The sequence below is a fragment of the Conger conger genome, chromosome 2, assembly GCF_963514075.1.
Source record: "Conger conger chromosome 2, fConCon1.1, whole genome shotgun sequence".
Taxonomy (NCBI): Eukaryota; Metazoa; Chordata; class Actinopteri; order Anguilliformes; family Congridae; genus Conger; species Conger conger.
In genome coordinates this window covers 83,071,100-83,139,922 of record NC_083761.1, presented here as the reverse complement: position 1 = coordinate 83,139,922, position 68,823 = coordinate 83,071,100, and the positions used below count along the sequence as shown (strand labels likewise).

The 68,823-nt window shown below is 40.4% G+C and overlaps 2 long non-coding RNA genes and 1 gene segment (V, D, J or C); 1 reads left to right on the top strand and 2 right to left on the bottom strand.

Annotated features, from left to right (window-relative positions):
* The first annotated feature begins 14,615 nt into the window (after positions 1-14,615).
* On the top strand, positions 14,616-46,141 carry LOC133122959 (Ig mu chain C region membrane-bound form-like). The segment is given in 8 exon segments: positions 14,616-14,661; positions 14,737-15,043; positions 35,140-35,210; positions 37,654-37,959; positions 39,589-39,906; positions 40,432-40,731; positions 44,766-44,881; positions 45,907-46,141. Coding segments are annotated over 8 exon segments (1,473 nt in total).
* Positions 28,125-30,525, bottom strand: LOC133122960 (uncharacterized). The gene is made up of 2 exons (XR_009708159.1): positions 30,129-30,525; positions 28,125-29,439 (listed from the first exon to the last, which is right to left on the bottom strand). It is a non-coding gene; the product is annotated as an uncharacterized LOC133122960 (long non-coding RNA).
* Positions 46,142-49,648: 3,507 nt separating the features above from the next.
* On the bottom strand, positions 49,649-50,175 carry LOC133122961 (uncharacterized). The gene is made up of 2 exons (XR_009708160.1): positions 50,045-50,175; positions 49,649-49,740 (listed from the first exon to the last, which is right to left on the bottom strand). It is a non-coding gene; the product is annotated as an uncharacterized LOC133122961 (long non-coding RNA).
* Between the last annotated feature and the right edge of the window lie 18,648 nt (positions 50,176-68,823).

The following is a 68,823-nucleotide window of genomic DNA, read 5'->3' as shown; positions in this document are numbered from 1 at the left end:
ATTTGTTTAAATCTCTGGGGTTCGGAGGAAGGAGAAACACAAGATAAATTCAGAGGGTCAGAATATCCGTTATAAGGAGCACTGTTGCCCCCTCCTGGAGGAAAATTAAAACAGCAGACTGCTTCCACTCGGGAATCGATGTCAGTCACAAAACTAAAGGTTTAAATTCAGAATGAATGCTCCCATTGTTATGATTTATCTGTGCATTGTGATACATTACATCAAGATAAGTAAAAATACACTAAAGTGCATTTGAGTGCTCTTTTATTTCTTGGATTTGGCAGTCTGATTACCCTCATTACGTCCAGGTAAAAGCAAAGGGAGGTGATATACAGGGCAGTCTGTAGGTCTTTGGAAAGTGGTCGAATGTATGTTCTTTTACTCTGTACTCCAGCACATTGAATTTGAAATGAAGCAATGACTACGTTAAAGTGCAGACTGTCCCCTTTAATCTGAAGGCATTTGCAGCCACATCAGGCGATCAGTCTCAGAATTACATCCCCTTTCTTTTATACAATCCTTTCATTTAAGGGGACCAAAAATAATTGGACAGTTGGCCTCTCAGCTGTTTCTAATTACTCAGGTGCATGAACTGTGTCTATAGTGCAGGTATAAGAAAGCGTTCAGTGTATGGTATTTATTTGAGGCGTTTAATTGCCTTTGGAGTCTGCTTTGACATTTGTCAACACGAGGACCAGAGTTGTGCCAATGGCATTACAGGCATTTAGCAGACACTGTTATCCAGACTGATGTGCAATAAAGTGCAAATCAAACCCAGGGACAAGTGCGTTGAGGACCCTAGAGAGGAAAGTACAGTTCTGAGTCCTTGAGTGATCACGTAGATACAACTTGAACCCTTGAAGAGTACATCAACTTACCCACTAGTATACCATGGTCGGCAGCTAGAATACCACAAACAATACAATAACTATTGTTACCGGTGGTGGGGTTTTTGTTCATAGTTAGATCTGTGTACATGTAGTTCTGTTCTGTTTCGTTGTGTGTGTTTTCCCTCTGGTTTCATTTCAGTAATTCACTTTTGTCATCCCTTAGTAGATTCCTCTGTCAGCTAATCATCTGGATTGCCTGCAGCTGGAGTCACCCAATCAACCTATCATCACACACACCCTATTTAAGTTCTTTGTTTGCTCCCAGTCAGGGGATGTGGCAGGTCTCAGATTTCTCTGTTTGTTTGTTTGATACTTTTGATTCTGTTTTGATTATGTAGTTTTTGATTCACTTTTTTTTTTACCTTTTTCAGTTTACCAGCTGTTTGGTAATTTTGTTCTCTTTTTGTCTTTTTTCTAGATTCAGCCGGACGCAGGGTTCGAGAGGTAGGGAACTTAGGTATCCGCCTGCAGGTCTACATCTTGTCCTGCACCACATGTAGACTTCTCTCTGTATTAGTACAACAGTTAGAGCGGCGACACTAACCCATGTCTTTGGGGTGCTAGCGCGCCTGTCAAGGGGGTTAGGCTAGGGGGATTAGTCCTGGGGTTGTTTTTGTGTGTTTAGGTAGGGTTAGTTTTGGGCTTTGGGCTTTTTCTTTTAGTAGTCGCTGCATAGCTCAGGGGGTTGGGTACATGTTGTCTCTCGGCCCTGTGTTCCGGTTGTTTTTTTTTGTTTTGTTAATAAATTATTGTTACAACAATTTGGTGTCACTGCCTCCTCCATTTCCACCCCCTCACTGTCTATGTTACGCCGGCGGCCTCCGACCATCAGAGGGGGGCGTTTGTGTGTAAATCAGTAAGCAGTACAATTATTCAAATAAACAGAAAAAAACATTTTAAATTATTAGAATACAACTTTGGAAAATGTTTAAAAATAATTTCTATGTGAAATAAAAATCTTAATTCAGCATGGTCACTTACAAGATAAAGTTCCCAGCAACACTGCTAATGCTACAATAGCTCCCATTGTCACGCACCGATCTCCCTCTCTGTCTTACAGGTGATGCTCCTGTGTTGGGAGGAGAATTGTCAGGGGCTTTTATAGGAAATACTGTGGGCAGAATTTGTTTAAATCTCTGGGGTTCGGAGGAAGGAGAAACACAAGATAAATTCAGAGGGTCAGAATATCCATTATAAGGAGCACTGCTGCCCCCTCCTGGAGGAGAATTAAAAGAGCAGACTGCTTCCTCCAGTTTAACACTTTAAATTAGATACATTATAATGTGTTTTTACCATGATGAAAATCGAATTAGATGTTTGTGTTGTGTACTGCCACAGCTTAAATAAAACAAATATTGCTTTACTGAGATTCAAAGTAGATTCCTCCGATTCATTTCAAAATTCAAAATTATTCTTGGATTAGGGATATTCTATGGGATATATTGGTTGCAAGACATGCTCAATTTCTATTTAAAATATTTAGCTTGATCAAATAACCAGGACTACATTTTGGAGCATGTTTTGTATTTAGGACATCCCAAAGAATATTACTCAGAAATATTATTCAGACATGCTCTATGCTCTATGCTCTACACCTAAATCTAGATTCACAGTGTGTGATCAAGCAAAAGATGTGTGTTCATTGTGTCTTCCTTTTCAAACGTTCATTCATTAAGAAACTGATGGGACCTCATGAGGACATAATTGAAGATTTGTTTGTATTAAATTTTTAATTGAATTGGTTGTATTAAATGTATTTGTTATCTTCGATAAAAATATATATATACAGTGGGAGCAATAATTATTTGATCCCTTGCTGATTTTATAGGTTTGCCCACTTACAAAGAAAGGAAATGTGTAGAATGTTAATCATAGGTACATTTTAACATTGAGAGACAGAATATCACAAAATAATCCACAATAACAACATCATATACATTTTATAAATGTATTCTCGTATTTTTGCATGAAATAAGTATTTGATCCCCTCCCAATCCACAATAATTCTGGCTCCCACAGACCAGTTAGTTTTCCATTAAGAAGCACTCCTAATCTCAACTCATTACCCAAAACACATGTGTCAACTCGTTACATCGTTACATGTAGCTGTATAAAAGACACCTGTCCACACAATCAATCAGATTCCAACTTTTCCACCATGGCCAAGACAAAGGAGCTGTCTAAGGACATCAGGGACAAAATTGTAGACCTGCACAAGGCTGGCATGGGCTACAAGAAAATAAGCAAGCAGCTTGGTGAGAAGTTAAAAACTGTTGGAGCAATTATTAGAAAATGGAAGAAACACAAAGTCACCGCCAATCTCCCTCGGTCTGGGGCTCCACGCAAGATCTCGCCTCGTGGGATATCAATGATCATGAGAAAGGTCAGGGATCAGCCCAGTACTACACAGGAGGAGCTTGTTAATGACCTGAAGGCAGTTGGGACCACAGTCATGAAGAGAGCCATCAGTAATACACTACACCGTGAAGGATTAAAATCCTGCTGCGCACGCAAGGTTCCTCTGCTGAAGAAGGCACATGTACAGGCCCATCTGAAGTTTGTCAAAGAACACCTGGATGATCCAGAGGAGGCTTGGGAGAAGGTGATGTGGTCAGATGAGACCAAAATAGAGCTATTTGGCATCAACTCAACTCGCCATGTTTGGAGGAAGAGAAATGCTGAGTACAACCCCAAGAACACCTTCCCCACTGTGAAGCATGGAGGTGGAAACCTTATGCTTTGAGGGTGTTTCTCAGGTAAGGGGACAGGACGACTTCACCGTATTGAGGGGAGGATGAATGGGGCCATGTACCAGAAAATTCTGGGCGACAACCTCAGTGAGAGCACTGAAAATGGGTCGTGACAGTGACCCAAAACATGCGGCCAAGGCAACAAAGGAGTGGCTCAAAAAGAAGCATATTAAGGTCCTGGAGTGGCCTAGCCAGTCTCCAGACCTTAATCCCATCGAAAATCTGTGGAGGGAGTGAAGCTTCGAGTTGCCAAGCGACAGCCTCGGAACCTTAAGGATTTGATGAGGATCTGCAAAGAGGAGTGGACCAAAATCCCTCCCAAGATCTGTGCAAACCTGGTGAAAAACTACAACAAACTTCTGACCTCTCTGCTTGCCAACAAAGGTTTCTCCACCAAGTATTAAGTCCTATGGTTCTATGGATCAAATACTTATGTGAAAATATGATATTAAATTAATAAAATTTATATGATGTTGTTATTGTGGATTATTTTGTGATATTCTGTCTCTCAATGTTAAAATGTACCTATGATTAAAATTCTACACAGTCCCATTCTTTGTAAGTGGGCAAACCTACAAAATCAGCAAGGTATCAAACAATTATTGCTCCCACTGTATATGTATATATATGTATACAGCATACTCACAATATGAAGAAGATAAAGTTCCCAGCAACACTGCTAATACTATAATAGCTCCCATTGTCACACACAGATCTCCCTCTCTGTCTTACAGGTGATGCTCCTGTGTTGGGAGGAGAATTCTCAGGGGCTTTTTCAGGAAAGGGCTGAATTTCCATTATAAGGAGCACTTCTGCCCCCTCCTGGAGGAGAATTAAAACAGCAGACTGCTTCCACCAGAATTACTCCGGAATTTACACCAGTAACCATAATGATCGATTAATTATATTGTTTCTGTATGAAAGCTCATGTAATTATGACACATATTTCTACACACTGGAATACATTCCATTTAGGTCACAAAAAATGTGTCTTGCCTTTCATCTGGACAAAGTTTGAATTGAATTGAATTGAATAAACATTGGGTGCATATCATAACCACATGATTCATTGTACGTCGCTCTAGATAAGAACGTCTGCAAAATGCTTGTAATATAATGTTTATTATTGAGAGAATAATTTAGACTGTTGATCTTTCTCAATCTGATTAATATGAAGAGCTTATGGGGAAAGCTTTGTATCTTTCATTGCTAATATAGATATGTGTAAACAAGAAACCATCGATACCCAAATTATTTGATATGAATCTTTAATTTAAGAACAGCATTGTTCTTTAATTCATTCTTTAGGTCAAGTTCTCTGCTGTAGCTCTGTGTGATAAAGGGGAAGAGGTTTTTGTGCGGCTCTCCCCTCACTCTCTCTCACTGTGGGTGTCTGTGTCTCCAGTCTGCAGGCTGCTCCCTTGTAAAGACACTGTGTTACTGGAGGTGTCTCTGGAGATGGTGAACTTGTTTTTTAGAGAATCTTTATAAACAGTGCTTCCACCCGACCTTATATACCCACTCCACTCCAGAGCTTTCCCTGCAGGCTGTCGGATCCAGGCTGTAGTATAGCTGCTCACTGAATATGAGACTTTACAGGAGATGGTTAAAGACTGTCCTGGTTTTACTATCATAGAGCCAGGCTGTGTGAGTTCAACACTGTGACCATCTGTGGAGACAGAAATAAGAAAGAAATCCATCTCATTAAGCAATATAATTATAGAAATAAACAGAAACCATGAAGAAAGAAAAATGGAAATATTTAATATTTACATAATATTTAAAGTAAGTAAAACTGGAAAACATCACCAAATAATTGTATTTCAAAACAGAAAATCTAAATACAGCATGGTCATTTACAAGAGAAAGTTCCCAGTAACACTGCTAATGCTACAATAGCTCCCATTGTCACAAACAGATCTCCCTCTCTGTCTTACAGGTGATGGTCCTGTGTTTTGTGAGGAGAATTCTCAGGGGCTTTTATAGGAAATACTGTGGACTGAATTTGTTTAAATCTCTGGGGCTTTTAAAGGAAATACGGTGGGCTGAATTTGTTTAAATCTCTGGGGGTTGGAGGAAGGAGAAAAACAAGATAAATTCAGAACCTGTTGTGAAGAGGAAAGGGAACATGCATTTGTGTCGGTCAAAGTTACTAATGTAGAAAAGCGGAAACAATTAACAATAGACATGTGCTACCCAAATTATTTTATATGAATCTGAAGCAGCGTAGTTCTTTCCTTCATTCAGAGAGTGAGTGAGTGAGTGAGTGATTGAATGAGTGAGTGATTTATTTTCCAAGATCTGCGTATCTGGACTTTTTGTGTCCAATGATGATGTACTCACATACAGTCCTCCCTTACCCCAAAAAGTATAAATTACTCCACATATCTCTGAAATCTACATCCCAAAAAAGTTTTCCGAAAACATTTTCCCTTTATTTTCAGTTAATTGTTCCAGAAATAAATGTAATGCTGAAAACAAATGTAAATGACAGAAGTATTTTCTGTACGTTCATGTTTCCGTAAATACGACACGTGATTTTGGTATCAATTTTGTTGCAGGAATGGTTTGCAGATATAACAAAGAACAGGAAGGTTTTTTTTCTGGACCTTTTGTCAGTGTAAAAGTGGTAATGTCTTCATAGACATTTACAGAAGTAGTCCTCTTCCACCTCAATGAAATGATTATAAATATTATTGTGCCATTTAGCCAATCCATTTCAAACGAATGTGAAAGCAGCCTGCTTGATTATATTTTATATTAAATGAACATATTGTGTGTTGAACATAAGAGACAGTGGACCATTTGGGAAATATTTATGCAAAATGAAATGAATGACAGATTAACACATACTTGTAAAGAACACTGTAATCAGAAGCAGGCTGGTTATAACAGTCATGGTGAAAGTCTTTGACTGCAGTCTGTGATAATAGTCCTACAGTCAGTCTCCAACAACAGTCCCTCCTCCCTCAGTGCAGAGAGGTAAATGTAGAAGGAAGAGCTCAGAGTTTGCATCAACTCCTCCTCACTGGGTGGGCAGATCTCACACTGTTTAAATAGAGCAGTCAGAGCTGTAGACGGGGCTCAGATCATATAGCAGTTATGAGTATTATCCATCATTACAGCCGTGTGTCTCTCTTCCATGGCTGATGACTGCATTATTATTCATAGTGAATCCAGGGAGTTCCCTGGCAGGTGAGGGTGGGAGAGTGGAGCCAGGAGCTCTCCAGTGCTCAGTACATCACAAGTCACTCTAATGACAGTGTCCAACACAGACAGCATAGGACCACTCAGAACAGAAATCACCCTGATATCGAGTGTTTAATACTTACAAACATAAAGCTTCTTCCACCAACATTATTGTGGAATGTGAGTAATAGGTTTTTGATTAAATTAATATTGAATTAATATTTACATGTTGCTATGACTTATTCACAGAATAATATGATGGTCAGTTCTGAAATGCAGTAATCAAGTTATTTATCACTGGATATCACTCTGTATGAGCATCAACATTATAATTTAATTTAATTTGTGTCATAATTACTGCTCATATGCTACCATTACATTACATTATTGGCATTTGGCAGACGCTCTTATCCAGAGTGATGTACAATTGATTAGACGAAGCAGGATACAATCCTCCCCTGGAGCAATGCAGGGTTAAGGGCCTTGCTCAAGGGCCCAACAGCTGTGCGGATCTTATTGTGGCTACACCAGGATTAGAACCACTGAACTTGTGTGTCCCAGTCATTTACCTTAACCACTACGCTCAAATTTATGGTGAATTTTATAAAGCCGTGGTAGTTGGAATGGGGCGGGTTTTTTTTTTTTATGTACTTATTAAGTATTCCACAATATAGTATTATGGTATGTGTTTTACTGCAGAACTCATCAGGGTGGGTTTTTGTACAGCCCTGCTGTAGCTTTGCTGCATTGTGACTGTCGGGCACAGTAATACACAGCTGTGTCTCCAGTCTGCAGGCTGCTCCCTTGTAATGACACTGTGCTGCTGGAGGTGTCTCTGGAGATGGTGAACTTGTTTTTTAGTGAATCTTTGTAATAGAAGTTTCCATCACCACATACACTTCCAACCCACTCCAGAGCTTTCCCTGCAGGCTGTCGGATCCAGCCTGTACAGTAGCTGCTATCAGTCAGGGAATACCCAGAGACTTTACAATTGATGGTCAGAGAGTGTCCTGGTGTTAAAATCATAGAGCCTGGTTGTGTGAGTTCAACACAGTGACCATCTGTGGAGACAGAAATAAAAAGGATGTTTGTGAGTGTATCAATAAGTAATATAATTACTGAATGAAAGAGCACACAGTATTCACCTGTGTTAAATCCACAGTTGAATACTGTGTGCTGTTTCATTCAGCAATTTTTAAAAGAAAAATACTGGAACTTTTTCACAGAATAATCTTAAAGTTAAATAAAAATATGAAAACAGCAGAATCACTTACAAGACAAAGTTCCCAGCAACACTGCTAATGCCACAATAGCTCCCATTGTCACACACATATCTCCCTCTCTGTCTTACAGGTGATGCTCCTGTGTTGGGAGGAGAATTCTCAGGGGCTTTTATAGGAAATACTGTGGACTGAATTTGTTTAAATCTCTGGGGATTGGAGGAAGGAGAAGAACAAGATAAATTCAGAGGGTCAGAATATCCAGTAAGAGCACTGCTGCCCCCTCCTGGAGGAGAATTAAAACAGCAGATCAGCAAGCCGCTCAAGTTTAATTCATGAACTTCAGATTTACTAACTTTATCTTTGTTTCTGGACTTTTTGTAAGTACACAATGATAATGTACTCATATACAGTCCTCTCTTACCCCAAAGAGTGTAGATAACACCACATATTTCTGAAATCTACATTCCAAGAAAGTATTCCAAAAACAATTTCAGTTAATTGTCCTCAAAATAAATGTAATGCTGAAAAAGAAATGTGACAGAAGTATTTTCTGTACGTTCATGTTTCCGTAAATACGACACATGATTTTAGTGATCAATTTTGTTGCATTAATGGTTTGCAGATATGACAAAGAACAGGAAGGTTTTTATCTGGACCTTTTGTCAGTGTAAGAGTGGTAATGTCTTCACAGACATTTACAGAAGTAGTCCTCTTCCACCTCAATTATAGTAGTAAATAATATTGTGCCATTTAGCTAATCCAATTCAAACAAATATGAAAGCAGCCTGCTTGTTAATATTTTACATTAAATGAACATATAGTGTGTTGAACATAAGAGACAGTGGACCATTTGGGAAATATTTATGCAAGGTTTACTGGATTTTGAAAATATCCTTGTGAGATTGGTGTATGTTTGAAGCATGAGAGAAAATGGGACAGAGAGAGAGAGAGAGACCTGAGAGATTCTGTCAGGACAATCTCACCCTGAACACCTGCAATTAAAATAAAAGTGGAACATGGAAGAAGCAGAGACAAAAAGAGAGAGAGGGGGGGAGAGAGAGAGAGAGAGAGAGAGAGAGAGAGAGAGAGAGAGAGAGAGAGAGAGACCTGAGAGAGTGAGAGCTGCGAGGAGCAGCAGGGCTGGTAGGAGCTTCATGGCTGCAGGAGAGAAGGAGGAGCGTTGAGTTAAAGTACAGACTGAGTCCCACTCACTGCTGCTCTGCAAAAAAAAAATATATAATAATAATAATTATTCATATAGGCCCTGGTCCTTATCTTTGTTGTACAGGTAGCAGTTGAAATTGTACTTCCCTCGAGGTCTTTCAGCGCACTTATCCCTGGTTATGGGTATGCACTTTGTTGTACGTCGCTCTGGATAAGAGCGTCTGCCAAATGCCATTAATGTAATGTAATGTTAGTGCTGATGCATGAATTCTCAGGGGCTCCTATAGGAAATACTGTGGGCCGAATTTGTTTAAATCTCTGGGGGTTGGAGGAAGGAGAAAAACAAGATAAATTCAGAGGGTCAGTCGATCAGTAGCAAAGCTAATAGGGTGAATTCAGAATTAATGTTCACGTAGTTATGATTTGAATATAAGATATATCGATGCACAAAGTGCAGGAAGGATTATATCTGGAACTTTTATTTGCATAAAATTAAAATGTATCATTTACAAAACAATCGTAAAGAAATCAGGCAGACCTCTTTCATTCAGTGTCAATAATGAACTATATGCCTCAAGAATTTAGTAATAAAGTCTGACAGAAATTCTATGCATAAATGAATGAATAAATAAGGCTTTCATGAAGCATATACAGTGGGAGCAATAATTATTTGATCCCTTGCTGATTTTGTAGGTTTGCACACTTACAAAGAATGGAACTGTGTAGAATTTTAATCATAGGTAATATCATATTTGGCGGCACGGTGGGTAGCACTGCCGCCTCACAGCAAGGAGGTCCTGGGTTCGAATCCCCGTTGGCCGGGGCCTCTCTGTGTGGAGTTTGCATGTTCTCCCCGTGTTCGTGTGGGTTTCCTCCGGGTACTCAGGTTTCCTCCCACAGTCCAAAGACATGCAGTATAGGCTGATTGGAGAGTCTAAATTGCCCATAGGTATGAGTGTGTGAGTGAATGGTGTGTGTGCCCTGCGATGGACTGGCGACCTGTCTAAGGTGTATTCCTACCTTTCGCCCAATGTATGCTGCGATAGGCTCCAGCCCCCCTGCGACCCTGTACAGGATAAGCGGGTTAGGATAATGAATGAATGAATGAATAATATCATATTTTCACATGAAATAAGTATTTGATCCATACAACAATAGGACTTAATACTTGATGGAGTAACCTTTGTTGGCAAGCACAGAGGTCAGACGTTTGTTGTAGTTTTTCACCAGGTTTGCACAGATCTTGGGAGCGATTTTGGTACACTCCTCTTTGCAGATCCTCTCCAAATCCTTAAGGTTCCGAGGCTTGGCAACTCGAAGCTTCAGCTCCCTCCACAGATTTTCAATGAGATTTAGGTCTGGAGACTGGCTAGGCCACTCCAGGACCTTAATATGCTCCACTCCTTTGTTGCCTTGGCCGTATGTTTTGGGTCATTGTCATGTTGGAAGACCCATGCACTACCCATTTTCAGTGCTCTCACTGAGGGAAGGAGGTTGTCGCCCAAAATTTCCTGGTACATGGCCCCATTCATCCTCCCCTCGATACGGTGAGGTCATCCTGTCCCCTTAGCTGAGAAACACCCCCAAAGCATAAGGTTTCCACTTCCATGCTTCACAGTGGGGATGGTGTTCTTGGGGTTGTACTCAGCATTTCTCTTCCTCCAAACACGGCGAGTCGAGTTGATGCCAAATAGCTCTATTTTGGTCTCATCTGACCGCATCACCTTCTCCCAAGCCTCCTCTGAATCATCCAGGTGTTCTTTGGCAAACTTCAGACGGGCCTGTACATGTGCCTTCTTCAGCAGAGGAACCTTGCGTGCGCAGCAGGATTTTAATCCTTCACGGTGTAGTGTGTTACTCATGGTTCTCTTCGTGACTGTGGTCCCATCTGCCTTCAGGTCATTAACAAGCTCCTCCTGTGTAGTACTGGGCTGGTCCCTGACCTTTCTCATGATCATTGATATCCCACGAGGCGTGGAGCCCCAGACCGAGGGAGATTGGCCGTGACGTTGTGTTTCTTCCATTTTCTAATAATTGCTCCAACAGTTTTTAACTTCTCACCAAGCTACTTGCTTATTTTCTTGTAGCCCATCCCAGCCTTGTGCAGGTCTACAATTTTGTCCCTGATGTCCTTAGACAGCTCCTTTGTCTTGGCCATGGTGGAAACGTTGGAATCTGATTGATTGTGTGGAAAGGTGTCTTTTATACAGCTACATAACGATGTAACGAGTTGACACAGGTGTTTTGGGTAATGAGTTGAGATTAGGAGTGCTTCTTAATGGAAAACAAACTGGTCTGTGGGAGCCAGAATTATTGCTGATTGGGAGGGGATCAAATACTTATTTCAGGCAAAAATACGATAATACATTTATAAATGTTATTGTGGATTATTTTGTGATATTCGGTCTCTCAATGTTAAAATGTACCTATGATTAAAATTCTACACAGTTCTATTCTTTGTAAGTGGGCAAACCTACAAAATCAGCAAGGGATCAAATAATTATTGCTCCCACTGTAAATGCAATATGATCTGAGCCCCGTCCATAGCTCTATTTAAACAGTGTGAGATCTGCCCACCCAGTGAGGAGGAGTTGATGCAAACTCTGAGCTCTTCCTTCTACATTTACCTCTCTGCACTGAGGGAGGAGGGACTGTTTTTGGAGACTGACTGTAGGACAATCATCACAGACTGCAGTCAAAGACTTTCACCATGGCTGTTATAACCAGCCTGCTTCTCATTTCAGTGTTCTTTACAAGTATGTTTTAATTTCCCATTCATTTCATTTTTACTGAAATGTTATTTTGTGAGGTTGTGGATTGTGAAGACTAAGTCTGTCTTCATTTCACAGGTGTTGAATGTCAGACACTGACTGAGTCTGAACCAGCAGTTAAAAAGCCTGGAGAATCCCACACACTGACCTGTACAGCCTCTGGGTTCTCATTCAGCAGCTACTGGATGGGCTGGGTCAGACAGGCTCCTGGGAAGGGGCTGGAGTGGTTGGGATATCAGTATGACAGCTCTAATGTGCACTATACTCCAGAGACAACAGCAAGAACCAGCTGTATTTACAGATAAACAGCCTGACAGGTAAAGATACTGCTTTGTATTACTGTGCCAGAGACCCACAGTAAGAGAGAGTGAGGGGAGAGCCGCACAAAACCCTCTTCCCCTTTATCACACAGAGCCACAGCAGAGAACTAGATCTAATGAAGGAATAAAAGAACAATGCTGTTTTAGATTCATATCAAATAATCTGGGTAGCAAATGTCTATAGTTAATTGTTTCCACATTTCTACATTAGTCACTTTGACCAACACAAAAGTATTTTCCCTTTACCTCTTCACAACAGTTTCAGTTATTCTCTCAATAGTAAACATGTGGTGAGGATATGTACCAAATGGCATTGTGTGTGTGTAATGGGTTCATCTATATTTGTTAGGGGTTCGAGAACACCTTTTGGAGAAGAGCAGTCTTTGTATTTTATTCAATGGAAGACCTAGCAATCCAAATTATTTCAAGATTAATTATATGAGGAAAGTAAAATATAACCAGACTTATTCGGGTTATCTGATTCTTTTTTAATGGAAACCCAAACCTTTAGAAAAGATTCAAGCTTATTTGCATTTGGTTTGACTTACTTTTTAAGATAGATAAGCTAAGATTCCCCAAACAGGACAAATAAGGAAGGACTCTTCTTTTTTTGTGACCCAAATGGAATGCATTCCAGTGTGTATAAATATGAATCATAACTACATGAGCTTAAATTCTGAAATAAAACAATGAATTGAACATTACTGTTACTGGTGTGAATTCCAGAGCAATGCTGGTGGAAGCTGTCTGCTATTTTAGTTTTCCTCCAGGAGGGGGCAGCAGTGCTCCTCATAATGTTCTGACCCTCTGAATTTATCTTGTTTTTCGCCTTCCTCCAACCCCTAGAGATTTAAACAAATTCAGCCCACAGTATTTCCTATAAAAGCCCCTGCGAATTATCCTCCCAACACAGGAGCATCACCTGTAAGACAGAGAGGGAGATCTGTGTGTGACAATGGGAGCTATTGTAGCATTAGCAGTGTTGCTGGGAACTTTCTCTTGTAAGTGATCATGCGGTTTTAATATTTTTATTTCACTTTAAGATTATTCTGTGATAAAGTTCCAATATTTTACTTTTAAAAATGCTTAAATCTACAGTTGAATACTGTATGCTGTTTCACTAATTTATTATATTGCTCACAGGGATCTTTTTTATTTCTGTCTCCACAGATGGTCACTGTGTAGAACTCACACAGCCAGGCTCCATGATAGTAAAACCAGGAGAGTCTCTGAGCATCTCCTGTAAAGTCTCTGGGTATTCTCTGACTGACAGCTACTATACAGGCTGGATCCGACAGCCTGCAGGTAAAGCTCTGGAGTGGATTGGATATATGTACGGAGGTGGGGGTTTGTATTACAAGGATTCACTGAAGAGCAAGTTCACCATCTCCAGAGACACCTCCAGTAACACAATGTCTTTACACGGGAGCAGCCTGCAGACTGGAGACACAGCTGTGTATTACTGTGCCAGATTCACACAGTGCAGCAAAGCTACAGCAGGGCTGTACAAAAACCCTCCCTGATGAGTTCTGCAGTAAAACACACACCATAATACTACAATGTGGAATACTTCATAAGTACACTAAAAAAATGCTCCAACCCAACAACCACATCTTAACAACAATCCTCATACATTTGAGGAAAATAAATCAATGACATGCATTTTGATGAATAAGACGATTACGCTTTGAATCCCGTGAACTTCATTACTGTATTGAAAAAACTGATTATATTATTCTTTGAATTAGTCATAGCAACATAGAATAAGCATTAATTCAGTTGAAATTTTAATCACAAACCTATTACTGACAAGTTTCTCAGCAATGGGGGTGGAATTATTTTTCCCTTTGTAAGTGTTACACATGCAGGGCCTAGTGTTTACCACTGGATATCAGGGTGCTTTCTGTGCTGAGTGGCCCTATGCTGTCTGTGTTGGACACTCTCATTAGAGTGACTTGTGATGTACTGAGTACTGGGGAGTCCCTGGCTCCACTCTCCCATCCTCACCTGCCAGGAAACTCCCTGGACTGGATTCACTATGAATAATAATGCAGTCATCAGCCATGGAAGAGAGACACACGGCTGTAATGATGGATAATACTCATAACTGCTACATGATCTGAGCCCCGTCTACAGCTCTGACTGCTCTATTTAAACAGTGTGAGATCTGCCCACCCAGTGAGGAGGAGTTGATGCAAACTCTGAGCTCTTCCTTCTACATTTACCTCTCTGCACTGAGGGAGGAGGGACTGTTGTTGGAGACTGACTGTTGGACTATCATCACAGACTGCAGTCAAAGACTTTCACCATGACTGTTATAACCAGCCTGCTTCTCATTACAGTGATCATTACAAGTATGTTTTAATCTGCCATTAATTCGTTTTTACTGAATTCTTTACAAGGGTACAAAATCTTTCGTACTTTCACAGGTGTTGAATGTCAGACACTGACTGAGTCTGAACCAGCAGTTAAAAAGCCTGGAGAATCCCACAAACTGACCTGTACAGCCTCTGGGTTCTCATTCAGCAGCTTATATCTGAACTGGATCAGACAGACTCCTGGGAAGGCACTGGAGTGGGTTGCCTATATTAACCCTAGCAGTGGCACCAGCTATTCCCAGTCTGTTCAGGGAAGATTCACCATCTCCAGAGACGACTCCAACAACAAGCTGTATTTACAGATGAACAGCCTGACAGCTGAAGACACTGCTGTGTATTACTGTGCCAGACACCCACAGTGAACCCACACTAAAACCTCTTCCCCTTTATCACACAGAGCTACAGCAGAGAGCCCTGGAATGAACTCTGCTGTATGAAGTGAAACTCAGGGTTTCTGTCATAAATATCAGTCCATTTTTTGGTTATTTTCTTTATCTCATCATTTATGCTATTAGATGGCTGGAAATTCTTGGTCACCTTTCAAATTCTCTTGAGTCACTCCTCACTACTACATTTTAGAGGCCTATAGTCAGTTATTGCCACTGATTTAAAAGAGATCTGCTCAGCACAATTTCTGTATGTGTAAATAAACAGATCATCACTCTACATTAATAGAAGGCCCAGATACAAACTTGTCTGTTCTTGGATTATCTATTGAATATTTATCCACAATATACTGAGACAAACCTGATATTACTCCTGAGAGAAGCACAAAAATACACCAATTTTGAAATAAAAGAAATACATTTATTTTTCCAGTAGGTATTTTTATTTTTGTCAGGAGAATACATTATAAAAAAGATAAGACAACACTCTTCTTATCTAGAGTCTACGCCAAACGCTGTGTCCTCCCGTGCAGCCCTTCCTGGCTCCTGGAGCTTTCACCACGGCGAGGCCCGGAAGGTCTGCCAAGTAAGAATTCCTATTTGGAAATTCCTGCGCCAGTTACAGAGAGATCACTATTCCAATGTCTCCCAGCAGGCACAGGGCGACAGCACAACAAGGAATATCAGGAATACAGCATTCCAGCAAGTATTTAGGGTAAAGTTTGAGCTTTTTTCTCAAAATATATTGTTTTGCATTCTACCTTAAGGAGGAATGAAAAGTGAAAGGGGCATAATAATCACGCTTGGTGAAAATGTGCACATATTTTGAAGATGAAAGGGCTGCAATGTCTTAGCAAAGGACTGTTATGAAGAGTAAAGAGTGAATATTACATCTGCGCATGGAAATCATACAGTCAGGTCCATAAATATTGGGACATCGACACAATTCTCCTCTTTTTGGCTCTATACACCACCGCAATGGATTTGAAATGAAACAGACAAGGTGTGCTTTAACTGCAGACTTTCAGCTTTAATTTGAGGGTATTTACATCCAAATCAGGTGAACAATGTAGGAATTACAACAGTTTGTATATGTGCCTCCCACTTTTTAAGGGACCAAAAGTAATGGGACAAACTAACAATCATAAATCAAACTTTCACTTTTTAATATTTGGTTGCAAATCCTTTGCAGTGAATTACAGCCTGAAGTCTGGAATGCATAGACATCACCAGACGCTGGGTTTCATCCCTGGTGATGCTCTGCCAGGCCTCTACTGCAACTGTCTTCAGTTCCTGTTTGTTCTTGGGGCATTTTCCCTTCAGTTTTGTCTTCAGCAAGTGAAATGCATGTTCAATCGGATTCAGGTCAGGTGATTGACTTGGCCATTGCATAACATTCCACTTCTTTGCCTTAAAAAACTCTTTGGTTGCTTTCGCAGTATGCTTCGGGTCATTGTCCATCTGCACTGTGAAGCGCCGTCCAATGAGTTCTGAAGCATTTGGCTGAATATGAGCAGATAATATTGCCCGAAACACTTCAGAATTCATCCTGCTGCTTTTATCAGCAGTCACATCATCAATAAATACAAGGGAACCAGTTCCATTGGCAGCCATACATGCCCACGCCATGACACTACCACCACCATGCTTCACTGATGAGGTGGTATGTTTTGGATCACGAGCAGTTCCATTCCTTCTCCATACTCTTCTCTTCCCATCATTCTGATACAAGTTGATCTTTGTCTCATCTGTCCATAGGATGTTGTTCCAGAACTGTAAAGGTTCTTTTAGATGTTGTTTGGCAAACTCTAATCTGGTCTTCCTGTTTTTGAGGCTCACCAATGGTTTACATCTTGTGGTGAACCCTCTGTATTCACTCTGGTGAAGTCTTCTCTTGATTGTTGACTTTGACACACATACACCTACCTCCTGGAGAGTGTTCTTGATCTGGCCAACTGTTGTGAAGGGGTTTTTCTTCACCAGGGAAATAATTCTTCTCCACCACAGTTGTTTTCCGTGGTCTTCCAGGTCTTTTGGTGTTGCTGAGCTCACCAGTGCGTACTTTCTTTTTAAGAATGTTCCAAACAGTTGATTTGGCCACACCTAATGTTTTTGCTATCTCTCTGATGGGTTTGTTTAGATTTTTCTGCCTAATGATGGCTCGCTTCACTGATAGTGACAGCTCTTTAGAGCCAAAAAGAGAGAATTGTGTCGATGTCCCAATATTTATGGACCTGACAGTATATCAAAATACTCAAATACACATTGAGAATTTCTGCATAAAAGATATTAGACCAGGCATGGTTTTTGTACAGGTGGTAATCACTGTCTACTATAGCTCGTCACAGTGATACGTCTCATTACAAAAACCCGCCACCTTTCACAGCATGACAGAATAGATACAGACCTAACCAGGACAGAATGTACAGACATATACAGACCTGACCTTAACTGAACTGTACATCTTAAAAACTACTCCAGTACTGTGCAGAAGTCTTAGGCACCCTAGACTTTATTATATATATATATATGTTCATTTATTTGTGTGTGTTAGTGTAAAAGAACACATTTGAGATTTACAAATATTCATTTTCCAAAAGATTTAATTTCACAGAGACATTTTTGTATTTCATTTTAAAAAGTAACATATTACTGTAAGCAATTTACTACGGTTTACATAAAAACTTGATCAACGCTGTCTGAGATCAGAAACAAGGAGCCAACCAAAGTCTGCAGAAGAACCGTGGCAAGCCCATAAAAAGATTTTTTTTAAATTGGCATACCAATTAAATAGAGAGATTCAATTGATATATGTCCCAAATTAAAGCACTGCACATTAAATACAAAATAACCCACTAACTTCATTCATGAAGGAGAAAACCGCTGACATGTTTGTGATAGAATGAGTAGAATGTACAGACATATACAGACCGAACCTGGGCAGAATTAACAGAGACATATAGACTAGGGATACACATTTTGTGCAGTTATTTTAATCGATTGTTGTCTACTATTCATCAATTAAATTGATAAACTGAAAATCTGAAAAACTACAATTTGGCCCATAAAAATAACGATTTGAAATTGGCACACCAATTAAATAGTTATATCTATCTTCAGAGAGATTGTATAAAGACATGCCCAAATTATATCATTGCACATTATAACCATCACGGTAAAAAACCCCACAAAATGATCATGACATGCTGGCTGAACTGCCACTCTGATGGTCCATGCGTTAATTCCACAGAACAATCACTGTTCCAGTGTTTACCAGCAGGTACAGTGCCACAGCACAACAGGTGACATAATGTATAGAGTATTTCAGCAAGTACTTTGGGTGGAATGTGTGCAATGGAAAAGCTATTTTTCTTTTTTCTGAAAATATTCTTTGAAACACATTTTCTTTTGAATTGCACCTGGAGACTGAATGACATGTAAAATGTAAAGCTTCATGGCATGTAAAATACACTTGTTGAAAATGTGCACATAGTTTGAAGATGAAAAACGTGCACAGTTCTAGCAACAGACAATAGTATATAGTAATGTTAAATAGTAAATCATATATCAAAATACTAATTCTTGCTTAGATATACATTTAGAATTTATTCATGAACAGTATTAAAAAATCTAAAATATGAGTGAACACAATTAGACATTTGCAGCCCAGAGGTGGTTTTTGTACAGGTGTTAAACACTGTGTACACTAGCTCGGGGTCACAGTGATACATCTCATTACAAAAACCTCCCTCCCTCCACAGCATGAATAGATAGAGACCTAACCTGGGCAGAATGTACAGACATATACAGACCTAACCTGGGCAGAATGCACAGAGAAACAGACCTTAACAGGACAGAATGTACAGACATATACAGTCCTAATCAGGACAGAATGTGCAGTACTGACAGATATAGACCTAGCCAGGACAGAATGCAGAGGGAAACAGATCTAACCAGGACAGAACATGTATCTACTTTGAGTAAATGACCTGTGAAATGAAGCCCACATTTCATCACTCAACACACGTGAAAAGCAGTTGTGGCGAAACCTGAATTAACGGTTAAAATGGTGCCCCAGCAGGGCACCCCATAGGCCAGCGGTGCAGGTCAAACAGACACTCATGATTTACCAGTGAACATAAATCTTGTCACCTGCCTCCTTCTGTTCCACTTCAGACTGTTCGTTTTTGGAATGCTTTCCACCAGAGCCAGCAGGCTATTAATAAAACAAGCAGTTTATTTCTGTTTCCGTTATAAAATGGGCAATATGCAATAAATTAGGAAGGCCAAGACATGACGAGAAACACTATAAATGGCAGGTGTTTCCTGAACATTGCATGTAAAGTTATGATAGCTTTTCTGGAAATAAGTGTGTGGAATCAGCAAATCGACAAATGAAGATATAGAGTATTTATTTTGGAGCACAATGTAAAAATAGTACATGTAATAAAAGAGCAGTAAACACTGTAATAATAACTATAAATATAACTATAATAATTCATAAACTATAATGAAATAAAAAATGTGTCATTTAATAATGTCAGTGTCCTTTTCACAACAAGGGTCCAAATGCATAATAGTTTCTCATTCTAAAAATGATAAAAACTTTTTATTTAATTTGTATTATTATTTAAGGGAGTCCTGGCCAAAATGGCTTACAATATAACAAATAACACAGATTGTGCATTACACACAGCAAGACATAGAAGAACATAGACAATATACAAACAATTAAGGCCAAAGCAAGCAAAAATATTTTGGTAAAACAAGTGCATATTGTAAATGGTTGGCATTTATATAGCACCTTTATCCAAAGCACTGTACAATTAATGCTTCTCATTCACCCATTCATTCATACAAACACACACACACACTCACACACCAATGGCGATTGGCTGCCATGCAAGGCGCCGACCAGCTCGTCAGGAGCATTTAGGGGTTAGGTGTCTCACTCAGGGACACTTTGACACAGCCCGGGCGGGGGATCGATCCGGCAACCCTCCGACCGCCAGACAACTGTTCTTACTGCCTGAGCCATGTCGCCCCATATTGTGTTCATTGTATCATGGATAAGCAGTTTAAAAATTTCAAATAGAATCAGTATATTAAGCTGGATTTCTGTAAGGTAGAAAGTTTGATCCGGGGCATTCTGAAAAGGTAGTATGGTCATTTTTACAGTTGCTATGCTAGGAATTAAATCATCTTCAATTGTATTTATTAATGGAATGAAATTAAGGAAGAACAACTCTGACAGCTTGGTGGAAATATTTATCCCCAGATATTTAATATTGCTAGTGGAGGTGAGGGGGGAGTCCTGAGATGTAGCATTCCATACAGAAACTCAAAGCTGGAAGCCCCAAACTTTTATCACTAATATTTGGCAAACCAGCTACAATACATCACAAACTGGATTCATCCAAACCAACAGGATTGCCCATGGACAGAACAATCCGAATGTAAAGAAATTTCCATCTCTGATCTACCATCTGCTTCAAAAACACTGCCGTTTCAACAACTCTGACAGCCTGGTGGAAAATTAACAAAATCTTTAAATTCATAATGACCCCGTGCAAATACACTCCAATATGGCTGCTAAACTTCTTGTAAAACAAAACACCACTTTCCATCACCACATGTAAATAAAAAGGTATCACACATCTTCAACACATCTTTCAGGATAGCACGTTCATCACCTTCCAGGATTTGGTCCATAAGAACAATATTGGGAAGGAGCAATATCTTCAGTTCTTTGAATGAATTTCTGTTTTAAAATGTAAAATTAAAATAATGAACAACAACTTACAGCCACCTCCGCTTATGGATGAAATTAAGAAAATAATCAATACCAAAAACATTCTCTCCAAATTGTACAAACTAATATCAACCACAGACCTAACAATATCCCTCCCCATTCAAGCCTGGGAAGAAGACTTATCACTATGCTACAATTCAGACTTCTGGACTCAAATCTGTAGGATCACCTTCACGATGACCACCAATACTAACCTACAAACAATACAATATAAGGTAATTCACAGAACTCATATAACCCACCAAAAGATGTTTAAAATGGGATTTGTGAACTCAGACACTTGCACTCACTGCTCTTTGAATACCCCAGATAATTACTTCCACTCGACCTGGCTCTGCCCACCAAATCACCATTTCTGGAAACAAGTCACAGACCAAATATCTCTCATTATGAGCTGTAGCATTCCACTCTGTCCATCCCTCTGTCAACTAGGAGACCTCTCAACAATCAACCCAGTAAAATACCAAACCTATACTCATTGCCCTAGCTATCGTCAAGAAAACCATCCTCTTAAACTGGAAAACAAGACACACAATAAACATAACACAATGGCTAAATCTTCTCAAAGAACACATATCCGTGGAAATAATCTCACATCAGCACCAAAGCTCACACTATGCAAACATTTGGGGTCCTTTCATAAAATCATTTAAATTGCCTGTTGCCTAATCCCCGCCAACCCCACCCTAACCAACATATACTCACATACTCCAGAAACACTATCCATGCAATACCATATCCCAATCCAGCCCATCCATAATCATGCATATTTTCCTTTTACTGTTCTTTTTTATATTTTGTTATTTAGGAATGTATTATTCATATTCATCATGTTATCTTTAATTTAATTATTTTCTTCTCTCCCTTTTCCATACTATCCAGTCAAGGCTTCCATCAACAATCCTGCCTATCTACCCAATTGTCCATCCGTCTGTTTTTCTGTTCATCCACCTGTCCATCCGTCTGTTTTTCTGTTCATCCACCTGTTTTTCTGTTCATCTGCCTGTCCATCCGTCTGTTTTTCTGTCCATCCCTCTGTTTTTCCGCATATCCAAATGTCTACACAAGTCACTCTTTCCACACTTTTTTAAAGTAAAAAAAAAAATGTTTTCATTAATTGTTATCTTTAGCTACTATGTTATCTGTTTTGTTTTACCCCTCTCTCAAAGGCTTCATTCTGTTTTTTCTTCCTCTCCCTCTCTCAATATTACCAATGTAATAACATATACAGTGCATCCGGAAAGTATTCACAGCGCTTCACTTTTTCCACATTTTGTTATGTTACAGCCTTATTCCAAAATTGATTAAATTCATTTTTTTCACCCAAATTCTACACACAATACCCCATAAAGACAACGTGAAAAAAGTTTTTTTGAGATTTTAGCAAATTTATTAAAAATAAAAAACTAAGAAATCACATGTACATAAGTATTCACAGCCTTTGCCATGAAGCTCAAAATTGAGCTCAGGTGCATCCTGTTTCCATTGATCAACCTTGAGATGTTTCTACAGCTTAATTGGAGTCCACCTGTGGTAAATTCAGTTGATTGGACATGATTTGGAAAGGCACACACCTGTCTATATAAGGTCCCACAGTTGACAGTGCATGTCGGAGCATAAACCAAGCATGAAGTCAAAGGAATTGTCAGTAGACCTCTGAGACAGGATTGTCTCGAGGCACAAATCTGGGGAAAGGTACAGAAAAATTTCTGCTGCTTTGAAGGTCCCAATGAGCACAGTGGCCTCCATCGTCCGTAAATGGAAGAAGTTCGGAACCACCAGGACTCTTCCTAGAGCTGGCCGCCCGTCTAAACTGAGCAATCGGGGGAGAAGGGCCTTAAAGTCAGGGAGATGACCAAGAACCCGATGGTCACTCTGTCAGAGCTCCAGCGTTCCTCTGTGGAGAGAGGAGAACCTTCCAGAAGGACAACCATCTCTGCAGCAATCCACCAATCAGGCCTGTATGGTAGAGTAGCCAGACAGAAGCCACTCCCTGGCAAAAGGCACATGGCAGCCCGCCTGGAGTTTGCCAAAAAGGCACCTGAAGGACTCTCAGACCATGAGAAACAAAATTCTCTGGTCTGATGAGACAAAGATTTAACTCTTTGGCGTGAATGCCAGGCGTCATGTTTGGAGGAAACCAGGCACCGCTCATCACCTGGCCAATACCATCCCTACAGTGAAGCATGGTGGTGGCAGCATCATGCTGTGGGGATGTTTTTCAGCAGGAACTGGGAGACTAGTCAGGATTGAGGGAAAGATGAATGCAGCAATGTAGATATCCGGGATGAAAACCTGCTCCAGAGCGTTCTTGACCTCAGACTGGGGCGACGGTTCATCTTTCAGCAGGACAATGACCCTAAGCACACAACCAAGATATCAAAGGAGTGGCTTCAGGACAACTCTGTGAATGTCCTTGAGCCCAGACTTGAATCCGATTGAACATCTCTGGAGAGATCTGAAAATGGCTGTGCACCGACACTCCCCATCCAACCTGATGGAGCTTGAGAGGTGCTGCAAAGAGGAATGGGCGAAAACTGCCCAAAGATAGGTGTGCCAAGCTTGTGGCATCATATTCAAAAAGACTTGAGGCTGTAATTGCTGCCAAAGGTGCAGCAACAAAGTATTGAGCATTTTGTAATACAAACATCACATTGTCTCTCTTAACCCGCCTTAATATTTTCTGTTACCCTATGAAAGCTGAGCTGTCCTAACCCCTCATCTCTGCAATGAGTCAGGCCACCGGGCCCGCAATCACCAAATCAAAACATTTCCCTGCCAAGACGCACACTGCCAGGGCCCGCAATCAGAAACCAGGACATTTGGTATCTTGCGTCATGGCCTTTTAAACACCTGATTAAATTGACTTTGTACTTTAATTAAATGTACTTGTACTTTGTGCAGCTCAATATGTTTGAACAGACACACAGTTTTAATCACTCATGCTGACTATTCATTTAACAGCACTAAAATGATCCTTTAAATATTATGACATCATTGTAGTACTAAACAGCATTTACAATACAGTATATAGATACATACACAAAGGGTATTTTTGCACGATTCTCATTCTAAACATTCATCGTTTTAAAAAAAAAAGCGTTTTGATCAAACTTCAACACTTACTCTCCGACAATAAGTGCACTTAATGTAGTAATTAAATAGACAAAGTAAGTAAACACGGATGCTTCCTATTTTGTATTGACTTGCGAGGGTAGCGTAGCTGACGGTAGTGCATCCACGTAGCAGGAAAAGAGCGTTTTTTTGTATGGCTGCACATCAGTGTGCTGTTGGGGCCCGGTGGTTTATGGCCAAACAGAAACCCACTCTGGTATCTGAAGAGATCATCCCCTCAGTCTGACACCACATATGTATCCCCCAAACCATTCTGTCTTATTACCAAATGGCCTGCCAAATGGCAATACCAATATTTTTGACGTTCTTTATTTTCAGTAGCTGAGTGTACACTCACCGAGCACTTTGTTAGGAGCCTTTAAACTTTATTACACCTACTTATTCATGCGATTATCTACTCAGCCAATTGTGCGGCAACAGTGTAATGCATAGAGTCATGTAGATATGGGTGAGGAGCTTCAGTTAATGTTCACATCACGTCTGGTGCCTCCCCCCTCGCCACACCTGCACTTCCCGCTCATAACTGCTGTCTGTCCTGGTCCCACGGTGGTGGAATGACCTCCCGGTGGATGTCTTCAGGCTACACCTGAGTGAATCACTCCATGCCGCACGAACAGCCTCCCTTTCCTCTGTCCTCATTCTTCTAGATCTCTCTGCTGCCTTCGACACTGTGGACCACTCCATCCTCCTGTCTGCCCTGTCAGCAACGGGCATCTGTGGCACAGCCCTGGACTGGATTGAGTCCTACCTCTCTGGTCGCTCCTTCCAGGTTGCCTGGGCTGGTACGGTATTGACACCTCGGCCCCTTGCCACAGGAGTTCCCCAGGGCTCAGTCCTAGGCCCGCTTCTTTTTTCTCTTTACACTCGTTCCCTTGGCCCTGTGATCACTGCACATGGGCTATCCTACCACTGCTATGCAGACGATACCCAACTCTTCAGCTCGTTCCCACCATCTGATACACAGGTTTCAGACCGTATCTCTGCTTGCCTGAGTGACATCCAGAGCTGGATGGAAATGATATTCATCCTCTGCCCATCTGGATCTCTCCATTTCCCTCGGGGATACCACACTAACGCCATCACCCAGTGCAAGGAACCTCGGCGTGGTGATGGACAGCAGACTGTCCCTCTCCGAGAACATTGCAGCGGTGACCCGGTCATGCCGGTTCTTACTATACAACATAAGGAGAATCCGCCCCTTTCTCACCCCCTACTCGAACCAGCTCCTGGTCCAAGCGATGGTTCTGTCCCGCCTGGACTCCTGCAATTCCCTCTTGGCTGGCCTCCCAGCGTCTGCCATCAGACCCCTCCAACTTATCCAGAATGCAGCAGCTCGTCTGGTCTTCAACCTTCCCAAATACTCACATGTCACCCCCCTGCTTACTTCCCTCCACTGGCTGCCTGTCATGGCTCGCATCAAATTCAAAACATTGGTGCTAGCCTTCCAAGCAGTTAAGGGGTCTTCCCCAGCTTACCTCTCTGGTCATCAGACCCTACACGCCTGCCAGACCTCTTCATTCAGCCTCCACAGGCCGCTTAGCACCTCCCCCTCTCCGAACCTCCACCTCACACTCACGACTACGGTCTGTTCTGGCTCCACGGTGGTGGAATTAACTCCTCGTTGAGGTCAGAACTGTAGAATCTCTCCCCACCTTCAAGCGCAAACTGAAGACGCACCTCTTCAAGCAGCACCTCTCCCCGTCCCTCCCTACCTCCCTGTGAACCTTGTTGTCTTTCTGTGATTTACTTGCCGGGGTGTGGGCGTGTATCTAATACTAACTCTAATTGGATTAGATGGGGTACAATTGCCTACCAAATTGGGAGAAAAAGGGAAAAATAAGAAATCAATTATTATTTTTTTATTATTTTTTTTTTTTAAAGAAGAGCATCTCTGAACACAAAACGCATCATAACTCTTAAGTGGATAGGCTACAGCAGTAGAAGTCTAAAAACAAGTCTAATAAATGCCTAAGAAAGTTCTCACTGAGTGTACACTGCAGTGAGTGTACGTTGTTTAACACCATGAAATAACATTTTGTTATGCATATGTATTTAGTCATTTATATTACATTTCATTGGTCAAGTTAATCTGTATTTTGAATCATCTTTATTCATCACAGATCCCAGAAACACTCATCAGCAGTACTCATCTTCGGATTCAGGCATTTTATTTATCGATCAAAGTTTAACAGCATGGTAAGCAATGTGTTTAATCCCATTTATCCCAATGGGAAAACTGGGAAAGACCAGGCCTGAATCATGGTTTAAGTCTAATAATGGTTTGAGTGTGGATTATGCTTTCAAAATGTATTTGTATCATTCCCAGTAATTCCAACATATGTTTATTAAACTCCAGTTTGAATGTTTGAATGGTTCTTTTGCGAAATCCATTCTTGTACAAATAATTATAACTAATTATTTCAATGTTCAGGGGCAATGGGATATTTTAAGTCATCATGTATGCAACAAAGCTATAATATGTAGGAAACTGACAACTCAGCTCAGTGTACCATGGCATACAGGTGTTTCCTGTCTATGCTGGTCTGACTCCAGTGTGAGGGCTATTTTAAGGGTGCAGTTCATTGCATACTTGACACAAATTTCCCCAGCCTTTGGCAAGGCCGTACTGCTATCTGTCCTGACTTGACATCAGAGAAGTAAACTCTAGAAAATGTTTAGGATACAGTATAACTTTAGCCAAATATTCACCATTACTGATACAAACAAACATTCAGTTAAGATTGTTCAGAGAAGCATGATTTAAAATATTTAGAATGTTTCAGAAAGCATATCAGATAAGTAGGCAGGTGCATTGCCATGCCATGATTTAAAGAATCTTAAAATTGATTCTATATCTAATGGGCAAACAATGTAGGGATTTTAAGATGGCTGTGATACAAACTCTTCATCTGGTGTTTGTCAGGACACAAGCTGCCGTGTTCTGTACAAGCTGTAACTGACTGATAGCTTTTTTCTGTAGACCAGACAGCAGAGCTTTACAATAATCAAGCCTGCTAATGATAAAAGCATGCGTTAGCTCTTCAGTATCCACCTGAGAGAGAACTGGTCAAACTTTATAATGTGACTGATGGGACTGCAATGTGGGCGTTGAGTCAATAATGACAATAATGAGTCAGTAATTAGTCAATAATGACACCAAGGTTTATAACTTCGTCCTTAGTGCACGTGACAGTAGGTGTGTGGACCATCTATCTCTGTGCCATTACCCAAACAATAATGGGGCGGCCTGTAGCGTAGTGGTTAAGGTAAATGACTGGGACATGCAAGGTCAGTGGTTCGAATCCCAGTGTAGCCTGCGAAGGCCAGCCGTGTGTAGGTGTAGAGCCCTACGATGGTCACTACGGCTCGAATCCGCCCGTTGCCAAACCATGACATAAATAATGGAAACTATTTCCTTGTAGAATTGTCCCATAATCATGTTTGTCGTGTCATTAGATCTCCAGCTCCATTTCACTATGGATAGGAAATCCTTTCTGCCATCATTCTACTTAATAGTTATCTCAAATACAATTAAGGTATTTGGCTCTGTCCCCCACTGTTCACTCTGAACAATATGGGATATGCAATTTGTTTAAAGTACATTGTTTTTAATGGCTGTTATTGTAACTCTGAGAATGTTTTTTACATTTTTTAATTTTATTGTTTCAAATTGTTAAAATTAGGGATATGTTACGGCCCCCTGCTCTGTGCTACTTATTCTGGCGTTACTTCACAGGTGCCTTGTTGGCGGAGTACCAGGTCATTTGCGCAATTGGGAGCACCTGTGACCAGATGTTAAAATGTACCTGACTCTTGCCTGAAGGAGGGAACTCTCTTCCCACGTACCTGTTGGTTCTTTTTGGGTTTGCATGAGACAACATTGCTTCAGCATACTTTTCACACATCCACTCACTCACACTACTGATGCAACTGACTTTCACACTACACATTTTTGTTAACTGGTTATTTCAAATAAATTTGACCTTGTTTTTTAAATGCGTCAGTGTGCGTCTCCCTCTTTGTCACGGCCAATGAGCCAGGTCGTGACAGATAATGAAGTACATAATAATATCAAGCAGGAAATAAAATGAAAGGTAGGCAGCTGGTTGGATGTTGGGTAAAAGTTTTTATGGCAACTGAAGGAGAACAATATTTACAACTTGTCTACTATCCATGCACACAGATACAGACAATTGCCAAAATATCCACTCACTGAGAACTTTATTAGGAACACCTGTACACCTACTTAGATGTAGAACTGACATTACATCACTACTGACATTAGATCAATTATTGCAATTTATTACATACACAAAAAAAGATTACAATGTTATATACAGTGCCATCTGTAATGTTTAGGACAAATACTTTTTTTTTTTTGGCTCTGTTCTCCACAATTTTAGATTTGTAATAAAAAATGCATGAAGGGCATGTTTACAGACTTTGGTTTCACCATATTGAAATTAAAGTGTGTTTTATATATAGTAACAATAAACATAATATTTTTCTAGGCTTTTTCTTGCCTTTGGTTTGTATTATTGTCATTAAACATGAGGGCCAGAGTTGTTCCAATGAATGTCAAGGAAGCCATTATGAGACGTCTGTTTTGTTATGCCAAACCTTAGGTGTAACAAAATCAACTGTTTGGAACAGCATTAAGGAGAGAGAACATGTAATGGGGCATAGGGCATGGCAAGCCAAGTAAGACCTCTACAGCTGATAGCTGAAGAATTCTCATCATAATGAAGAAAAATCCCCAAACATGTGTCCAACCGATCAGAAACACCCTTCGGGAGGCAGGCGTGGATGTGTCAGAGACTACTGTCCACAGAAGACCACAGTCATGTCTCAGTGGGTCACAGACTTCAACCAGTCATGCATACAGAAAATATGCAGTAAACATGACTGTAATTTACATCACATAAATATGTCCCAAACATTATGGTGCCCTGAAATGGGGGATTATGTATAAAAAGTGCTGTCATGTCTACATGGTGAAACCAGAATGCATAAAAATACCCTTTAATAAAATATGAGAACTTGCACTTTGAATTGTTTGTTTATGAATATAAAATTGTGGTGTACTGAGCTAAATTAATGTTTTTGTCCCAAGCATTACGGAGGGCATTGCATATTACAATTCTTATGAACATATAAACACAACAACAGCAACAAAAATATCAATGAATAACTATATTGTTGTTTGTAACAATATTAGCATGGTGGATATGCATAGGTATTAAAGGAGACTGGGCTTGGGACTGGGGCAGTTGGAATAGCCAGGGCAGGAGGGAAGGTGAAGGCTGGGTCTCCTGAAGTACTGGTATTGTTCCGATTTTGCCAAGGACTTCACAGACCTCTTCGGAAGTATATCTGCAGCCTACCTGGGAGAAAATATACATGCCTCCACATGCTGATCACCTGGAGATATCAAAGTAACATTAGTTATGAAATGTATGAAAGTAACCAAGAGACCTGTACTAATTATACTGTGTGCCTAATTATACTGTAATGCCTGTCATTACAGTCATTATTGTACTAAACAAAGAAAAAACAGAACAATAAGTATATGTATTTACTGTACATTCATATAATTTAAGGTAACATGGGTGTAAATATTGTATAATATAATAATTGTGGAAACTGCTCTATTATTTAAGTACTTAGCTGGGCAACTACATAATATGGGCAAGTTAACAACAACAACAACAACAATAATAATATATTAATGGAAAATAAAGGAACATATACCAAGATGTCTGAATGACAGTAAGTTAGGCCTATGTCAATAAACAATTGGCAGTGAAATAAGAGCAACAATAATACATTTTATGTCTAAACCTTCACGAATCAAACGTGTATACAAATTGTCAATACTATTCATGACGGTGATATTTTAAAACCGTAAAGTGATCGCATGTTAATGTAGCTGGCTACGACGTTGAGAAACAGACATGCAGAGACATTATCCCGTTTACCTGTAATTTTCCCACATAAAAAACGAACAATTGGAACATTCAAAATAACAATAATACATCGGGAATACCTCAACAACATAAATATCATTCGAGGACCCGTTAATAGTAAAATAATTATCTAGATAGACTTACCAAAAGGAGCCCAGGGAAATGATTCGCGCCAGGCGATTTCGAATAGTTAAGGAATCCGCACTGTAAGGACGTCATTCGTTTTTCTCGGAACAGCGACGCAATATCAACGTGCGGCCAAGAATATATCGCATCCGAAGTGATAAGAACTTCCGTTGAAAATGAATGGGAAAAGTTAAGGAATCCGCACTGTAAGGACGTCGTTCGTTTTTCTCGGAACAGCGCCGCGATATCAACGTGCGGCCAAGAATATATCGCATCCGAAGTGATAAGAACTTCCGTTGAGAATGAATGGGAAAAGTTAAGGAAAGTTAAGCTTAACTATCCGCGGCTTCGGCGCGGGGGAGATCCGCACAGCCGTTAGGCCCTTAACCCTGCATTGCACCAGGGGAGGATTGTCTCCTGCTTAATCTAATCAACTGTACGTCGCTCTGGATAAGAGCGTCTGCCAAATGCCAATAATGTAATTAGGATCACTGTTTTTTGTTTTTTCAGCTGCAAGACATTTTATGACATCCATAGATTTATGCCATGAATTTTAACACAGCTGTACATAACATTACATTACATTATATTACATTATTGGCACTTGGCAGACACTCTTATCCAGAGCGACGTACAGTTGATTAGACTTATGTGTGTCTGTCCGTTTCCCCCTTAAACTCTACAGATGAAGCCATCAACCATTTCCATTTGCTGTCCCTGCTGTCAATCATCATTGCCCTGGTCCCGCCTCCACCAATCACGTCCCTCCTCTGCTTATATAAACTGTGTGTTGGCTGCCCTATAGGGGGCTATGCTAGACTTGGCTGCCGTTCTATTGAGATCCCTGTTGTGTGTATGTGTGTTTATCCATTCTCCTACTCGTGTGAATGTGGTTGCCCGTGTGTAGGCCCTGGGGCAGGTAAGACAGAGGCCTCTATACACTGTTGCTGCACGTAGGGTGAACAATTGTTTAGACACCTTAGAAAAGGGGTGATTGCCACCTATGTAATTTTGATTATAGAGTAGAGAGATATTATTTTGTTCAGGGAACAATTAGTATGTATTTTGTTTTTAGGTCTATTTGGTTTTGTTAATTTCATTGATTTGGCAACACCCAGGTCCTTTGGCCTCGTACCCCATGTGTCTCTGTCTTGTGAATATTTGTTTGAAAACTGTAAATAGCACCGCCACTGTAATTTTGTAAATACACTTATTGCACCTCAAATCTGGTTTGTTCGATCATTTTCACTCCCATAACGTTCAAATATATCCTCACGGTCATTTTATTTAATTATAATTTTGTTGCGTACTTCCTCCTACCCCTGGACGCCTGAGAACATGACAACTAAGCAGGAGACACTCCTCCCCTTGAGCAATGCAGGGTTAAGGGCCTTGCTCAAGGGCCCAACGGCTGTGCGGATCTTATTGTGGCTACACCGGGATTAGAACCACCGACCTTGCATGTCCCAGGCATTTACCTTAACCACTACGCTACAGGACACCCCATACATAAATCCATTTTAAATAATCTGGTGATACATACATGTACAAATGGGTGTCATTTGCATAACTTCAGAAAACTGATGTTGTGCTTTCTGATGACACTGCCAAGTGACAGCGACACAAACACACAGAATAGTGCTGGCAGACGGGACTGCTCTGTTCTCTAGCAGAAAAGACTCAAGACTGATGTATATAATTAATTCAACACTTCATTCACTCTCAGACTTATACACTGGATGGATTTTTGCTGGTTCTTGCTGTTAATTCTTCTTCTTCTTTTTATAATAATAATAATAATAATAATAATAATCATTAGCACTAACTACCACTAACCGTGCTGTGTTTTATCAGTAAATGTTATGATATAAATGTTACTGTCATAAAACAAAAATAAGTATGACAAGTTTTATGTAATTTGACATAACCAATCATTTGTTAAGCCATCTTGTGACAGTTGCTAAGTCATGTGTATGACAGTGTTATGTCAGCCTTATGGCAAGGGGTTCAAGTAAAGTGTTACCAAAAATGTAAAATTAGACAAAGACATTAGACAAATTGATAAACTCAAAACACATTTTTGAAATTATTCTTTCATTTACTTAATGGTAAAAACTATCAAACACCCATATCACCCCTGTGAAAATGTGTCATTGCCCCCTTAAACTTGCACCTCCTTTAGCAGCAATAACTACAACCACACATTTCCTATTATTTGATATCAGTTTTTAAAATCTCTCTGGAGGAATTTTAGCCCACATTTCTTCTACAATTCAGATAAACTGGTAGGTTTTTGCCTGGTTCAAGTCCTGCCACAGCATATCTATTTGGTTCATGTCAGGACTTTGACAAAGCCATTCCCAAACTTTAATGTGTTTTTTTTGTTTTTTTCAGCCATTCAGATGAGGATGCTCTTGTGTCTTGGACCAATGTCTTGCTGCAGAAACTGAACATGCTTCAGATGCAGCACATGGACAGATGATCAGCCAACATACAATATGCCAATCATCCAGGTCCCTCGGCAGAAACGCATCCCCACACCATCACACTACCACCACCATGTTTGCCTGTTGGTATGATGTTCTTACTGTGACATGCTGTAGTTGCATCAGCTAGGCTTGACATAATGGGACCCATGTCATCCAAAAGGTTCTAGAGATACTGCAGTATTTGAAAAAATGAAAACAAAAACAAAATTCAACATTTCTTCATGTTGTCATAGTTATTTAACCTGCATTAAAAAATGGATAAATGTTGATTAAAGATCAAAAGTTGATAAAATGTTGAGGGTCAAGCTGGAGCTTTAACATTGACAACAGACAATTACTTTCTTTCTTGATATCCCTGGCCGTGGAAGCACCCACACTCGATACGTTAATGTGGTTGCCATAGTAATATCTTACTCGTCTGTTCCTGGTGTGTGGACACAAGGCACACCTTCGGAGTCATACAAGGACGGCCAGACAAATGAAGCTTATTCGCGAACTGATTGGGGTTATGCGATGGGCTCCCGGTGAAGACTAAGGTTGTAGCTAGTCTATATAATTAGGTAAAATAGAAATGTATTTCCCAGGGAGTCCAATGCAAACCATTAGCGTATACAAAATAATATTTCTGGCCGTGAAATCAATTATAGGGAAGTCACTGCACCACCACAATCATAAACATTTTGCCTTGAGACTCCAGAAAAAAAAGCTCTGGACAAGGGACAATAGGCTATTTCTGTATGTCAGGACCTCTAGTAGCCCATTGGAATATAGTTTACCGGTTTAACTTCTGTTCGATGGTTTCGACAATTGGGGGAAAGGTAGGCTACACGGATGCTCATTAGTTCAGGTAGGTTCTTCAACGTCGTATAGGCTGCCATCGCGTTTGTACATAAAATCTTGAATTGATAGGCTTACTTTTAATGCAAATTGTGTTCAAAACATGAAGGAACGATTCAATTATAGAACGTGCGAAATGTAACCTGCATTCATTCGCATGTGGTTTAGGGTTCAGGAAGTGTTTCTGTTTGGCTGGAATATTGAGAGAGATCACTGTGAGAACTAATTTGAGTACTGGGGACAGGGGACCAAAGTCACGGTATCATCTGGTATGTATATTTCTATTTAATTTTGTCACGGTGCCATTATTTTTTTGTATTTTTTTGTATTTTTTTGTATCTTTTATTACGCCTGTTAAATACAATAGCCTACCAATAGCAATCGACAGCGCCGCTACGTACCGTTTGACGGAAATTGAATACAATGAAGCTATAAGTTGAGACATAAGGGCGAAAAAAGTGTGTTTGGAAATAGAACATCCGTGATTTCATAAAAAGATACAAATGTAAAACATAGCTGCGACGATTGATCAGAACAAATGCTTGGTTTTAAGCAGAGACCTACTTAGTGAATAGGCTAGGTAAATTATATCTCCAGGAGTCTCTCTTTCCAAGCATACAAGAATAACTTTAAAAGACTGAAATGTATGGTTTGTCAAGTTTTTGTATGAAGCATTGGCCAAGCTAATAACTGTGACAACCGCTTCGACTACTGGGGGAAAGGCACGAAAGACACTGTTACCTCAGTTAAGTTCTTCATTTAATCAAGATTCAATTTTACGTTAAACGTAACTAATGTAATTTTCCAACGAAGAACTGAGATATCGAATATGCTGACATATCAAAATATGCTAGAGCTTTAGACTATATGATAATAGCTTTATATGTACATTTTATTGCATTAAAGGCCATTGCATCCCTTTTATTTATTTTGATTTATCGGCATATTATATTGGTTGCTTTAGTCTTTAAAAAATAGAATTATCTTATATAGAATATATGCCATTCCAAATGCGAGGAAATTACAATGATAATTGTAATTGCAATACATAGGCTCCTCCAAAGTGTTGTGAACATATGCAATTAAGACAGGAGATGTTTCTTCTTCCAAGCACAAACACATTAGCCAGACTGGTAACCGTGACAGCTATGAGTACTTCGACTATTGGGGGTAAGGCACGAAAGTCACAGTGACCTCAAGTTGAACTTTTTATCAATGAGAAGCGATCCAATACCGTGCAGCTGCCATTTTGAAAAGTTAGTTCCACATATAGATCCACATATAGTTACATCTCAATCCACATCTCTGGACAATTGCTTTAGATTGGGAAAAAAATTGCATGAAATTAAAAATCATGACTGCTCGTTTATGTATTTTAAATATTCAGATTTGATTAATGGGCATGCTTTTATCTTCAAAAATAAATGACACAGAAAATATCCAAACTGACAGAAGATGAAAAACAACATTCGGTTAGGCTACTATACCAGGCAAAACACGGGTCCAAGGCTACATGGCAAAACGGAGGCAAATCTAAGATATGCATAGCCCATCTAATAAACACCGAACTAGGTAGCCGATGGCCAGTTCGACACTTGCAATTACCCTATACCGCAGGAGATGTTTCTTTAACCAAGCAATACTTAATTATTTTAACAAGACTTTAAACGATCGTTTGCCACGGTTTTTGTATGGAACATTAGCTTGACTGGTAACCGTGACACCGACTACTTCGACTACTGGGGAAGAGGCACAAAAGTCACAGTTACCTCAGGTAAGTCAAACGTTTTGCAAATCAGAAGTAATCGAATAACGTAAGAATACAGCTGTCGTTTTTTAACGAAGACCTGAAAACAGTGAATTGTCAGTATAGCCGCTGTAAATTAATCCACATGTCTGGATAGTTGTTTACGATTGTTCAAAAATGGAATGACATTAAAGAAAATGCTATCCCTTTTATTTATTTAGCCTATAATTTGTCGGCATATGCTCTTCAGATTTGATTAATCGGCATGTTAGTTGCTTTTATCTTCACAAATAAATGACCCAGAACATTTCCAAAATGAGAGAAGATGGAAAAACTACGTTCGCTTACTATAGCCTACAAGGCAAAACGCGGGTCTGCTCTAGGCGACATGGCAAAACAGAGGTTAGCCTAACTATTGTAGCCTAAATCTAAGATATGCATTGCCTACCTAATAAACACCGAACTAGGCAGGTAGCTAGACTATTGGGCTGCCGATGGCCAGTTCGACTCTCTTGCAAGTACCCTATAACGCAGGCGATATTTCTTTATCCAGGCAAAACTTAATTATTTAAAAAGACTTTCAATGATCGTTTGCCACGGTTTTTGTATGAAGCATTAGCCAGACTGCTAACCGTGACACCGACTACTTCGACTACTGGGGGAAAGGCACAAAAGTCACAGTTACCTCAGGTAAGGTAAACGTTTTAGCAATTACAAGGGATCCAATAACGTAACAGTCTACAACTTGTCGTTTGTTTTAAGAAGACCTGAGAACAGTGAATCGAAATATGCCTGATACTTAGTTCAATTGCCGAGTATAGCCTAAATCCACATCTCTGGAGAATTGTTTTAGATGGAAACTGTTTTAGATGGTGCATGCCATTAAAGACCATGACAGCTCGTTTATGGAGCTAGCATATTTAGATTTTGTCGGTATATTCAGATTAGATTCAGAGGCATGTTAGTTGCTTTTATCTTCAAAAATAAATGATACAGAAAATATCCAAAATGACAGAAGATGAAAAACAACATTCGGTTACTCTACAAGGCAAAACACGGGTCCTATGCTACATGGCAAAACAGAGGCAATATAAGATATTCATATAGCTAGAATTTCTTAAAAAGACTTTAAACGATCGTTTGTCACGATTTTTGTATGAAGCATTAGCCAGACTGCTAACCGTGACGGCTATGGCTACTTCGACTACTGTATTAGAAAGAAATACACGAAAAATATCCCAATGTGCACGTATCCAAAATGAGAGAAAATAAACTACATTCGGTTACTGTCGACCCGTGTTTTGCCGCGTGCAGTAACCGAATGTAGTTAATTTGTCTTTGTTCTTTTTTAATACGAAAGCAGCTTCAGCTATTGGCAAGCCGATTAATCAAATCCGAATCGCCTATGCCGACAAAATAGGCGCGTGAGCGCAAACCAACCCTCATTATATAAATAATTGAGTTGTTGCCATTACATCGAACACAATGCTACGTTTGTGTTCGATGTAATGGCCAGAAAGCGAGTTGTGGACTACTACTTCGACTACTGGGGCAAAGGGACGATGGTGATTGTGAGTTCAGGTAAATAGTTTAAATCCCGCTCCAATTTAATTTGCACTCAATTTAAAAATTTACTTCAGTTTCTGAAATTTTAAGCGAAAAGAATGCATTTTCAGTTGTGCATTGCAACCTCCAACAAAGGGACGGGAGACGGTTGTGATGACTCCCATTTCAGAAAAGAAAATGTTTTTTTAAAGCATAGGCTACAACGCATTTTTCTATGGGATATTCGTTTGTTTGAGTTGTGTATCCTAGTCTTCCTCTCTATTTTTTTTAAGTTTTACGGCATGCTTATTCGCATTGAAAGCAACAGAAAAAAAGGTATATACTTGTCTTGGTATTCAGTGAAAAAATAACTAATTACAGCGAATTATGTAGGAATCTTAACTGAACTTAAAATGATGCCGCCAGCAGGATTTGTGAATTCGAGGGGACTAAAGTCATCCAAATCAGATCTGAGTTAGGTTACGTTCGTCTGGCAGCTGTTCAAATGTATAAAATTCCTTTATATACTTGAATTAACATTCAGAAGTGGACTGTCTCCGGTGGAAGAAATACACAAATCAAACTGTTAAAGCAATAACAAAAAACGTCTATGAATGTACTTTAAACAGGAATCAAGTAGGCCTAGGCTAAAATGTCTTAAGACCATGAACAAAAAAAGAATGCGTCTCTGTTCAATATGACAGAGAAATGGGGGATTCTCTGTATTTAACGTTTTTTAGTAGCCTAATAACACATATCAATGTGTAAATAAATAACCAAAACATCAATTGAATATCCTGTTTTGCCTTAACTAAAAAAGAAAAGAAAAAAGAAACAATATCGGCCTGTAATGTAAATACCCAATAGGCGGTTTGCTTTTTATGCTCTTAAATTTCTTCTTCTTCTTGTTCTTCTTCTTCTCCAGGTGTTCAACAAGCTCCAAGTGTCTTCCCTTTGCTTAGTTGTGGCTCTCCAGTAGATGGCTACGTCACAGTGGCTTGCATGGCTAAAGATTTCTTGCCTGACGATTTGACCTTCACATGGAGTCAGGGAGGAAATGTTCTGACGGACGGCTTCCTTCAGTATCCATCTGTACGGAACAACGATACATTCACCGCTGTCAGCCACCTGAAAGTGAAACAATCCGACTGGGACAGTCAGAAGGCCTACCAATGTTCCGCAGCAGTTTCGGTTGGTACCGCCGAGAAAGCAAGACTCGTCCTTCCTAAAGGTAGGTGACCTTTTCTCATGTACTCACGTATTTCTTTTATTTCCGGTGTTGTTGGATTTCACTGTTGCTTGAGAACTGAAATTGCTTATTGTTTATTTTCACTGAAATTGTTGTATTTTCTCCGAAGAAAAAATCTTGTTAAAATAACGTTTTAGTGGACAAATTGGTGGATGTAGCCAATCACACACTGGACTACAGTGCCATCGTACAACATATACGCAATTTACCGTATATAATAAAAAGTAATATGAGTGCTATTTCTTCCAAAATTAAGATATATATATATATATATATATATATATATATATATATATATATATATATATATATATATATATATTCTGAGCCTTAATTGTAACATATTTAGCCATGTGCATTGCATCAGTTTTTAGTCTCATAATATGTGAATTTAAACTGATAAATGGGAATATATTAGTGCTGCCCAAAAGAAAATCATAGTTAAGACTACCAAATTAATTTTTAATCTTACCGCATGGTGCATCGGCTTCTTTTAAAGCCGATCCACCCTTCAGTGAATATCTCATTAGAGAACTGCAACTGCGGGAACCGCCACAGGCGGCTGCTGCACATTGCAATCAAGGTGAATAGGGATGTGCATGATACAGTAAGCATACCTTAATGATCAATTAGAAATTAGGTCACTTTTTCAATGTGGGCATGTCAAGCAATCCACCACAAGTTTAATGATGTCTATTTTTTTTTAGCTAGAATGACTGTACAGTGCATTAAACCTATACTTGAGTTATCTTTTGTTCGTACATATAAATGCAAGCGCTTCCTCACAGAAGCAAGTGCATAAATGCAACTTGGCGTGCTTGGTGTACTGATCGCTGAACTCACCAAACTGAACTTGTATTTGTTAGGAAACTAACACTGCCTTTTAATGGTGAGTCAATGTGAAGTGTTAGCTGAACCCAACCCAGTCATTGTACTGGCCATGGCCTTATAATGGATTCTGAAGTTTTTGATTTGTTTTTGATTTGATTATGGTTTAACTTTCACAACATCGTGCCCGTATGTAAACCTTGTGGTCGGACTACTACTGCAGGTGCCCACCAAAGAAAAGGAAAATTGAAGTCGCTCAGAAAATGAATGCAAAAAAAGATAAATCGATGAGCACACTGAAATATGCTCCTGTCCATTGTACATATATACACACCGAAGCCCGTTCATTGCTTGCCTTCTCTGTAGCTGCACTCAGCAGTCCGTTACATTACTCACAGCTGTACTCTGTCTGCTTCTAACTCTCAGTAACAGATGTGAGGAATTCTTACTGTATTTTCGGATTTAGCCATTATATTCTAACATCTGAAAAAAAAAGAAAGAAAAAGAAACCGCTTTAAGTGAGTTATTGAAAGTTAAAGATACGAGCCAGGATGTTTGGATACTGTTTTTTCCCCCCTTGTTCAGCACAAGTAGTGCGCTACTGTGCTTCAGAAGGAAAGGAAATGTGCAGCCAAACCACACGTGCCATCATAACTGAAATGTATCGTGTTTCCTTTCCGTACAACCTTGGTTTTTTGCTTCCACATTTATATGCCTGTGCTTGTGTCCGTGTTTCGGCGGTGTCTGCACACATCTATACACGTGCTTGTGTTTGTTTTTCAGTCGTAATCAACTCCGCCACTCTTTATCTAATGATCCCGACTGAGGACCAGCTAAATGACAACAAGACCGCTTCCTTTGCCTGCTTTGCCAGTGAATTTTCTCCCAAGGAACTCACTTTTACATGGCGCAGGAATGGCAAGGTGTTGACTGATGGCATCACAACCCTGCCCGTGGTGGAAATTAGCGGAAATTACAGCGTGTCCAGCTTTCTGCATCTTTCTGAAAAGCAGTGGAAATCTGACGACGTCGTCTCCTGTGCAATTACCCACAAAGGCGGAAACTTTGTGAGGACGGCCACTTACAGCAATCCCTCTGGCAGTACGTTTAAAGTGTCTATCTACATATCTGTCTGTCTATCAATCCATCTATCTTTCTATCTGACTATCCGTCTGTCTCTGACTATCTATCTGACTATGACTCTGTTTGTCTGTCTATCAATCTGTATGTCTGACTATCCGTCTGTCTGTCTGTCTGTCTGTCTATCTGTCTGTCTATCTGTCTATCTATCAATCTATCTATCTGTCTGTCTACCTGACTGTCCGTCTGTCTGTCTATCTATCTGTCTGTCTATTGCACTGGGTTTTTCCTCTATTTGCAGTGTTGCTTTTACATAAAATTAACCCCAAAGTACACACGTCACTCTGGATAAGCGTGTAGCGGCTATGATGGCTTCACATGGCTGCACAATGGCCCTTGGCCTTTTGGCAACTGCTTTCATTCCTTATGGTATTGCATGTCATTCTCACATTCCCACTGCTCTCTCTGTGTGCAGATCAGCACTTTAAAAACTCAAGACAGGTGGTGACAAATTGCGTTCTTACATTTTGTATACCTGCTCCACAGATTGTGAAGGAATTCCCATTCAGGTGACAATCCCCGAACCATCCACCACGGAGCTGTTCCTGCATGGCCGGGTGGAGCTGAGATGCCAAATCACCGGGGATTTGGGAGGCATCATCAATGTTGAGTGGCGAAACGGAGATGGCACGGCCCTCATGTCCACCACCGAAAATGTGGGAAAATCCCGAATCGCAACGCTCTATGTCAAGTACGACGACTGGGCCAATGGAACAGAGTACACATGCATAGTGATGCACGAATATTCCATAACTCCAATTTCCACGCCCTACTATCGAGATAACGGTAAGTTCCTCCTCCGGGCTCCAATTTGATCAAAAGCAGTTGCGAAGCGATTGAGGTTTCGCAAATTTTGTAAAAAAAAACGTGATCATATATATTATGATCACGTTTTATCTAATTTATTTGTCTGTTGTGTTTCTGGGTTTCATAACATAATAATAAAAAGAATAATACTTTGTTATTTAGCTGACGCTTTTATCCAAAGCGACTTATAGTTGATTAGACTAAGCAGGGGACAAATTCCCCCCTGGAGCAAAGTGGGGTTAAGGGCCTTGCTCACAATAATCAGACATGTGAAACTTTCCCTTGTACGCAGACAGGTGTTGTTGATTCTTTGCCTCGGGCTTTGATCTTGTGCGCCCTTCACAGCAGTGCTGTAAGCACTGAGTTTAACCAAAGTCATAACCAGCATCGCATATTTTCAGGACGTGAGATGCAGCGCCCCACCGTGTTTATAATGATCCCAACCGAAAGGGCTAGCACCAGAAAAGTGACCCTGGTCTGCTACGCTAAAGGATTCTACCCCAAGGAGGTGCTATTCTCTTGGTTTGCCGACGACGTGCCCATGGATAGACCAAAGTTCCAGACCACCAAGGTGGTTGAAATGGATAGTGTATACTCTGCGTACAGCCAGCTGTCTGTCAGCATTGAGGACTGGGAGAAGGGCACCGTGTACGGCTGTGCGGTACACCATGAGTCCAACAACGTAACCAGAGCAGTAGTCAGGACCATCGACAGCATCTCCCAGAAGGCCTCCACCGTTAGCTTTGATATGTGTCGTCCTGGCAACAGCCCGGCTTGACCACGCACGCTCCCGTTCCTGTACCTGTCATTCCTTTGTGCCTGGTTCAGTCTGACTGCAGTGTCTGTCTGTCTGTCTGAGTGTGCCTCTCTATCTTTAAAGTTTTTAAAAATGCAGAAACAAAATGACAATAAAAATAAATGAATAAAAAAGAGGCATGTCTGTGCAGTCTGTGTGGTTTACATGTTCTAATCTGGGGTGGGCGGTCAAGGTAATGCAAACATCCCGCCATAGCCCTCAGAGCCGAGACAAGGGCTCACTCCGTGAAGATACTGCTAGAATCTAGCTTTTACATTGCAGGGTAAAACGTGAAAGACATGCAGCACTCTTAAACATTATTATGATTTGTTTAACACTTGGGTCGGATTCATGAGGTGATGTGGTGAGAGGTGAGGCTCATGCCACCTGTTTTAGCCCACAGAGAGGAAAAGGCTAGGAGCTGGTTCTCAGCATTAGCAGTTGTAAGCCCAGCCTTGTCTACCATACTGCAATTCACAGGATGGTGAATTGGTACTTTAGATAAAGCCTTGCATGTTCTATGTTGCACATTATGAAATGCTACCATTTGTTTATATAAGAAAAGCTATCATTAAAATGATGCACATTATGTGAAAAAACAACAAACAAAAAAAAACAAATTGTTGCTTTATAAAAAATAACCTTTAGGTCAGCTTAACAAAATGAGCTGAAACTAATTAGAGACAAATGGTTATGAGTGAGAGGCACATTTTAGATGGGAAAGATATTAAATTATAATATATATTAAAGAATATTATATTAAATATATTAAAGAACATTAAACCTGCCACACAGCTCCCCTCCTCCGTGGGTCAGTTCATCCACAGTCAGTTGTGTCCTTGGGGTTCTCTGTCATTCCGCCTATAACACAGAGAAAAGGGCGGAAAGGTAGCCGGGACGTGCTTTTACCGTGCTGTTCGCTCAACAAACCGCTGTGTCCCCGTTCATGTGTCTCTTCGTCTGCGTCCTCTATCGACTCTGTGTCTAAGTCTTTCGTAAGAGCAGTGCAGGTTCTACCATCTCTCTGGTTCGCCAAACGGGTTCTTCAGAAGCCAGGTGATGGAAATCAAAAAGAATAAAATAACAATAACAAAAAAAAGACCAAAAGAGAGCTCTGGTTGTCATAAATACTCCACGCGAGAGACTAAAGGAGAAGGTCTGCCAGGAGTACGTGTGAACGCCCAGCAAGGAAAACGCCAGGAAAACGGCAGCCGGCCAGGCGACGCGGTGTAATATCTGGTCCTCTAAAAAGCCATCGGAAAAAGCTCCAAAAGCTCTGTCCTCGTAAAGAAGGAGGTTCCCCTACTGCAACAAAAAGACCCAAACTGCCGATGCCAAAGCGATGAGATGAAACTCTTTGGGGTTCAATCGATACACCGTTTGTCATGAGCTGAGGAACTTTTCAACACTCACACAAGATAGCAATTCAATCTCTTCAGAGGCCCATTCTACAAAGGTTGATAAATCACACACTTATCAGTCAACCATACAAGTAGTTAATTATTAGTATTTCCTCTTTAAGAGCTTGTAGAGGAAGATTAATCACTTGCCATCAACGCGTATTTTGAAGCTGGGTTTGACATTAAAAATAATGTATTTTGCGCAGATTAAACTTCTCTCAGTGAGATGGACTGTCTGGTAACTAATTTCTTACGACATGACCAAAACGGAAAGACCTAGGCCTGACGCAACCTAGATCAAAACCTTAAAAAGAATGGGAAGATATGTTAACGGAAGACTGACTGGTGTTTAATACTTAATGCAGACACATTTCTCTCTTAAGTGGTACTGGGTCCACTGAATTCTGATGCCGACTTCCAACCAAAAGTATTATTTCGCTAACAAAAAGCTAACACTGCTGGCCATATACAGCATTGCTCTTGGTTCCACAACAAGTGGTCCCAGGCGAGTCAAAGCTACCGTTAAAGCTACCGTTATAACAAACACTCAAATAACTTTTGGAATTACGAGTGGAAACACCAACGATAACAACAATAAAGATATTTACAGTGATATACAACTGTACGAAGTAGCTAACGGGTAATAGCCATTGACAACGCGTGCGCATGGTAACAATACAGCAGTGCGCAAGATGCAATTTGCTTTTATACAAACAAATGTCCAAATGTCGTAGTTTATTTTAAAGGATTTAGAAAAACGATTTATTTTATTGTATTTATTTATCTGGAAGTCTGAGACTGCGCCATATCATAAAACTGAGGAATAATTATAAAGGCAACAAACATTACATTTTGGATTACTACTTGGATTATGTGGGCCACTGTGGGTGACAGTATCTTAGCTGGAGAACCGTGTCAATCAAAACAGTTATAGTCATTCTTTAAAGGTAAGCTACATTCAACATGGCCGACCAAAGGGCGATTACGTAACCTTCCCCACCGTGGCCAATTGAAAATACACGAGGAGCAACATCTCACCGCTATAACAATCCAAAAACATTTGATTGTGAATGGAAATATTGCTGGAAACCATCGACATGGTATAAGAAATGGAGACATCGTCTGCTTACCGATTCCATGAATTCCTATAGGAACTAATCAATGGCGCATGAAGGCAGTTTATGGAGGCCATGTTTCTGGCACCAGGGCATGCACACTGGGTTCCAATACCGGATCCTAGGGATGACTAGGAATGAATTATAAAATAAATCATATCATTTTCTGTGGGGGTCCCTGGGGAGCAATTCAGTTTTCAGAATGCTGTCCAAAATTGTATAATTTGGCCAGGGTAAGTGCGTAGATGAATGCACTTCAGTGGGTATATTCGGCACCAGAGGCTTAATAAATGGAGAACACCTCTGGCGACTGATGGAGTATGCAAGCGGGAATGCCATGCCCATCCCCTCCCCTGTTGGAAACACGGACAAGTTTAAAACAGCATATAAATGAGAAATTTAGGAATGCAGCCACGTTGAATCGATACTGCTCCAAAAATTATATTTGCCAGGTATCAAATAGGCTGTTTATGAATATGAAAGAACGCTGGATTGGCACTTTAAAAAAGGAAAGCAATGGAGTGTTTATTATTATTATTATTATTATTATTATTATTATTTTACCCTAAACCATTGGGACAACAAAAGTTATGAAATAAGCACCTAGCACTAGCAACAAGCTAAGGAGAAGAAACAATGTTCTTTTAAAATAATGAACCAATGAACCATGTGACGGTTCTAATGCTGTCTCCTTCCTTTCAGAAGACTGCTACTCCATTGACGTGGAGGACGACTCCGGCGCAGCCGACATTGCCATTGCCTTCATCTTCCTCTTCCTCATCTCTCTGTTCTACAGCATCGGAGCTACTGCCATCAAGGTAACCACATTGGTAACCCGGGGCAGGATGGGCAACACGCACGGTTTCACCTTGCTCTTATTTCCGTTGACAACCTTCGCTTTTCTTTTGTCTGGTGGGTAAATAATCGACTGTCTCGCCCGATCAGCTCGATTTGAGCAACCGTAGATTTCGCAGAAATTTACCATAATGAATGGGCTATGTGTTATCGCTTTATACTCTTTGTAGTTGACCTGATAGTGGAAGATAATACCACCTTTTCAATGATTACACTATGTGGTGAAATCAGTATAATTACTTAGCATTTCTATCTTTTCTCAAAACTTGATTTTGAACGATAAAACCATTTTTCTCAGTGCATAGTCATTCTATTGTCATGAAACTTTGCAAACCTTTACTCCACATCCAGGAGAGTGTTTGAGCCAATTATTTTCTTATTATAAGCTTTGGGGTTGGGTAAAGCATCACAAATCTTGTTGTTAGATCCTGGAATGTAATCATTTTTCTTCATGAAAAATCTGAAATAGTGGGTACTGGCTCAAAACAATCTTCAAATATGTCTTATTTAGAATCTAAAAGAATTATAACAATATCTTACTTGGATCAGATTATTGGGTTGGCATTTATCTTTTCAAGTCCATACGTATGTACCTCTGAAATGATCTTGAAGACCAAAGATGTGTTTTCGTTGGAACATAACCTTAAATAGCCCTTGTAATTTTACTGATGCAAAACAGAACAAAACACACTGTTGCTGATGATGACATGCCTTATTTTTACAGACAAAATCAGTCAGAAACAGTAAATCTGTGTTTCCGAAAAATATGAGTGTGGCCTATGTGTTTGTGTGTGCAACTGAACACATAACTATAGGTTTGACGGCAATAGTAAGTAATTTTCTGTTTAAATAGACATGGAAATTCTAAATATTTATGTAAATAAAGCATTTATTTGTGAGGAAGTGTCAGCTTTTATTGTTCATTCAATTGTGACAAAGTACAGTTTGTTTGCCATGTACTAATATATATGTTCTTCTCTCATTACAGGTGAAATGAGAGACACACTAGAAGAAACCTGGTTCTGTGCTTATGTGTGTGTGTGTGTTCTGCTAGTGCAAATATCTCTTATCGACACAAGCATAATTTTCTACTGAAACAGTCCTCTGTGTTTGTAAATGACAATATAATATGATATCCTGTGATGTTACTCTGTACATATTTCACTGTAACTCCAAATATTTCAAATAAAACATGTCGCTTGCCTGTCTTTGAAAAAGACAAACATTTTTGTTTTTGTATTTTATTATAATTTCATATATATTGGATCCATAAATGCAACACTAATTGGAAAAATATTTGTCCATAAGTATTTGGACAGTGGTACAATTCATGTTCTTTTCGCTCCGTACTCCTATAATTTCAGAGTATTTACCACCATATATGCTGATCCATGCATGAATTACAACCATTTTTATACATAGTCCCTTCATTTTAGGGGACCACAAGCAATTGGACAGTTGGCTTCTCAGTTGTTTCTGATTTGTCAGGTGTATTCACTCACTTCCTCGGTGCAGGGAAAAGAAAGCTTTCAGTGTCTAACCTTATCTTGATTCCAGGCTTTTGATTGCCTTTGGAGTCTGTTATTGGCCTTTGTCAACATGAGGACCAGAGTTTGGCCAATGACAGTCAAGGTAGCCATTATGAGGCTGACCCAATATGGGGCAAACAATTGGCTTCCCGAAACAAACTAATTGGAACATCATCATTAAGAAGGAAGAGAGCACTGGTGTATGTTTGGGATCATTTCCTTGCTGTGGGATGACGCACCACCCAATTTTGGCATTCGATTGAACTTGAGCAGAGAAAATGTTCCAGTACACTTCGGATTTAACTGTTGCTGCTACCAGCCGTTACATTATTGACAAAGGCGAGGGGCCTATCATTATTGTTGCAATATTGTTCCGTCATTTTTTTTGTAAGCACAGTACACATATAATTGTGTATCTTAATATTTGATCATTAATTTTTTCATAAAAAGGGTATAAGTAATGACTAATTCAGCATATCAAGTTTTAATCTGATTACCCACCTAATTGGTTTAAACTGCCATCTCTGCTCAAACTGCTAAATTATGTTACAAATACCAGGAATTAAAAGCATAGCATAGATTAGCTCTAAAAATGACATCCATGGCTATGAGACCCAGAGGGTCATCAACCAAAAGGGTTAGTAACTCCCTTTTTTATGTTTTCAATTTCATATCACATAAATTAACCTAGATAGTTTTAACTTTCCAAAGAGACACATTTCTCTAGTATAGCCTGCAGTTCACTGGTGTCATTTTATTTACATATAAGCCTACATTTATTCACCTATACTGTATTTATTTTAGGTATTCCCAATTAACCCTCCTATTATGTTTGGGGTCAATTTGTTTGACATTTCTTTAAAACTGATACTGTATGATTTTTCCTTTTTTTTTTTTTTGGTAGGATTACATAGTAAAAATGTAACAGACATGATGCTATGCAAGGTCCCGTACCAACTTGCCATTGAAATGTATTGTGCAGTGTTATTGTGAGATTTCTTTGTGAATGATTCTGGTGGCACTTACCCACACAGGCGCCCAACATTATCCATTTCATATTTATGGATAAAAGGCTAGTAATTTGGAAGACAATGGGAAGGCGACACACTACGTGTCCAAATCAGTCTATGACAATATTTTTGTGTATATTACAACGGTTGGCCTGTAAAACCGGTCATAAAATCTGAATAAAATAGGCGCGTTAAAACGTTTTAGGTTTATTTGAAAACCTTAGAATATATACGTGTACAAAATTGAATTTTATTTTTTGCAGTGTAGCCTTGGTCCATGCGGCATCAAGAAGTAGGCTACACGCGCTTCCGTAGCCTACCTACTAAATAGCCACTGCACGGCGGCTTGTGTGGTGGACGGGTCATTTTATTTGGGTTTATTTTATTTGGTTTACGGACTCATGTCGCTAACAATTAGATTAAACGGGGTTAAGTTTGGTCTTTGGTTCAGGGTCGTTTCTCACAGCTGTGAGTAGCGGAGAATAAGGAAACGCGACGGTGCATGCGGGCAGCTAGGCTTCAGCAAGCAGATCGTTCTGTGGAAAGAAACATTAAGTAACACCCAGGTCCCGAAATAGCACCCGAGATTGTGCAAACAGAACCGAAACTCAACCGCAAAGAACCGTCACCTGCAGCTCGCCGATGCCCCGGTACAGCTGCGTTTCTCGTTCTCCGCGCGGGTTTGCATGACGGGTATTTTCATCACCCGGCGCCCACTATAGCAGCGTTTTTTCTTTTGCTACCTTTACGCCGGCATGGCAAGCCAAACCAAACATGGATTTAAAGAGCAATGTATTTCTGAATCAAATTACACGTGAAAGCAGCAGCACCGAGTCAAACCTGAGTCTGGTAACAGAGTGTAGCGCAGATAAGACCCGGTGCTGTAGTTTGTAGAAGAGCCAATCTTGTGTGATTTACAGTAGACTTTGATGTACTACAAGTTCCTGGTGACATTTTCCATAATTTACTTATGAACGAAATAAAATGTGAATATGAATAACCATGAACCACCCTTTAATATAAGGTGGGGGTTGAGCGGAAAGCCAGGAGCGACCAGAAGACCCCTACTCAGCGAACGCGCTAGGGTTCGCCCCTGAATGCTGGGGTTGGTTTACAGGGATATTCAGGACCGAAAAACAATATCTACTCCCAGAAGAAAGGGAGGAACAAAAACTAGCCCGTGCTAAACTAATTGTGCTTAAAGGCGAGCACAGATACAGATAAGTTCAGAAATAAAAGTACAACCTAGCAAAAAAACCGCTAGGCATGAAACAAAAAACCCATGAGGCGCAGCTCAGGCAAAACACAAACTAAAATACACATACCGGGGACAACGTCCCTCTACCACCGGCTCACACGAGCCATATTCATTTACCGGCTTTCTGCTAGGGCGAACGGTAACCAAGAAGCACTGAAGACCAGTCAGAACTGGCCTTAAATACTCTGCTGGAAGGCAATTCCCCTGGTGCAAACGAGGAACAGGTGTTACTAATGATCCTAGGCCCTCTAGCGATCACCACGGGTATTACCTCCCACCATGACATTTAAACTGAAAAGTGAATATTTATGCTCAGGTTGTGAATGAATGAATAATATAAAATGTCATATCTATGAATATCAAATATCCAGACCATACAATGCTAATAATTATTATATTATCAGATCTCTGTTGACTGCTGTAGATTTACTGAACAAGTACAAGCATTGAACAAACAAATCAAAGTAGATGGTTTCAGAAAACATCCAGTACACTGTTCAGTGTTGAGTCAACTCTTACAGTAGTACGCAAGGTCTCCGTTGGACATGAATGTCCTACTCTGTTTGAATAAAAGTTTAATTAACATTCGACTTTTTAGGAGCTGCACACATTTTTTTCTCGATAGCGTTTAGAGCTTAATTTCAGCAAAGAGTGATAAACCTGAAGATATCACTTAATAGGCTCACTCTTTTCGTCTTAGCGATAGGATAAGTAGGTGATAAATATATCACAGATATTTTATTTTAAATAAGATAAATACGAAATCCGCAATAAAAAGCTGATAATAAATACCTCTAACGGAACTGATCTTAATTCCTGTTGTAGTTGACAAAAGTGTGCAGAGAATAGACTGGCGTGCTAACAGCCTGATGTTCCTTGCTTCGGTCAGAAAGTGGCGAACATCACAATAAAGGATTGACTTCCACAACTTGATTCACAGTTTCGATGAGATGTTTACTTGTAATTTGTCTATGGTACATTACAGCATGATATAAACCCAATAAACATGGGTGTTTGTGTGGTCTCTGAAATATAACAGAAAGGAATAAAGAATCACTGATCGCAGTAATAACATTGGAATAACGTTGGCTGCGTAGACCGTGTTACACGACAGCATAAATTAAACTTAACCAAGTTAACAGTATAACACTACTCTCTAGTCCCTCTAGATGGCAGCATAGACTATACAATCGCGCTACGCACGTAATACTGGAATAAACGGCAAGCACAGTTTCATACAACAATTCGCCAGGCTACATATTAGTTAGCTAGCTAACATTCCTAGTCGAACATATTCGTATAGTATACTGTAGGGAAAACATCACTTACATGCTCTTGCACGCACACATGTATCCACAACAAATAAGGAACAATGGGAACCAAAGTATCGAGTAACTGACTTGGTTTAGGATGATTAGTTTAACCCCAGCAGAACGAAGCTGTTACTGACACGATGTCTCAACTGAACTGACTAAACTTGTCTCGTCTCGTGCTGATGACGTCAGTGTCTCTGGTCACCGTAGCGACAAGGGGTTTTATACACCTGTTCAAAATCTTTCAAAGAAATAGCTGCATGAAACATATTGTAATTTCAAAGAGAGTAAACAACGAAATAAGTACAATGAATAGATATATTTTTGTTTCCATGAATGTGTAACTTATGTCACGAGAAAACTGCTCCTGACAGATATGAGGACCTGCAGTGCTCTCTGTTGATTGATTGTAGCCGGAATTTTAGTCTTATTCAGATTTTATTGGAGCTTCCATACTTGCTTGGTACAATTTTCAAATAATGTTTGCAAAGTGTTTACCTGGTCCTCGAGAGGAGGTGTCAAATATTGGTTGGATGTTGGATACTGCGTTTCCTGTGTGTTGCCGACAACATGTATCACTGCAATCAAGTTTTTCCAACAAACCTACTGTATGGACTATATACACATATTTCATATGTAATTTTTTTGTCGAATTGGATCGATTGCTTGGAACAAACCCCAACCGGATCTGATTTATGATTTGTCAAATAAAGACAACAGCGTCACCTTGGGGACAGATGTGGGAACACCATGTTAAATATCTTATGTGCTTAAATTGGTCATCAGTCTTGTCACAAGTAAGCATACACTCAGTGAGCACTTTATTAGGTATTTATCAGACTTATTTTTTAGACTTATTAAGTCTTCTGCTTATGTTGTCAATCCACTTAGAGGTTTGATGTGTTGTGTGTTCAGAGATGCTATTTGCTACTGTCACCTTCCTGTCAGCTTTAACCAGTCTGGCCATTCTCCACTGATTCCTCTCATTAACAAGGCGTTTCTGCCCACAGAATGGATGTTTTTAGTTTTTTGCACAATTGTCCGCAAACTCGAGATAATAGTGTGTGAGTGAAATCCCAGGAGACAAGCAGTTTCTGAAATACTCAAACCACCCTGTCTGCCACCAACAATCATTCCACGGTCAGAGTCACTTGGATCATATTTTTCCCAATTCACACAAACACACACACACACACACACACAAACATTCTCTCTTTCTCTCTCACATACAGTCATTCTCAAGCTGAGTGCACCTATTGTGTTTAGTATGTGGACATAAATGCACATTAAGGTCCATAATTATTTCATTTAAAATCTCACTGTTGGCATACAAACACACACACACACACACACACACACACACACACACACACACACACACACACACACACACACACACATAAGTTGAGTTCTCCAATCCCCTGTGTATTTGTAATTTGAGTAAATTTAATGTATGTACTTCATTCATTTACTGGGGTTAATGTTTCACACTTATTTCTTTCATTTTCATTGCAGCTCAAGAACCCATCTTTCCCAGTATGACTCTGTACTACCAGCTCAGCAGTGACCCAGCACAAGCCCAAAGAGTCACTTTGGTCTGCTCACTGACCGGGTTTTACCCAAAAGAGATCACAGTAGAATGGAAAGAGGACAACATGCATTTTGAAGGTTCACCAGCTGTGTGGAATATGCAGGGGGAAGATAAGAAGTTCAACCAGACCAGCCAGGTGGACGTCAACCTTGAGAAATGGCTTTCTGGCTCATTGTATACCTGCAAAGTTACGCAAAATAGAAAATCAGAAGAGCTCACCACCAGCTTTTGCAGAAGTAAGTAGCAGTCGCCCTGACTGGTTTACATGGAGGTCAGTTGTCAGAAATGTTCTTGCCCGTGCCTGTCCTGGGGCAATACGGCAGGGCAGTGGGTCACACTGATGCCTCACAGCAAGAAGGTCTCTGCTCCCTGTCCCTATTCTAGCCAATCAGACTGCGAGTCATAGCCCTGGTATATGGTTATATTGTCACTGCTATTAACCAATCAGATTGTGAGATTTGTCCTGTCTATTTGATAATAAATTATATATACATTCACTGAGCACTTTATTAGGAACACCTGTAAGACCGTGGCATGATTGTTGGTGCCAAACGGGCTGGTTTGAGTATTTTTATAACTGCTGATCTCCTGGGATTTTTCACGTACAACAGCCTCTAGAGTGTGAGCAGAAACGCATTGTTAACAAGAGAGGCCAGAGTGGAAGGGCCAGACTGGTCAAAGCTGACAGGATGGTGACAATAACGCAAATAACCACGCATTACAACAGTGGTATGCAGAAGAGCATCTCTGAACACACAACACATCAAACCTCTAAGTGGATAGGCTGCAGCAACAGAAGACTTAGTCTAATCTAAGTCTAAAAAAGAAGTCTAATAAATACCGAATAAAGTGCTCACTGAGTGAAATTCTCTTCCTCTGTCTTTAGGGAATGGCACCTATCTGCCAGTGATAAATAACTACATCAGGAAACAGCCAGTGTACATGTCAATGTGATGCACATTTTGCTTTCAACTCCATTTTGTATTCTCAGCTCATCCCATTTCTTCGCCGTCTCTGCAATTGAAGATTGATGAAAGCAGTGGGGCTTTCACAGCGACCTGTGAAGTGTTTGCCTCCTACAAAAGCAAAGTGTTCTGGGTCTTGGACAAGAGTCAGTCTGAATCAGCAGACTATCGTGAACTTAAGGACTCCAAGAACAGGATTCAGGGATCTGTGCACAGCAGGACTTTCACCAAGGATGAATGGAAATCCATGAAGTCAATTGCATGTGAAGTCCGAAACAAATGTTTCAGCCCTGTGAAGAAGACCTTTCCGATAACAGGTAATTAAGCAACTAAAATGACAAAGGACCACTCATTTCATTGACCTTGCCAACATGTTTTTGAAAAATCCCATAATCATTCATACAAATGGAGTATTCAAACAGACTACCAAAACTGACAGAATGTCCTGACAGTAATACTCCAAATTAAATGAAATTTAGACAACAGTGCCACCTTGGGGATAGATGTGGTAACACTATGTTCAAAATCTTATGTGGCCACAAGGTGGGGCTATTTGGTTAAAGTAAACACCTATCATCTGGACAGGTAATCTAACATCGAATTACATAGAAAATAATTCATCTGTATGAATTCATAAGGAGTTTTCTGTCTCTTTGACAGTGTTTCCTTGATAATTCTGCTTGGATGTATCTTTGCCTGCAATCATATTTTCACCTATATAAGTGTGTGAAAATGGAGAAATTAAGTGACAGAGGTTTTCAACGATCATGTTTCCCAATTGAAAGTACAGTAATGTAAACATCTTTTTCCAAGCAAAGAAAATGTACAAATTAATTATATATTCATGGCTATTAATTTTATTTACCTACAGGGCACCGCTCCAGCAACAAGCATTTGTACCCTTTTAGGCACTGTTGCATTATTTCTGCAAGTGTGAATGAATAGTTTCTGGATGTGATGCTTTGACTTATGTTAGAACCTATGCACTTGTAAGTCTCTTTGGATTAAAAGCGTCTGCCAAATGACTAAAATGTGAAATGTAAAATGAAATTCAATTAAACTCAATGTTATTTGTCCAGCACTTTTCACAAACTGTCACACATACACTTTACAGAGAAATCGAAGGGAAGAAACACCTAAGCCTCCAAATAGCACAAGGTAAAAACCCTCAAACAGCGGCGAGAAGAAACTCCACGATGGGAATAAATCTCGGGAGGAACCCGACCATAGGGGCACGCCCATCCTCCCAGTCACCTCGATTTGCTAATTAGCACAGTTCTTCAGTGAGAAGAATGGCTGAGTTCACGGCTGAGTTCACGGCTGAGTTCACGGCTGAGTTTACGGCTGAGTTCAGGACCTTTTACTTTCCGGCCCTTGGAGACTTTACACCTCTGGTGGAGGTATTAAATTAGCGCTCGCTATACATTCCCCCTCCAGCCCCGGCTTGGTTGCCATGCAAGGCACCGACCAGCTCGCCAGGAGCATTTGGGGGTTAGGCGTCTTGCTCAGGGACACTTCGACACAGCGCGGGCGGGGAATCGAACCGGCAACCCTTCAACTGCCAGACGACTGCTCTTACTGCCTGAGCCATGTCGCCCCATAGTGAGTGAGGACCACCAGTACACAGTATGGTTAGCCTTATGTAATATTATCAGTATCTTAGAGGGGTGATATTAGCTGCCCTTGCTGACTGATCGCTCAGCACTGTCATCATTTCTTGCTGTTCCCTCTCCTGAAGAGATCAGCTCAGACAACGAGTACTTCAATGAGAACACGCACGAGCCCTTGTCCGTAGACAGCCCCGAGGACATCTGGAACACGGCCTGCGCCTTCCTCGTCATCTTCCTCATCACCCTCCTCTACAGCATCTCTGTGACATTAGTGATGGTAAGGGCTAAAGAACACAAAAAAGTGGAAAATAGGGTTCCCAAAAGGCAAAAGTCCAAGAAAAATTGAAGAGGGAAGACACTATACTTTGCAATGATAGTGGTCTGCATTTATTAAGCCGATGTGTGTTCTGTAACCTTCAGAAAACGCTGAAAAGGGTGTGTATTGTTTATGTATTAAAATGTTTTTTTTTTTCAGTATACAGTGGCTTTCCTCTTCATTTTTTATATTAAGGACTAAAGAACCCACTCAGCCGGCCCAAATGCATTAAAGAACCCACTCACCCCGGCCCAAATGCATTAAACAACCAATTCACCCCGGCCCAAATGCATTAAAGAACCTGATTCAGCCAGCAAGTGTGTTTCTATTTTTATTTAACAATTTCTGTACTTTTGTATTATTATTATTATTATTAATATTATTATTACAGTGGTGTCTGTGCTATTTCTGACTTTAATATTCTTCTTTTTACAAGAGGATCACATACCCTATGCATCCTATGGCACCAACATTTTCTCTGATGAAATGCTTCGTGTTTTTTGAACCAACTGTCACTAAAGTGATATTCAGTTGAATCTTTTTCATTGTTATTTGCCCTTTAGTTCACAGCTCTTCTCTTTATTTGTCTAGCTCTGCTTTAAACTGCAACCTTAATCGTCTTTAATCTTGTTTAGTGAAAACTAATCAGGTTACGTGTGTGTCTGTCAGAGGAATCATGCCAATCAAATTCAACGATCATATGCTAAATTCTTGTGTGAGTGTTAGCTTTATTTTAAACAGGTAGCTTTACTTCAATTAAAACTGCTTTTATGAGAAAACCTTCATCAATATGTATGCCTGTCCTTTCCACAATCATGCACAGAACGTGAAGAGTGTGAAAAGATTGAATACGAGCTTCTCGTTCATTGAACGACCACCCAGATGTTTAACCGCTGAACATCCTAGCTCTGATAGGTGCCTTCAAGACCATACTCATGCTGGAGGGTCTGTAAGCTCGCACAATCCATGCGTTTGTGTCACTGTATACAGCTGAAAGAGATAAAACTTAAATTGCATTGAACTATGTTTTATTGTCACATTAGGGAATGCATAAATACAATTGTAGCCACCTTTCTCTCAGTGGGATGCATATCAATATAACTGACAGAGAATGTCTTCTGAATCAAACATGGCATGTAGTAATATTGGCATGTAATGGAAAACATATTTGGAGAGCCACACAATCACATTCACTATTCAGGATCCATCAATCCATCAATCCACCTATCCATCGGTCAATCCATCCATCAATCCGTTAATTCATCCATCCATCAGTCAATCCATCCATCAATCCATCAATCCACCTATCCATCAGTCAGTCCATCCATCAATCTGTTAATTCATCCATCCATCAGTCAATTCATCCATCGATCCTCTGCAAAAACAGACAGGATGTAGCTGCCCATAAACCCTCTGTCACATCACTAGCCACGGCCCCTGCAGCTGTTACGTGCTGCCTACTGTGTAATCTTCCCAACTAGCATATCACGGTTGGCAGCTAGAATACCCTGAATACCAAATAATTATACATCCCTGCAATTATACCCTACAGCATACACATGGCTAATTATAGCACTGAGGTAGGGAGGGTGAAGGTGCAACCTGAAGAGGAGAGTTTTCAGTCTGCACTTGAAAGTGGACTGGAAGACTCTGCTATCTAGACATCCACAGGACGGTCATACCACCACCGTGGGCCAGAACAGACAGCAGTCATGACGCAGTGGAGAACCCTGAGACAGACACGCTGTCGGACACGCAGTGGAGAACCCTGAGACAGACACGCTGTCGGACACGCAGTGGAGAACCCTGAGACAGACACGCTGTCGGACACGCACTGGAGAACCCTGAGACAGACACGCTGTCGGACACGCAGTGGAGAACCCTGAGACAGACACGCAGTGGAGAACCCTGAGACAGACACGCTGTCGGACACGCAGTGGAGAACCCTGAGACAGACACGCTGTCGGACACGCAGTGGAGAACCCTGAGACAGACACGCTGTCGGACACGCAGTGGAGAACCCTGAGACAGACACGCTGTGGGACACACAGTGGAGAACCCTGAGACAGACACGCAGTGAAGAACCCTGAGACAGACACGCTGTCGGACACGCAGTGGAGAACCCTGAGACAGACACGCTGTTGGACACGCAGTGGAGAACCCTGAGACAGACACGCTGTTGGACACGCACTAGAGAACCCTGAGACAGACACGCTGTTGGACATGCAGTGGAGAACCCTGAGACAGACACGCTGTCGGATACGCAGTGGAGAACCCTGAGACAGACACGCTGTTGGACACACAGTGGAGACCCACGCCCTCCCCAGGTCACCTGTGGGTGGCGCTGTCCTGATGCCAGATGTCTTCAGGAGGCCCCATGATGAGGTACTCCTTCCCCTCCTGGAGGTCCAGACGCCCGCGGCACCCCGAGTGTGAGATAAAGAGTCTTCGGTCCGACGCTTGGACACCTTCCTCCTTTCCTGTCATACAGAGAGAGGATGGGGGGTGACACAGCGGGCCTTTCTCATCGCTCGTATTATCCGGCCTTGTCTCCCCCGGGGCTTGACTGACACGGAATATTGTTTTGAGGCCCCGTTAAAAACCATACAACATTTTCTAAACTACTGTAGGAGTCAGGAGGCTTCTTGAGTAAGGATACACAAGCGAATCTTTGCGGAGCTATTGTTTCAAAGCGTGTGACGTATAAATTGACCTGTGGATCCACGTCTCTATGTCTGTCATGTCTGGAATCAACCTGTGGATCCACCTCTCTACGTCTGTGGAGACGCTTGAAGGAGACATTTAAAATAAGCGGTTGGAAAGAGCTCAATGCTGAATGGCGAAGGATATAAAAACTGCAGAAAAATAAAAGAAATACAGAGAAAGAGAACTACAGCAAACAGGATCACCGCCTGTTTGCTGTAGTTCTATTCACAGTATTTCATTCTTGGTCAAGGATTCCCAAAAAGAAATTTCAGTGTAGTTTAAGCAACACCGTAAAACCTTATTGTGACAGGCCTGGTGTACAGAAACTCCAGCATAAAAAACAACATACTCTACCTTCCTTTATGACCAACAAGATTTCCATTTCATATCTGTCTTACTGGCTCCTGCTGACATTAGAGGCTTTCACTTTGTACACTGTAAAACAGAGCAGTAAACAATATGAACACTGGAAATCAATATTATTTTGTCAATCTGAAAGGAGGGGTTATCATTATATGGAATAATACCCGAAGAGCAACCTTAAAATTATGGTGGGTGATGAAAAGATACACTCATACTCATAAAGCAACAACAATACACCATTAAACTTTTAGCATTAAATACAGTTTGCGCGTTAACCTTCTTCTTTGCCAGGACCATGACTATAAAACTAGCAGGCGTCCTTGTGTATATTTTGGACATCCATGTTTAGTTGGCGAGCAGCTGGTTTGCGTTGTGTTTGACTCAGCACTAGGGGTCGTTATTGTATATAGTTTACTGCAGGTGAGCTACAGGGTCCGCTGGTTTTTCATTGTTACTCTGCACTTAAAGGTACAATAGGTAATTTCGGGCTTATAACCGTCAAGAGAGGAATAGCAGCGCCAAACACCTTCAAACCACAACACTTTATCCCTCCGCCTTCCCTGTAAACGCGCTGACATTGAAACGCCATTGGCTGTGGCAATTAGAACCCATTTTCAACCAATGAGCTTTAATTATTGTACAGCAATACAATGTTTTGGTACAGAGTGTCAGGCTGTCACACTGTATATTTTGAAACCCGAATTTAAGGACTATAAACACAGGCAGAGGGTGAGTCAACATGTCAGAGAGCCTTTTTCAATGAAAGGAAGGAATTTACAATTTTACACAAAAATCTTACCTATTGTACCTTTAATGAATCAATCAGAGCAGTTAACCTCTCCTGGTTACCTGGGTCTTAACAGGATGCTGATTTTAAGGAGAAAAACCCCCCCAGCAGACCCAGTAGCTCCCCAGGAGCAGAAGGTAGAGAAATAAGCAGGACGTCGGTGAAGACGATGAATCTGTTTGTAAAGATCCCGTTCTTTGCATTCTCCTTGTACCTATCGCTTGTCCTTATTCTTCCACGCCTAGAAGAAAGGCGTGTCGGGGCTGCGTGTGCGTGCGTGTTTGTGTGTGTGTGTGTATGTGTGTGCATGTGTCTGACTGTGTGTGGGTCCCTGTGTATGTGTGTGTGTGAATGTGTGTGTGTGTGTTCCTCTCTCTCTCTCAGGTAAAGAGACCAGGAGACTCTCACACACTGACCTGTACAGCCTCTGGGTTCACACTCAGCAGCTACTGGATGGGCTGGATCAGACAGGCTCCTGGGAAGGGTCTGGAGTGGTTGGGATCTCAGTATAGCAGCTCTAGTTATTATGCCCAGTCTGTTCAGGGAAGATTCATCATCTCCAGACACGACTCCAACAGCAAGCTGTATTTACAGATGAACAGCCTGACAGCTGAAGACACTGCTGTGTATTACTGTGCCAGAGACCCACAGTGAGAGAGAGTGAGGGGAGAGCCACACAAAAACCTCTTCCCCTTTATCACACAGAGCTACAGCAGAGAGCCCTGGAATGAACTGTATGAAGTGAAACTCAGGGTTTCTGTTGATTAAAACTTACATTCACACACCGACAGCGATTGGCTGCCATGCAAGGACCCGACCAGCTCGTCAGGAGAATTTGGGGGTTAGGTGTCTTGCTCAGGGACACTTCGACACCCAGGCAGGGGATCGAACCGGCAACCCTCTGACTGCCAGACGACTGCTCTTACTGCCTGAGCCATGTTTCAACTGAATTGGCTTAATGGCACAATATTTCTTATTACTGTCATTGAGGTGGAAGAGGACCACTTCTGTAAATGTAAATGTGCACATTACCACTCTTACACTGACAAAAAGTCTAGATAAAGCCCTTTCTGTTCTTTGTCATATTTGCAAACCATTATTATGCTAAAATAATCTGTGTTATTCATGGAACCATGAATATACAGCATTGAACACGTATCATTTACATTTGTTTTTCTGCATTACATTTCTTTCCAGGATAATGTACTGAAAATACGGGAAAAATTGTTTTTGGAATACTTTATTGGTATGTAGATTTCAGAGATATGTAGAGTAATCTATACTCTTTGGGGTAAGGGAGGACTGTGTATGAATACATCATCATTGGACACAAAAAGTCCAGATACAAAGATCTTGGTAAATCTGTAGCTCATGAACTTGAGCAGTTTGCCAATCTGCTGATTTAATCCCGACTACATGATCTTAAATTCTGAAAGAATATAATGAATCAAACATGACTGTTATTGATGTAAATTCGCTGGTGGAAGCAGTCTGCTGTTTTAATTCTCCTCCAGGAGGGGGCAGCAGTGCTCCTCTTACTGGATATTCTGACCCTCTGAATTTAGCTTGTTTTTCTCCTTCCTCCAACCCCCAGAGATTTAAACAAATTCAGCCCACAGTATTTCCTATAAAAGCCCCTGAGAATCCTCCTCCCAACACAGGAGCATCACCTTCAAGACAGAGAGGGAGATCTGTGTGTGACAATGGGAGCTATTGTAGCATTAGCAGTGTTACTAGGGACTTTATCTTGTAAGTGACAATGCTGTATTAATATTTTAATTTCACATTAAAATAATTCTAAAATATTTTTGAATGCTTTATTTTAATAATTGAAAATGAAAAGTGTTTTCCTATTTATTAAAATAATTTTATGACTTACTGATTTACTTGCAAATCCATTTCTTATTTCTGTCTCCACAGATGGTCACTGTGTTGAACTCACACAGCCAGGCTCTATGATAGTAAAACCAGGACAGGCTTTAACCATCTCCTGTAAAGTCTCATATTCAGTGAGCAGCGATCACACACACTGGATCCGCCAGCCTGCAGGGAAAGCTCTGGAGTGGATTGGAGTTATATACTCGGGTGGAAGCACTGCTTATAAAGATTCATTAAAGAACAAGTTCACCATCTCCAGAGACACCTCCAGTAACACAGTGTCTTTACAAGGGAGCAGCCTGCAGACTGGAGACACAGCTGTGTATTACTGTGCCCGAGAGACACAGTGCAGCAAAGCTACAGCAGGGCTGTACAAAAACCCTCCCTGATGAGTTCTGCTGTAAAACACACTCCAGAATGCCATAATGTTGAATACTTAATAAGTCCATAAAAAAACACCCAATCCCAACTACCACACCTTTACAAAATTCACCATACATTTGAGAAAGAAATCTAGTAAATGTATTTTCATGATTAATTAAATTATGCTTTGAAGCCTTTTAACACAATGCCGATGCTGGCATATGAGCAGTAATTATAAGACTAATTAAATTATATTACAATCACTTTGTAGATGCTCACATATTCTGTGAATAAGTTGTGGCAACATTGAGTAAGTATTATCAAAAATCTATTACTGACACATTCTACTGTAATGTTGGTGGACGGTTTCTGTTTGTAAGTGTTACACATGCAGGGTCCAGTGTTTACCACTGGATATCAGGGTGCTTTCTGTACTGAGTGGTCCTATGCTGTCTGTGTTGGACACTCTCATTAGAGTGACTTGTGATGTACTGAGTACTGGGGAGCTCCTGGCTCCACTCTCACCCTCACCTGCCAGGAAACTCCCTGGATTCACTATGAATAATAATGCAGTCATCAGCCATGGAAGAGAGACACACGGCTGTAATGATGGATAATACTCATAACTGCTATATGATCTGAGCCCCGTCTACAGCTCTGACTGCTCTATTTAAACAGTGTGAGATCTGCCCACCCAGTGAGGAGGAGTTGATGCAAACTATGAGCTCTTCCTTCTACATTTACCTCTCTGCACTGAGGGAGGAGGGACTGTTGTTGGAGACTAACAGTAGGACTATCATCACAGACTGCAGTCACAGACTTTCACCATGACTGTTATAACCAGCCTGCTTCTCATTAGTGTTCTTTACAAGTATGTTTTAATCTGCCATTAATTTTATTTTCACTAAAATTGTATTTGTCATGTTGTTCATTGTCATATCTATGTCATTCTTCATTTCACAGGTGTTGAATGTCAGACACTGACTGAGTCTGAACCAGCAGTTAAAAAGCCTGGAGAATCCCACAAACTGACCTGTACAGCCTCTGGGTTCACATTCAGCAGCTACTATATGAACTGGGTCAGACAGGCTCCTGGGAAGAGGCTGGAGTGGGTTGCTAACATCAGATATGACAGTGCCTCCAAATATTATGCCACGTCTGTAGAGGGAAGATTCACTATATCCAGAGACAACAGCAAGAACCAGCTGTATTTACAGATGAACAGCCTGACAGCTGAAGACACTGCTGTGTATTACTGTGCCAGAGACGCACTGTGAGAGAGAGTGAGGGGAGAGCCGCACAAAAACCTCTTCCCCTTTATCACACAGAGCTACAGCAGAGAACTGGATCTAATGAATAAAAGAACAATGCTGTTTTTCAATTAAAGATTCATATAAAATTTGGGTACAACATTTTTATGGTTTATTTAATACACATTTCGACATGAATAACTTTCAACCATACAAAGCTTGTCCCCATTCATATTAATGAGATTGGAATGCATTTTTGGAGAAACAAAAGCTGAACATTAACAGTTTCAATTATTCTCTCAATAGTAAAATATGGTTATGATATGCACCCGATGGCATTGCTTATGATTCATAAAGACAATATCTGCTTATAAATCATATAAATTGTGACCATGTTGTAATGGGTTTTTGTATAGTTTACATTATGTATAGTTATGCAAATATTGGGGGGACATTGACTCAGGAGGTAAGAGCAGTCATCTGGGAGTTGGATGGTTGCTGGTTTGAACCTACCCTGGGTAGTGTCGAAGTGATATAAACAGTATATTAAGTAATTTAGCAGATGCTCTCATCCAAAGCTACAATAAATGAAGCATGTAGTTATGATATGCACCCAATGGTATTGTTTATTAAATGCAATGAAATGTAAACTTTATTTTGTTTATGATTCATACAGAACATATGGTTATACATCATATATATTGTGGCCCATATTGCTATGGGTTTATGCATATTCATTATGGGTTCATGCACACATTTCGGAGAAGAGCAGCCTTCATATTTTCAGTCGAAGGATCCAAATTATGGCAATCCAAGTTATTTCATGACAGATTAGAATGATTAGAAAATAATAGAAGATTTATTCATTTGAAAATCTGAATCTAAAAAGATATATTTATTTATTCAGGTCACCTAATTTATTTTTTCATGTAAACCCAAACCTTCCAAGATATGTTTTTTTGTGCATTTGGTTTGACTTTAAACAGGATAAGATTCCAGAAACAAGACAAATAAACAAGGACTCTTCTTAACTTATATTTATTTTTTAGTCAGTTTCAAGTGACCAAAATGGAATGTAATCCATTGTGTAGAAATATGTGCCATAATTACATGAGCTTTCATTCGGAAACAATATAATTAATTGAATATTACTGTTACTGATTTATGCCTCACAGCAAGGAGGTCCTGGGTTGGAATCTCCGTCGGCTGGGGCCTCTCTGTGCTGAGTTTGCATGTTCTCCCCGTGTCTGCGTGGGTTTCCTCCGGGTACTCCGGTTTCCTCCCACAGTCCAAAGACATGCAGGTTAGGCTGATTGGAGAGTCTAAATTGCCCATAGGTATGAGTGTGTGAGTGAATATGTAGATATAGATTTAGTCTCCTCACTGTAAATATAAATATTAATATCACTATTAATGTACACTTCATTTTTCTGCAGGGTTTCATAAATTAATGTGTGTTGTACTGAATGTGATGAACACTATGTTTCTGTGCAGGGTTACAGAAATGAATGTGTGTTGTACTGAATGTGATGAACACTATGTTTCTGTGCAGGGTTACAGAAATGAATGTGTGTTGTACTGAATGTGATGAACACTATGTTTCTGTGCAGCACCTGTGAGTTCCCTGTGCTGCTGCTTCTACACTGGAGTGAGTGTGATCAGCAGTGGCCCTCACTCTGCCCTCCCCTAGAGGAGGGTGCAGTGCAAACCTCCCACAGCTTTAAATGGAGCCAGTGTCAGTGTGAGAAGCAGAGCAGTCAGTGGGACTCAGTCTGTACTTTAACTCAGCACTCCTCCTTCCCTCCTGCAGCCATGAAGCTCCTACCAGCCCTGCTGCTCCTCACAGCTCTCACTCTCTTAGGTCTCTCTCTCTCACTCTATCTCTCTCTCTCTCTCTCTCTCTCTCTCTCTCTCTATCTCTCGCACTCTCGCTCTGTCCCATTTGCTCTCTGCTTCTTCCATGTTCCACAGCTAAAATCTCAATTTTTTAATTGCAGGTGTTCAGGGTGAGATTGTCCTGACAGAATCTGAAGCGGTGGTAAAGAGACCAGGAGACTCTCACACACTGACCTGTACAGCCTCTGGGTTCACACTCAGCAGCTACTGGATGGGCTGGATCAGACAGGCTCCTGGGAAGGCACTGGAGTGGTTGGGATATCAGTACAGCAGCTCGAGTTATTATGCCCAGTCTGTTCAGGGAAGATTCACCATCTCCAGAGACGACTCCAACAACAAGCTTTATTTACAGATGAACAGCCTGACAGCTGAAGACACTGCTGTGTATTACTGTGCCAGAGACACACAGTGAGAGAGAGTGAGGGGAGAGCCGCACAAAAACCTCTTCCCCTTTATCACACAGAGCCACAGCAGAGAACTGGATCTAATGAATGAATAAAAGAACAATGCTGTTTTAGATTCATATCAAATAACCTGGGTAGCAAATGTCTATAGTTAATTGTTTCCACATTTCTGCATTAGTAACTTTGACCAACACAAAAGCATGTTCCCTTTACCTCTTCACAACAGTTTCAGTTATTCTCTCAATAGTAAACATGTGGTCAGGGTATGTACCCAATGACATTGTTAATGAATCATGAAGACCATATATTGTTATCATATATATTGAGACCCATCCTGTAATGGGTTCATGTATATTTATTTTTAGTTCGAGCACACCTTTTCGAGAAGAGCAGTCTTTCTATTTTATTCAATGGAATGAATTATTTCAGGATTAATTACATTAGGAAAGTAAAATATAAACAGACTTATTCAGATCATCTGATTATTTTTTTATGGAAACCCAAACCTACAGAAAAGATTCACGTTTATTTGCATTAACCACCATTTTGGAATATTTTATTGGTATGTAGATTTCAGAGACATGTGGAGTTATCTATACACTTTGGGGTAAAAGATGACTGTAAATCAATACATTTTCATCGGACACTTACAAAAATTCCAGAAACAAGCATCTTGGTAAATCTGTAGTCTATACACTTATGTATAGATTGTACAGATATTGTTACTTGTATAGATATTGTTGTTTTTTATTGGCTGTTGTATTGTTGTACTCAGGGTATTCTAGCTGCCAACTGTGGTACGCTAGTTTGGAAGTTGATTGTACTCTTCAAGGGTTCTGATTATATCTGTATGGTTAAACTAGGACTCAGAACTGTACTGTCCTCTCAGGTCCTCTTCGCACTTATACTTCTGTTTGATTTGCACTTCGTTGTACGTCGCTCTGGATAAGAGCGTCTGCTAAATGCCATGTAATGTAATGTAATGTAGTTCATGAATTAAACGTGAGCGCCTTGCTGATCTGCTGATTTAATTCTCCTCCAGGAGGGGGCAGCAGTGCTCCTCATAATGGATATTCTGACCTTCTGAATTTATCTCGTTTTTCTCCTTCCTCCAACCCCCAGAGATTTAAACAAATTCAGCCCACAGTATTTCCTATAAAAGCCCCTGACAATTCTCCTCCCAACACAGGAGCATCACCTGTAAGACAGAGAGCGAGATCTGTGTGTGACAATGGGATTTATAGTGGCATTAGCAGTGCTGCTAGGAACTTTATCTTGTAAGTGATCATGCTATTATCATATTTTTATTTAACTTTAAGATTATTCTGTGATAAAGTTTCAATATTTTACTTTTTAAAATGCTTAAATCCACAGTTGAATACTGTGTGCTGTTTCCTTCAGAAACTATATTACGTATTGATACACTCACAAACATCTTTTTTATTTCTGTCTCCACAGACGGTCACTGTGTTGAACTCACACAGCCAGGCTCTATGGTTGTAACTCCAGGACACTCTCTGACCATCTCCTGTAAAGTCTCTGGGTATTCCCTGACTAGCAGCAGCTATGCTACAGCCTGGATCCGTCAGCCTGCAGGGAAAGCTCTGGAATGGATTGGAGTTATATACTCGGGTGGAAGCACTGCTTATAAAGATTCTCTAAAAAACAAGTTCACCATCTCTAGAGACACCTCCAGCAGCACAGTGTCTTTACAAGGGAGCAGCCTGCAGACTGGTGACACAGCTGTGTATTACTGTGCCAGAGACACACAGTGCAGCAAAGCTACAGCAGGGCTGTACAAAAACCCACCCTGATGAGTTCTGCAGTAAAACACACACCATAATACCATGAGGCGGAATATTTAATAAGTACATTTAATAATAATGCCCCATCCCAACAACATGTCTTTACAACACTCATCATAAATGTGAGAAAAAATATATATTATATATATTGATTAATCCAAAAATTATGCTTTGAAGCCTCTGAATACAATGACTATGCTGGCAGATGAGCAGTAATTATGACACAAATTGAACACATGACATTCCATTACAATCACTTTGTAGATGCTCTTATACAGAGTGATATACAGTAATAAATAACTTTATTACTGCATTGTAGAACTGAACAGGTGATCATTTTAGAACTGACCTAAACATATTACTTATAAGTTCCACAATCATGTTGGTTGAAGAAAGTTTCTGTTTGTAAGTGACACGCATGTAGGGTCTAGTGTTTACCACTGGGTATCAGGGTGCTTTCTGTACTGAGTGGCCCTATGCAGCTGAGTGGTCCTTTGCAGCTTACATCTGCACTGGCTCCTGGGAAGGGACTGGAGTGGGTTGCCTATATTAACACTAGTGGTGGCACCATCTACTATTCCCAGTCTGTTCAGGGAAGATTCACTGTATCCAGAGATGACTCCAACAGCAAGCTGTATTTACAGATGAACAGCCTGACAGCTGAAGACACTGCTGTGTATTACTGTGCCAGAGACCCACAGTGAGAGAGTGAGGGGAGAGCCGCACAAAAACCTCTTCACAGTAATTTTAAACATTTTAAACATCCAGTAAATCTTGCATAAATGTTTCCTCAATGGTCTCTTATTTATGTTCAACATATTATTTTTTAAATTTACTTTAAAATATAAACAATTGTAAGTATGTGAATTGTACTGGCTTAATGGCACAATATTACTTGACAGCCATTGAGGTGGAAGAGGATCACTTCTGTAAATGTAAATGTGCACATTACCACACTTACACTGACAAAAGGTCCAGATAAAACCTTTCCTGTTCATCTGTGTTATTCATGGAAACATGAACATACATCACTGAACATATATCATTTACATTTGTTTTTTGGCATTACATTTATTTCCAGGATAATGTACTGAAAATAAGGGGGAAATTGTTTTTGGAATACTTTATTGCAATGTAAATTTCAGAGAAATGTAGAGTAATCTATACCCTTTGGGGTAAGGGAGGACTGTAAATAAGTACATTATCATTGAACACAAAAAGTCCAGATACAAAGATCTTGGTAAATCTGTAGTTCACGAATTAAACTTGAGCAGCTTGCTGGTCTGCTGTTTTAATTCTCCTCCAACAGGGGGCAGCAGTGCTCCTCATAATGGATGTTCTGACCCTCTGAATTTATCTTGTTTTTCTCCTTCCTCCAACCCCCAGAGATTTAAACAAATTCAGCCCACAGTATTTTCTATAAAAGCCCCTGAGAATTCTCCTCCCAACACAGGAGCATCACCTGTAAGACAGAGAGGGAGATCTGTGCGTGACAATGGGAGCGATTGTAGCATTAGCAGTGTTGCTGGGAACTTTCTCTTGTAAGTGACCATCCTGTATTAATATTTTAATTTCAATTACAGTTAACAGTTAATTCAGATACAGTTACTTTCCGAAATGTTACACCAGCATTTTAATACTGTGTGCTGTTTCATTTAGTAATTATATTACTTATTGATACACTCTCAAACATCTTTTTTTATTTCTGTCTCCACAGATGGTCACTGTGTTGAACTCACACAGCCAGGCTCTATGATAGTAAAACCAGGAGAGTCTCTGAGCATCTCCTGTAAAGTCTCTGGGTATTCCCTGACTGACAGCTACTATACAGGCTGGATCCGACAGCCTGCAGGGAAAGCTCTGGAGTGGATTGGACGTATCTGGGGGGGCAGTGGAAGTTTGGATTACAAGGATTCTCTAAAAAACAAGTTCACCATCTCCAGAGACACCTCCAGTAACACATTGTTTTTGAAAGGGAGCAGCCTGCAGACTGGAGACACAGCTGTGTATTACTGTGCCAGAGAGTCACAGCGCAGCAAAGCTACTGCAGGGCTGTACAAAAACCCACTTGGCTGATAAACACTGCTTTGATGCCTTGAGCTCACATGTGGTATATCCCAGGGGTTCCCAAACTGTGGATCACCTGATTTGATGATGGTGTCACCTACAACTTTCAAAACCTTCGAAAAAAGAAAGGAAAAAAGGAAAAATTGTGTCTGGTCCTCATGTTGACAAAGCAGACTCAAAAGGCAATTAAACACCTCAAATCAAGACTATACTGAAGCTTTCTTATAGCTGTGCTATAGACACAATTGAATGTACCTGAGTAATCAGAAGCAGCTGAAAAACTGTCCAGTTATTTTTGGTCCCCTTAAATGAAGGGACTGTATAAAAAGGGATGTAATTCCTACACTGATCGCCTGATGTGGCTGTAAATGTCCTCAGATTAAAAGGGACAGTCTGCACTTTAACATAGTCATTGCTTCATTTCAAATTCAAGGTGCTGGAGTACAGAGTAAAAGAACATACATTCTACCACTGTCCAAATACTTACAGATTGGCCTGTATATCACCAATTTAGTCAAGGCTAATGGCTGTTTATTGGCACAAGGCAATTGCAGTGAGTTAGTATATAACAGAGGCAAGCTTGGGCATAGGTGTGTACCAGATATACATTCAGTGAGCACCTTACTCGGCATTAATTAGACTTAGTCTTACTTACTTAGTCTTCTGCAGTTGTAACCTATCCACTTAGAGGTTTGCTGCATTGTGAGTTCAAAGACACTCTTCTGCTCAGCACTGTTGTAATGCTTGGTTATATGCGTAACAAGCTGGTGTATAGATCAACTAAAGTGATCACT